Source organism: Besnoitia besnoiti, chromosome VI, assembly GCF_002563875.1.
Source record: "Besnoitia besnoiti strain Bb-Ger1 chromosome VI, whole genome shotgun sequence".
NCBI classification, from domain to species: Eukaryota; Apicomplexa; class Conoidasida; order Eucoccidiorida; family Sarcocystidae; genus Besnoitia; species Besnoitia besnoiti.
In genome coordinates, this window is record NC_042361.1 from 2,428,100 (window position 1) to 2,480,629 (window position 52,530).

General features: G+C 57.5%; 9 protein-coding genes across 9 annotated transcripts in view; 5 read left to right on the top strand and 4 right to left on the bottom strand.

Moving 5' to 3' along the window:
* Positions 1 to 1,809: 1,809 nt before the first annotated feature.
* Positions 1,810 to 4,467, top strand: BESB_067560 (uncharacterized protein; the record flags this gene model as incomplete). The annotated part of the gene is made up of 1 exon (XM_029365149.1): positions 1,810 to 4,467. One exon carries the CDS (start codon positions 1,810 to 1,812, stop codon positions 4,465 to 4,467), a length of 2,658 nt encoding a protein of 885 aa, XP_029218732.1.
* Positions 4,468 to 6,272: 1,805 nt separating this feature from the next.
* On the top strand, positions 6,273 to 8,540 carry BESB_067570 (putative G protein-coupled receptor 89; the record flags this gene model as incomplete). The annotated part of the gene is made up of 1 exon (XM_029365150.1): positions 6,273 to 8,540. The coding sequence occupies one exon, from the start codon at positions 6,273 to 6,275 to the stop codon at positions 8,538 to 8,540; it is 2,268 nt and encodes a 755-aa protein (XP_029218733.1).
* Positions 8,541 to 12,244: 3,704 nt separating this feature from the next.
* Positions 12,245 to 13,904, top strand: BESB_067580 (AGC kinase; the record flags this gene model as incomplete). Its single annotated transcript, XM_029365151.1, has 2 exons — positions 12,245 to 13,045; positions 13,164 to 13,904. 2 exons carry the CDS (start codon positions 12,245 to 12,247, stop codon positions 13,902 to 13,904), a joined length of 1,542 nt encoding a protein of 513 aa, XP_029218734.1.
* Positions 13,905 to 17,477: 3,573 nt separating this feature from the next.
* On the top strand, positions 17,478 to 17,837 carry BESB_067590 (uncharacterized protein; the record flags this gene model as incomplete). The annotated part of the gene is made up of 1 exon (XM_029365152.1): positions 17,478 to 17,837. The coding sequence occupies one exon, from the start codon at positions 17,478 to 17,480 to the stop codon at positions 17,835 to 17,837; it is 360 nt and encodes a 119-aa protein (XP_029218735.1).
* A 911-nt stretch (positions 17,838 to 18,748) lies between these two features.
* On the bottom strand, positions 18,749 to 21,873 carry BESB_067600 (malic enzyme; the record flags this gene model as incomplete). The annotated part of the gene is made up of 7 exons (XM_029365153.1): positions 18,749 to 18,928; positions 19,154 to 19,278; positions 19,723 to 19,925; positions 20,195 to 20,337; positions 20,741 to 20,997; positions 21,357 to 21,528; positions 21,838 to 21,873. The coding sequence occupies 7 exons, from the start codon at positions 21,871 to 21,873 to the stop codon at positions 18,749 to 18,751; spliced, it is 1,116 nt and encodes a 371-aa protein (XP_029218736.1).
* Positions 21,874 to 23,888: 2,015 nt separating this feature from the next.
* Positions 23,889 to 25,704, top strand: BESB_067610 (uncharacterized protein; the record flags this gene model as incomplete). Its single annotated transcript, XM_029365154.1, has 3 exons — positions 23,889 to 23,996; positions 24,623 to 25,163; positions 25,448 to 25,704. 3 exons carry the CDS (start codon positions 23,889 to 23,891, stop codon positions 25,702 to 25,704), a joined length of 906 nt encoding a protein of 301 aa, XP_029218737.1.
* Positions 25,705 to 26,775: 1,071 nt separating this feature from the next.
* Positions 26,776 to 28,370, bottom strand: BESB_067620 (putative elongation factor 1-alpha (EF-1-ALPHA); the record flags this gene model as incomplete). Its single annotated transcript, XM_029365155.1, has 2 exons — positions 26,776 to 27,731; positions 27,980 to 28,370. 2 exons carry the CDS (start codon positions 28,368 to 28,370, stop codon positions 26,776 to 26,778), a joined length of 1,347 nt encoding a protein of 448 aa, XP_029218738.1.
* Positions 28,371 to 30,263: 1,893 nt separating this feature from the next.
* BESB_067630 (uncharacterized protein) lies at positions 30,264 to 38,955 on the bottom strand (the record flags this gene model as incomplete). The annotated part of the gene is made up of 10 exons (XM_029365156.1): positions 30,264 to 30,527; positions 30,928 to 31,190; positions 31,574 to 31,643; positions 32,109 to 32,210; positions 32,510 to 32,753; positions 33,042 to 33,433; positions 33,812 to 33,902; positions 34,324 to 35,260; positions 35,517 to 38,065; positions 38,423 to 38,955. The coding sequence occupies 10 exons, from the start codon at positions 38,953 to 38,955 to the stop codon at positions 30,264 to 30,266; spliced, it is 5,445 nt and encodes a 1,814-aa protein (XP_029218739.1).
* A 3,795-nt stretch (positions 38,956 to 42,750) lies between these two features.
* Positions 42,751 to 52,530, bottom strand: part of BESB_067640 (uncharacterized protein) — a gene marked incomplete at both ends in the record, with an annotated part of 21,618 nt that continues 11,838 nt past the window's right edge. Inside the window, 5 exons of the mRNA XM_029365157.1 lie at positions 42,751 to 44,622; positions 45,085 to 50,076; positions 50,253 to 50,333; positions 50,981 to 51,446; positions 52,094 to 52,530. The exon at positions 52,094 to 52,530 is cut by the window's right edge and continues 2,088 nt beyond it. Of these exons, the coding sequence (XP_029218740.1) occupies positions 42,751 to 44,622; positions 45,085 to 50,076; positions 50,253 to 50,333; positions 50,981 to 51,446; positions 52,094 to 52,530 (7,848 nt within the window). The remainder of the gene's footprint in view (positions 44,623 to 45,084; positions 50,077 to 50,252; positions 50,334 to 50,980; positions 51,447 to 52,093) is intronic.

The window sequence follows — 52,530 nt, forward strand, 5'->3', positions numbered from 1 at the left end:
AAGCGGTCTTCGGCCATTGACTGCCGAGGCTGCACGGACAGTAGGATGCCGGAGATAGAGGGAGACCTGACCACGTAACGTTCCGCTGCTTCCTCCCAGACTACGGTGTGAGAACCGATGTTTCCAGTTATCCATAAACGGCTGACGACAGCTTTCGTGGAGCTTAGAGGGACGGTTCGTCAAGCCACCGGGGCTCTGTTTTGTTGGGTGTCGGTCCGTGCTGGGGTGCGCATAATGCTGTCATACTGCATATCAGCGTACGAACAAAGTCCAATGGCTGACACTCCACCAGGATTCACTGGCCTTCGAATTCCACGTACGCGATTCACGACTTTCAGGCTAGCTGTTGATGCAAAGCTCGCAAAGAGGCGATCGCGACGAAACGTAAAGGCTACGTCTTGCGCATACACAGGATCACCTACGGAGGGCAACCCGTCATGTTCAAAGAGGGAAAAAGTGTTGTTTGACGAAGGCACAGATAGATATAGCGGCACGAAAGAAGGAAAGTAAATCAATCAGAAAACATTGGTTCCCTCTGAGAGGCTTGCGAGACAGACCTGCAGGTAGCTTGTGCAAGCGCGTTCGTCGTCCGCTGTGCATGCAGACGCGTAGAAAATATCGAAGCTGTTGCGGCTCGCTGTCCTTTAAAGGTGACAACTCGTTGTGACGCTTACTGACCGAACCTCGCATCCTCCCAGTGCGTCTGCACACGTCTGACGTTTTCCCATACGAGATGAAAAGCGTTTCATCAAGGCGAAAAAGAATATACTGGACAATTAACCGCGCAGGAGCGGCAGACTTGGCGCGCTGGCTCATCTGGCGAGGGCTAGCTGTGCCGTAGCTGATGTCTTGCGAGGGGGCCCTGCTCGCGGAACTCTTTGAAAAAGGGAAAACAGATATAGTGTCTTACAGTTTTTTCCATAGCCTTCGCTGGCTCAGCGGTTACTCATCAGATCTCTGGCGCTGTGACGTCGGTTCTTCTGCGGTAAATTTAGCGATCAAGGAGCGGAGTGAGACAGCTACCCGCGAATCGGGATGTGGAGAACGTGAGGTGGTGTTTGCATGAAAATTGTTCGTTCCGGGACAAGCTGGCCCACTCGGATACTGTCGCTGAGCTAAGACTCTTTATGAGGACCCTTCTTCGACTTCTTCACCTGGTATATGGCTCGTGTGTTGTCTGCCGGTTTGAGTTTATGTTTGCTGAAGTCCCGCGATCCCGAGTCATAGCAGACAAACCGCTTCTTGTGCGCCGCTCCAAGTAGATCTCCAGGATACGCACACTACCAGTATGTCTGCAAGAGAGGCTACTCTGTTGGAGCGTTTGGTGGTTGCTTGTAGATGCCTTGTTTAGGCCTCCGTCGCTGCAGTGCTCCTGAGGCTCTCGAATGTCCCTGATGGAGGCATGCCAGCAGAGAGTGTCACTGTCCATGTCACGGGTGTAGGACTCAGGGTGAATATCTCGCCCGGGACTGCGTTTTTTGCTGACAGCATATGCAAGCTTTATTTCGGCACTGGAGGGCACCGTGGATGGAGCTGGACGAGGCCCCTCTCGAAATTCTCGCGCGTCTATAGTGTCGCAGACGGCCTGCACCGCCTGTCACATGGGGCGTAAGCGCCTTGTCTTTCCTGGAACGGATTTGAGGCGGCGGGCTTGCAATCGGGAGATATAGTAGGGATAGTGGGCGCAGCCGGACATATTGAGAAATGAAGGCGCAAATGCATGTCAGGTTGATTGACAGGGCACGCAGTGAATGCACCCACGAAAAAGGCACCTTGTCTCTTTCATCTCACAGTGCATTATGCCTTAGAATGCGGCCGCATCCAAAGACTGGCCGCCGGCGTCTGTCGCCGCCCGATCGCAACGCTGTTGCCCAAGGTGTCACTGAAGGAGCGGAGCTGCGGCGAGAGTCTCCCGGATTCTTTCCACCGCTCACCAACAGCCCTCCGACGCTTCACTCGTACAAGGACTCGTCTCTGTCATCCCTGTTGTTTGGCCTCTTATGCTGTTTGCTTAACATTGCTCTATACTTGATCAGTGGTGAGATTTCGCGTTTGCTTCAACAAGAACGGCAGCTGGAGCGGCATGACGCACTTCACTACGTGTGTCGCGAGGGGGGAGGTGGAGACCACGATGGTGTCAAGTCTCCAGGATCGCCATCTAATCTTAATCGCGGCCGACAAAGCGGCGAACCATGCACAACTGTGTCTGGTGACTCTGATGTCAAGACCAGGGTCGTCGTCCTGAATATCCCCTATTTCATGTCGTGGTTTTCCCAGTCTCTGCAGGTGTGTTTCTTCTTTTTTGCAATTGCGGCGATCAAGCGACGGAAACGACGCCGATGCGCAAGTGTGTGTGAAACTGAACTGGTGCGCGCCAAATCCCCCCGCGGGACAGCCCCGGACCTTGGTGACAGTGCGCGCGTCCGGTTCTCGTCCGTAGAAGGCGATCAGCACGGTGTCTCTTCTGGGGATAGGAACCAGAGCGGCGGCGACGGTGGGAGTTGCTCCTGCCCTTTGAGTGAGGTGAACCAGGAGGCGTCGGTCCATCCCCATCCACGGGAGTCTCACCAGGGAAGGCGGTACTGGCCGCTGGCCGCGGAGTCGGGCGGCGCTGAAACGGGGAATGTTTCTGACGAAATATCAAGTAAGTCGTCTGAGCTTGTGCGTGTGTCCCCGACTGATGTTGCGGCTCAAAGTAAGAAGCTGGAAAGCAAGCAGCAACTACCGTGGCCCCCGTCGGTGCGTTGCATGAGAGAAGGTGGCGCTTCAAGCCCCTGTGCCAGTCGCTTCCGGTCTGGCTTGCTGAAAGCAGAGCTTCAGCAGCCTTTGATACCTGCTGACGAAGGTGCTCCGGAAGGCTCACCGATAAATACAGATGAAGCAAATGGCATAGTGGGCCAGGAGTCGACCGCAGACGACTCGGGAAGCGAGTGGTGGATAGATGGTGTCGAAGGTTTACTCATTTTTGGCTCAAATGAGGAGCGACCTTCAGAATCCCGTGACGGGGAAAGGCGCTATGCAACTAAAGGACAACTAGAAACTGATTCCTGCGCGCGCGCCGACTCGGATTCCGGTCTGCAACTACAGGCTCCACAGAGAAAGGCTACAGCCGATTCGCACAATCCTGGATATTCTTCGCAGGGAAATTTTTTCCTGTTTTTGAGAGCGATAAGGAATTGTTTTAAATATTGTGGAGAGAACCTTCGAAAACATCTGTGGAGCAGCAAAATTAAATATTATTTGTCAGAGTCTGTTGCACATCCTTTCAGAAGGCACATCTATACTCCATACCTAAGCGAAACGTACGAGCTTCTCAAGGATTTCGTGGAAACGGATGTGCAATACGCCAGTTTCGATGAACTCGTTTGGGCATGCGCGTGGATTGGAGCTCTTTACCTGCTTCAGTCGTGGACATGGACATCTGCGGTGGGCAAGGACGGTATGAGTGTGGGAACCGTGACAGCAATATATAATATCAATCCGGTCTTTGTTTTCCTTTTCACTGTGTGTTTGTATAAAGAAGGGGCAGATGATTGCGTGCAAATAGTAGCGCTCATCCTTGCTACAGTCGGAGTCGCGTTGATAGCCTACCATAATGAGGGTGAACCAACGTCAACCTCAGGTGTTTTGTTGTCGGTATTTTGCGCAGCTTCCTACGGGCTCTTCGAGGTTGTCTTCAAAAATTATATCCTGAACGGGAGGTCAAACCTCCCTTTAGCGTTCATTTTTTTGATCGTCGGCATTATAGGAGTGCTAAGTCTGTTTATTTTTTGGATACCACTTGCCATTTTACATGTGCTGCGTCTCGAAGTATTTCCTGAATCGCTACCCCCGCCACTTCTCATCATCCTTCTCATCTTCGTATGCGTATGCAGTTGCCTACATACTCTTTTACTCCAGGTGTCTCTCTTGCTGTTACCATCTCCAATCCTCGTAGCGTTGTGTTCCCTCTTGTCGTTGCCAGCGGCCGCGGCGGCAGACTGGCTGAGCGGCGGAGGTGGGGGCGTGGGCGGCATAGGTAGCTTCTTTATTGCCAGTGCCTTTCTAATCACCTCTGTCAACGAGTGGAGGATTCAGGATCTCGAAAAAGCCCGCACGTACAGGCGGCTCGTTTCGCTTGCAGAGCAACATCCTCGCGAGTATGATGAACTCCGGAAGCTCATGCAGACGCCTGATATACACGCAGCCACACCCGGTCGGAGAGCGTCTTGGGTGGGCGGCGAGTCTCAGGACGCGGAGCCGTCCTTGGAGTCCATCGCTGCGCATCTCGTGGCACAGAAGAAAGACGAGGACGTTGGCGCTGAACTCAAGGAGATGTTTTGCGTCTTTTCCGCTCCGGATAGTGAGAATGAATTCCTTGTAATTGAAGAAGCCGATCTAGCTCTCTTCCATTTAGGCTCTGAGGCCACGCGTGAATCAGAGAAGGGGGACGACGCAGATCCCGATTCAGTACAGGCCCCTATCTAGAACCCAGGCACTTGTGCTGTCTCATGTATCTCCCGGTTGAAAGTCCTGAGTGCGTTTCTGACTTTGCATTGCGGTCGGAGGCCTGTGTGTTCTATTTGCCGTGAATGATAGTTTGTCAGGCGAAGGAGACACGTGAAATCCGGTGAATCGAGATGGTTAGTTTCCCGGTCTCTAGTGGCGAAGATGGCATTTTGTAGGCCAAAGCGCCTTCAATTCCATAAGTTTCCTCCGATGAGACCAATGTTCTTACTGTCAAAATGGACGTAACTGCCCTTCCGTGGTCGCCCCCGCACCGCCCCTCCCATGCATACCGGAGAGCGCCGTTTTACGGAAAAACAAACGACGGCTACCACTCCCAAGTCCTCTAGTACAGGCGGTCCGACGTAGTTCTCTCAGTGCAAGCAGCAGTATGTCACGATTGGAAAAGTTTGTTTTGAGCTCTCGACTGGCAGTCCTCGATATTTATCTGGTGCAGCTCTACGAATGTATACCCCTCGTGCTCGCGCACTGAGCGTCCGTACGAGGGGGTAGTGAGAAACAGGCTAGACATGCAGAGCCCGGGGCAACGGAGGCGAAGTTGTTGCTCACACGCTCTTCAAAAACCGTGGAGCACGTCTCCTGGACGGTTCCCGTCACGACTGCCGCTAGAAAATATCACACACAAATATGTCTCTGCATGAAAAAGCGCGCATGGTTGGCAGTTTCGTAGAGTGACCAAGTGCCGTCACTGGAATCGGCACGCTGAGCAGCTGTGAAAGGGCGCAGAGAGCAAGGGGGAGAGAAAAGCTGCCAGCGCGCTGATGTCCGCGCACGGCTCGGAAAAAAACACCTCTCCCTGTAGTTTCCCTCAGCCGTAACACGATTTCCTCGTTGTCTTTCTGCCGGATATTCGTGGCGGAAGAAGCCGGGGAGCTGAGTCTCTCCTTTAACGGCCCGAACGGCACCATGTGACTGTAGATGTTTCTCTAGGGAGGTTCGTTTCGTCGAGTGTTGCGTTGCATGGCCCCATAAAACGGAGAGAAATGTGTACGACAAGGTTCGTCAAACTGCGGTTCGCCTGGCACGAAGGAGCAGCTTAGTCACTCTGTTCGTGTTTACTTCACTTGTTGTCGTCGAGAAAGAACGGCAGGTCCTGACTCGGACGCGCACGTGATGCTCATGCGTTTGTAGACTCAGGTTGTGTGAACTGAACGGGAAACAGCTCTTCCCTCAGTGTTTGGTCGACACGTTGAGAAACAGTGGTGCCGCTGTATTTTCTACTCCTCTTAATCACCTGTGTTCATTGTATGCGTGCGCTCCCGCCCCAGGGGAGCCAGCCTATCGTTTGAGGCGTCCGGAATCCCGTTGAGCGCACTGCCCGTCTTGCTGGAACAAATGTTCCATGTGTACATATAAGCACACATCGGCTCTTCTCTGCGGCCTCGCCTTACGTCCCCCGTTGCCTCTGTGGACAATTAGGTTGGGGAAATGGTTGCTGCAAAGGCATCATCGTCGCATCCGACTTCTCGACCCAACCGTCTCTGCCGTGTGATCCCCGCACGGGCTGCCATTCGGCGGACTTTGGACGATCATCGAGAGATTGCCCATGCTAAAAAATGATGGTGCAGAAATGAATGACAGCTCCTCTGTTCCTGAGCGGCGCAGAGAACTCAGCGGACGGGGTCAGGCGGTACAGGGAACTTGTGAGCGGTGTTCTGTTTTGCCTCGTTGCGTAATGTGTCAGGAACTTGGAAGAACGGTGCATGAGCGCGGCTGACTGAGCTGCATTTCTCTTTCTCACTGTGAAACCCTGTTGCTTACCGAACATGACGATCCCTCCTCTTTCAGCCGCATCTCCTCTTAGCAACACGCTGACAGGGTTGTTGCTCGGCATCATTACAGTTGTAGGCTTTCATGCATGCCTTTACATGGGTGCATACTGGTTCTTTGCGAAGCACTTGTATCGCGACTACGAAATCAAGCGCCTGTCGGTCCAGAACCTATTCGCTGCTACATTTACAGTATGTGTATCTATGCTTCAGCTTCTGTTGCTTGAGCTTCTCCATATTCTGAACCCAACCTTAAGGAAGTTGGTTTGGAACGTCGACCTCATTTGCGTCTTACTACTTCTCTACCTTATCCTGCCTGTATTTATTGTGTACAACCTACTTGTGCCCGACCAAGATCTCTTCAAAATTCCCGACCTCGTGTCTGCCTTTCCATCACTACAAAGTCTCAACATTCCGGCCTTTTCGATTGGCCATCTAAGTCTTCCGGCCTCCCTTCCTCTTCCTGCATCCTTGACTTTCCCGTCACCGTTGACAGAGCGTTCGCGCGGTAAACTCGCTGCCCTTCTTCCTCGGTATCCTATCCCCTGGCGCCGGTGGTTTCTGGTGGCCTTCGGATGCGTCATTCTCCTCCCTCTTCTCTGGTCGTGTTTCTACCAGTCGGGGCGGTTCCTCCACCTCGATCCCGCGATTCTCTCTTCCCTGTCCTACACGGAGTGTCTCCTCGCGTACGTCGGCGTGTGTGGCGTCACCGTGGTGTCGGCGCTGGCGGGCTTCGGGTCCGTCAATTACCCGTACAGGAATATCACGGCCTTTCTGTCGCCGGTCTCCCAGGAGCAAGTGGCAGAGGTGGAACAACGCCTGCTGCAGACGCTCTCTTTGATCGCAGAGAAGAAGAAGAAACGCAAGCAACTGCAGCAGTCGCTGACCAGGCCAGGGCGCTCGTCCCACTGGCCAACGCCGACGACGGGACTGCATCCCGCAGGGCCGCCAGGCAGTTGCCGGGGCGCCGCAGGGGTGCGGGAGGGTGTGCAAGCGAGCCGCGGACGCGTCGAGACAGAGGAAGGAGTCAGCGTCTTCGTGCACGGCGGCTCCGCCTCTTCCGACGCAAGCTACCGACATGCGAGTTCGGGCAGTGACGCAGAACGCGGCGGGGCGGCGCACCCGGGGACAGAACAGTATCCCTTTGGCGGCTGTGCGCACGCAGGCCGAGGATGTACGATAGGCGGCAGTTCAACGGTGAGTGGCGTGGGGGCGCACTGCGCCGCGCCGAGTGTGGAGGAACCAGACTTCGCGTCGGCTGCTTGCGCGGTTCAGCAGACTCCGAAGCTTCGTCAGGGGTCGCCACCTGTGAGGGAACGGCCTGGCTTGCCTCTGGTGTACAGCGAGGTGAAGACGCACCGGCAATCTTCGCGAAACCGATGTCCCTGGGAGAGGAGCGAGGACACTGGGCCGCAAAGGCTCAAAGTGAAGGAAGGACCAGTCAGGCCTGGAGACTGCAGAGGTGCCGGCCTCGCCAGTACGGGAAGTTTCCACCCAGAAAGCGACAGCGAGAATGGAACGTCGTTTGGAATGTGGGCGTGCTTGCGGGCGGTGTGGGCACGGGTCAGGTGGCTCTGTGAAAGGATAGTGGCAGCTGTGAAGGGCCGGGCGGCAGAGAAGGAGTGCCAACAGCTTCAGAGCGAGATTGCCGCTTTGGAGGATTTGTCTAGAGAGCTGTTCGTTGGCTTGGACGATCTCGTTCAGTCGCGCGCCCAGGCGATTTTTAGCAGAACTCTCTTAGGTAGGCTAAAAAATTTGTTGGGGTGGTGCATGACTGTGGTGTGTGTCTACCGGATTATTACGGCTGCCACCAACGTGCTGCTTGGCCGCGTGAACACCACGGACCCAGCAACGAGGACTTTAGAGGTCGCCTTGTATTATCTGAATATTCCCTTAAATGTCGCGGTGGTTTCGCCGTACCTCTCCCTCCTGTTGCTGGGGTGGATCATCGCGCTGACAATTCGGGGATTCATTGAAAAATTGCTTGCTGTGTTTCGCTACGTTTCTACATCTGTATCGAGCAATGTATTCGCTCTGGTCATGTCTGAAATCATGGGTTTCTACTTCTCAGCATGTGTTCTACTTACGCGTATGTATTTACCGCAGTCATATAGGGATGCGGTGACAGAGGTAATTGCCCCTTCCCTCGACTTTCGAGTTTTCCATCTTCATTTCGATCGAGTGTTCCTCCTCTCTTCCCTTACCTCCTTTGGAATCGTGATGCTTTCTCACAAGCACTCCCTCGAAAAGTTCAAAAATCTTTGATATCTTCAACAGCTCCGTTGCTATGCCGTCATGTTGGGAATGATGTGTTGGACTTCGCCCTTCTTGTGTTCTGGTGTAGTGTCAAGCTCAAACTATGGCCTGCGTGTTCTCAAATGCGCGTCTTGGTGTGTCGTGCGGCGCACCAAGCGCGAATACCGGTCTTCGCATGCCTGCATACCTTTTGAGCACACCCCCCAGGCTATGGAGGTACCGCTCTCCCGAAGGCTGGCGGTCCCCCCCCCGCCCCCATCCAAGATTGAGGCGCCCAGAGTGTACCGTAGTGGGTGAGCCAGTTGTCCGGCCCTTTCCCCTGACTGCAACTGCATTCGCAGACACTCAGAGGACTTGCTGTGTCGTTTCTGTAGCGGGAAAGTGGTTTGGCGCCCTCGTCTGGATGTAGATTGGCACTGAGGCAAGTCATATCCTCAGGGCGTGACCTATGTTGTAAGAGGCACATACGTTGTCATTTCCTGTGTTGGCGAGCGTTTTTGCTATACTCTCTACGATCTCTGCAGGGCAGTGCAAGCATGGAGTAGTAGTTTCGGTCGTGAGAAAGCCTTCAAGCTTTCGGGTTTCCATGCTCATATTTTTGCACATACATACCGGCAAGCCTTAAAAGAGCACACATCTTTCTCTACACTGCTCGGCCCTCAAAGACAGTTGGCTCAAGCAGACTCAGATACACCTCGGCGACTGAGACGTTTCATGAATCGCTTGGCAGGACGGAACAAGTTCTGAGAGAGGATCATTCGACTGTGGCAGCTGTCACGAAAAGAAACTGCTCTCCATGAGGCAGAGGCCACGATGCACGAAGGGGGCTTACGTTGCCGTTGGTCGGACGAGATTGCACGGGGCCGCACACTGTTTTCTGGGTGTCATCCAAGAGCCGCTTGTGCGCTTACATATTGTCCCGTTACCGACGGTGACAATGAAATCGGTCGGTGGGCTCGGCAGGCCACTCGTAACGCAGCTCTCGCCCTGGAGCCACCTAATACTGGTGTACGGACCCGAGTAACACCATACCAACCACACCGCTTGTACGTCTGGTCCACATCGTCCTCCAATGTACTTCCTAGCGTACTGCGCGGAGATCACCCTTCCTACGCCAACACAGTTCCGATTCGTGCGTATTGTTCCGCCGGCAATCTAGATGGCAACTGCCGAAGTGAATGCCACGGCAATCGTGTAGCTCTCGTACAAAAGTTAGTTTTCCTAACGTATGCATCAACCGGTGCGGGCACAGAGAATAGCGAGTCGACTTCGCATGCCGAACCAGCGCTTTCTCTAGTTTGCTTCCCTGGCGTCCCCAGCTCACGGCAGAGAAAAGCATCGCTTCGCTCCATGCTTCGCTCGGTTTCGACACTCCCGAGAATTCTGAAGTCGCAGTTGCGTCCCCGCCGCCCTCTCGGTATCAAAACAAGTATTCGTCATTCGGGGTGTCTGAATAAAATGCAAGCCGTGTTCTATCCTCTGGTTTAGGTGGATGGCCGCAAAAGAACCTGTGGTATAACCTCTGTCTGCCCCGGCAGTTGCAATGTCCAACGTACAATTGAAACGGGTCAATTCCGAATTTTCCGCTATCTCACTGTTTGTCTGCATGCATTACAAGTTGTGTTCTCTTCGGTGGCAATGATGTACTTTGAAACCCCGTATAGGAGCGTGACTATTGATCCCACTGCGGCTGTGCACAGCTGGGACCACGTCCGCGTGTTGCTGCTTATAGTGGACTGCGACAGCGCCAGGCACGCTACGGTGTAGCCGCGTTGAGGGTGGTGGTGGTGCCCTTTCCCATTCGCGCTGCATATTTCGTAGGGTTTGTGCTCTTGCCGCTCATGAAATTAAAGCGCAACCTGTAGACTGCCAATTCTTGCAAAGTTGATCCAGTTCTCTGCGCTTCATCGTCGGGGGCAGCTCGCGGGTGACGTCCCCTGAGAAGTCGCCGCACCAGGCCATGCGACGCTTGCTCGCGTGTGAACAGGCTTCTGTGGTCAGTCGGGTGGCGCCGTCCGACTTCCGCTGGGGTGTTGCGGAGGGAGAACGGCCTGATTACTGTGGAGAGTAGCGTGTTCTTTTTCCGGTTCTCTGATGGCCCACCTTTGCATGCGGGTGAGAGCCCTTTCTGCAGTAAAGTTGCGCTTTCTCGGCGTAACTCAGTGTTTTCTGCGCCCTCAGGAAAGCGCGTCGGGGGTCTATATTGCGCAGGCCATCTATTCGCGTTGAACGGGCGGCCACACTTTACCTTTCTGCAGCAGTTCGGTTGCGGGAACGATGGTGGTGATGTCCTCGTCTCTTACTACTCGCAAGCCAGATTCGGGGGACGCAGCCGGGATCATTGGTGGATCGCTTTCAAGGCAACTTCGTGTTGTCCGTCTTTGTCTGTGGCCTTCTGTCACGTACTAGACATCGTTGCTGGTGCTCCAAATACGGTGAAAACCGTGGGAAGGAGGCGGTACCAGAGGTTCGTGATTACAGCCGGGAGAGGTAACCACTTTTTGATGGCGCCACCCGGGGGAAGAGCCGCTTGTACGACTTTTTTTCTGGATCGGCTATTCCAAGTGAAATCTCCGCTTTTTCTCGCCCAAGGTTTCTGATTTTTAGCTTGTTCTTTCATGATCTTCCTCTCACGACGATCCACTTGCAACACCTGTGCGGTCCGACGAGCGCTTCAACGTTGCCTGTCAAAGCGGCGTGTGGCCGTGGGCCGTTTTAGCCACATCGAGGCCCTTTTTCGTTCCTTTTTAGCTTCCTGTTCTGTCTTGTTTTGGAAATCCCTTCAGGCAGATCGGGCCGGACTACCAAGGGCAGCGGGCGGCTTTTGGAAGTGCTGTTATTCCATTTCAACACAGAACAGGTGCTCGTCTCTAACATCCCAGGGTGACGTGGGCGTTTGAAAGGCGTGGGTCCGTCACCAAGTCAAATAAACGTCATTTTCCCGGCGTGCACTGTGGGCCATTCTCACGGATGCCAATTGATTTGTGGTCGGGCCGAGCGCTCGCTTCAGTGTACAGAGTCTATGGGGTAGGGCGCTTTTCTTCCGAAGTGACGGGGACATCCAGTCGATTCTGGGACTTCGGCTTGGAAAAGTGTTTCTACGCGCCATGGGAAAGCAGAGTGCTTGTCTGAGTTATCGAGAAAGCTGTATGTATGATTAGGTGCTTTGGGAGCAGAAGAGCTCGTGCCTGCTCATCCCGCAGGAAACAGTTGTACACGATTGTTTCGCACTGCCGGTTTTTGTACAGAACAGTGCTCGCGGGGGAAAAGTTTCACGGAACGCTTCTTCATCTTCTGACGGAAGAAGTTCTGGGAAACTCGCGCCCGTCGCGATTTTTTCTCTGCATCCGTGCAGATTCACGCTTCGGGATGCAGAAGGGAGTTTGTGTGCCTTCCGAGGTTCCGTTCTATTTTCTGCGTCCTTTCTTGACTGTGCTCAAGGGGCACAGAGTTCTTATATGGCAATTGCCAGTGCTTGGTTTTTAACAGGAGCAAGCCATCAGCGCCTACGCTAGTTAGTTCCGTGGAGGGTGAAGCGTCAACGATTTCGAGGACCCTGATCACACAGGTTTTTGCATTGCACGTCCTGCAGCCGTGACATTTTTTCCGTCAGGGCTTGGAAGAGGGAAGGAGACAAGAGGGCGTATCCATTAGATTTTCTATGACCGGATCGTTATGCAAGGACTTGTGCACCGTCACTTACATGTTCTAGTATGCCGTTGTGTACAATGTCGGTGACGTCCGGGCAGTATCCGGTGCAGCCTCCTCAGAGAAGACCTTTCTTCGGCCGCGGTAACTTCTTCTTTTTGGGTAGCGGTTCTTCTGACGGTGCATCGGTTGGGACGGCAGGGGTTCTCCCTTCGCGGGAGCCTTCGGGTTTTCAGATGTTGACGAAACGAAGTCTGTTTGGTGTGTCCCATTCGCCGTCTCATTCCAGTAGGACGGTTGCTCACATGGCACCGCGTTCGCAGGCATATACTCAGCCGCCGCAGCGGTCTAGTGGAGATTCCCCGGTCGCGGAGAAGGCACTGTGCTCCGGTGGCAGTGCCACCGCTCACCACGCGGGTGCGATGGGGTCAGTCTCTGCTGTGTCTGGCCCACTGGGAAGGATGTGGGGGAAGATCAGTAGCATGAGCACGATGGCGACCAGTCGAGGGGATAGTTTGCTGTCTACGAGCAGTCGAACGTCGGTTACAGTCGAATGCAGTCCGCGAGCGACGCAGCCGGCCCCTAAAGTTGCCGATCGTGAGAGTCGAATTCTTTCCCAAGTTCGTCAGGATCTCCTGGCGAGAAATCTATCGATAGACGACTTCTTGTTTCACGAGACTGTTGGCACTGGCTCATTCGGGCGAGTGTGTATAGTTGATCTGCGTGGCGCGGCCGGGTGGTATCCCCCGATGGCATTAAAGATTCTGAGCAAACACAAAATAGTGAAGATGAAGCAGGTCGAGCATGTGAAGGACGAGAAGAGAATTTTGTCGTCGATAGAGCATCCATTTATTGTTAACCTCCTGGTAAGTGGCGAGCAGATCTCCAGTTCTGCGGCGGTGTATATGGGCTTCGTGGTTTGCATGGCCCTTTCCAGTACAGCACACACCGGCGGTCAGCATTTTGTTGTTGTTGTCAACGCAGGCTGCCTTTCAAGATGAAAAGCGATTATTCATTTTGATGGAGTATGTTAACGGCGGGGAACTCTTCAGCCACTTGCGGCGGCGCAATTGTATCCCGACAGATCAGGCTCGTCTCTACGCGGCCGAGATCACACTGGCGTTTCAGTACTTGCACCAGCGGCACATCGTCTACAGGGATCTCAAACCGGAGAACCTCCTCATAGACTCCCAGGGTCACATCAAAATCACTGATTTCGGTTTCGCGAAAGTTGTAAAAGATCGCACTTGGACGTTGTGTGGAACTCATGAATATCTCGCGCCAGAATCAATCACTCGCCGGGGCCACGGCCTACCCGTTGATTGGTGGGCTCTTGGGATTTTGCTGTTCGAGATGCTTGCCGGTCATCCGCCGTTTGTCGACGAGAATCCCCTTGGCATCTACCGAAAGATCATTGCAGGTAAAATTGAATTTCCTCGATCTTTCGACTACGCAGCCAAGTCTCTTGTTAAACGGCTGCTTACCCACGATCCGCTTAAGAGATACGGATGCTTGAAAGATGGGGCAGAGGACGTGAAAAATCACAAGTTTTTCAAGGGCATTGATTGGGTTCAGTGTTACAACAAAAGCATTCGTGCCCCGTATTTACCGAATACCAGGGGGCCGCAGGACAGTAGTATGTTCGATAAATACGCCGAATCAACCGAGTCCTCTTCCCCGCCAATAGGTGCAGCGGAGCAGCAGGCGTTCTTCGACAATTTTTGAGCGACGGAGGATCGGGCAGGGTCTGATCGGATATGTGTATGTCCTCTAGGTGTGTATCAGTGTGATTCCGCTTGTGAATACACAATGGTTTGTGCTGTGCGCGTTTCCCATGTGGCACCTGGGGGCAATGATCTGTTCTTCTGCCTTTGACTATTTTTCAATTCGTTCTTCTGTCATGCTCCCGGAGCAAGCAAAGGTTGTATTGTTGATGCCGGTGGGCAGTGAACAATTGTTTTCGAGAGTCGGGAAGCCGAATGGCGGTGACTGTGTTTGGCGCAAGACATTTCGAGGGCTGGCGGCAGTCTGTAAACTCTCACGCCAGCGGAGAATCCACAGAGTACGTGAGTCACTTGCGGTTCTTCGTTTCTCGGCACCGTACGGAAAGACTGGCCATGGTAGCTTTTCGTCGGCAAAGAGATCGAGTGACTGGCCTTGCCTCCCGCCAGTCTGGTATCACTGCCGCGAGGGGGGGGCGGGTGGTGGGGGGGGGGAAGGGGGGGGTGGAGGGGAAAAGACCACCTCGACCAAGTGATACGACGCACCAGGCGTGTAGTTTAGGTATCTAGCATGTTGCAGAGCCAATCGCGTTTTGCGCAGCCAGGGATGACGTCGAGCGTGTTTCGCTTTTAGAATGGCGCAGGCGTGACAAGGAGCGTTAGTTCTTCGGGGAACCGCTTCCGCCTACCAGTGTATTCAGGTGAAAAAAAATTAGCGAAGTCTCCGTACAGAGCCTGTGCGTGCGAGAAAGTCATTGGACAGGACTAGAATGATAGGGAACAAGCAGAGGAAACTTCCTCAAGTAGTCGTGCCAAATCATGGCTGCCTTACGTCAAAACTCAAGCATCTTCACATGCTTCTTTATTTTCGAAGGGACTCGCGGCATGGGGGGGCGGGGCGGAGAGACCCCGATAAAGCTTTGATCTGCGTCGTGGCCACAGCGACAGCGGCGGGATGCGCCGGCAGCTGGCGGAAAAGGGCGTCTTCTTGGCTAATGGAGCATGCAACATCTGAATTTGTTCTGCCTCCGGCGTTGTGCAAATGGCAGCTGAAGTATTATCTTACGTTTCTGCGACTATCTATTGCCTTCGTATGGGGTTCAACTCCCCACACTTGTTTGCTACCTGTAGCCTGCATATGCAAACTAAAATGAATGTCACCACAAGCCGTAGCGGGCACAGACAGCAGTGCTATACCAGTCGTTGCCTTCCGTGTGGTCGAGCCTTCCTGAGGCGTACGATACAACGGAGTTTACAAGTGGCGTCTGTCGCGTATTATTACTGTATTAAACTCAAGTTCCACTGCAATAAAGTTCCTTCAAGCTGTTGTTCCTTTTCAAGGGCGTTCTGTTCTATTCGTGCAACTTCAAAAAATACGTCTTTTTTTCTTTTCTCGATGTCTTCCACTTCATCGGCAAGCGTGCTCGCTTCTACACAGGAATGAACGGGTGTCTCGGGTGGCGAACTTGTAAAATCAGGATCTAAGCTCACGTGACACACGCGATGCAAGCCGCATCCGCATGCTCTCTTCTAATCGGCTTTCCTCTAGTACCTTTTCGGCTTCGTGGAGAAGCACCTCTAACTCGAGTATTGCCTTCAGGCTTCTCCACATGGATGAGGCCTCCTGCATAGCGCGCTGCAGAGCAAGGCCGTCCGCGGGGGAACTTGCACGGCTCTGTGTCTGAAGAGGTTTTGCCATTGCTTATTTCGGAACTACAGAATAGTCCAGTTCTAATGTGGCTTGCAGTTCTTTCGCTGCGCGTTGCTCGTTTCTTTCTGTCCGGAGGTTGCACATGGCGCCTCGGGTTATACGGAAGCGTACATACATGCCGCTGAAGACACCGACAGTCACCATACCCATGATGACGCGCTGTCGAGGTTTGACAGCACAACATTGCCTATGTTTCCATTCGGTGACTGGTTACCTTTTACTTCTGGAAAGGCGAGCCATCGTTTGGTGTACCTTAAAAAAAGTAATGGATGGGCAGACCAAGGCGAAGTGCGGAAGCTGCTTTCTGCTTTCGACGAGAATACTCGAGTTCCGGCGCGTGCCGCTAAACCGGGGTTTATGCAGTGGGAATCCGTATTGGAGTGTTTTGGTTGCGGGCCACTGCTTAACTCGGGCGTCACGGCCGCGAGACAGCCAACAAGCGCGGCATACTTTAGGGCTATCGCGCTGTTGCCTCCCCTGCGGCACCGTTTTTACGTCACCGTAGAGAAACGCAACACCGGCCATAGTCTAAAACATGGCGACCGGTCGCCGATCTCGGAGCTCAGGTATGTGTTGTCATCGGAATACACTCCTCGCTTCCACAATGTGAAGCATATCTCATGCAGAGGGACATGCGTAAGAGGTCGCTTGAGCTCCATATGTGGAACACTTTCCCTGGACGAAAACTACAGCGGAGCGATAGCTTTCGCGGACATCCAATAGCCCACATTGTCGCTGCTCATGCCGGTCTTCTAAATGACTTCCTATGTTGAAGATACTGTTTTCTGCTTTCCGAAGAAACAACACTCCAAGACGTCAGCCTCGGCTATGTAATTTACGCATCGCCCATGTCTATGCGTGGGTGGGTAGGGGGTCGAAAGCAATCCACGCGAATCGACACATCAATCCTAAATGACCACATGCATGGAGAGTTCGTTCAGCAGAACCTTGTAGGCTCCGGGCGCGGGCCAGTCCACTGAAGATGCAGAGCGCCACGAGGACTTCTTGTGCTTCAGACTTGGGCTGCGTGCGATGCTGTGGTTTCACGGAACTTCGGGGTCCACAGCTTGAGCGAACACCGTATCTTGCGTCAGCGTCAGGTGCGTGGCAACTCCTGTGTTTGCTGGCACCATCACAACTGCGAAACGCCTGAATTAAGAGCAGCGAGTTTCGATATGACGACATGGTGCTGGTAGTTTACTTTCCTTCAATTTTCCTGGGCGTAATGCTACTCGAATGTTTGCTCGAAACGTTCCGTAGTCCGCAAAGCGGCTTACGCACTACGGACTGCATCCGACATCGACGTGCCCCCCCCCCCCCCCTTCACTATTCAGCGGTTGCTAGCAACAAGAGTTGGTGGTAAAGGTGGCAGTTTCCCACGAAAACGATGATTGTTCAGGCGTTTGGGAGTCTGAATGCTTGCGTGTCGCTTCTTCCCTACTGGCAGGCTTCGGCCCGCTCAGCCACCGTCTGCACAATGTATGAGACGGCTTTTGTTGGGTGAACCTTGGATTTTCCTCAAGGTGACGACAAGTGGTGGCGTCGGATCCGATATGCATGCCACAAACACCCGGTGGATACCGGCCCAGCCCGGCGGCGCGCGACGTCTGCGAAAGCCGCAGAGAGTGGGGGCGAAGAGACGCGTGAGGACTGACCCCATGAAGAATCAGGTTATGCGACGTGGGCTGCTGTGCCTGGCATCATAGGCTTGGCCCGCAGCTGCTCGCCACCGATATACCTCACCTCTGTCACATTAAAGCATTCGTGATTGCTCTGACGGCTGTGCAGGTGTTTGTAGTAGTTGTTTGTGTATGCTTTTCTGACTTGCTTTGATGCTTCTGTGTCTTGCCCCTTTGGAATACCGAGATGGCGTGCCGTAGACTCGCAGCAGCGGCCATCGTGGTCGTGAATGTGGTAGGCCTTGTGCTCGTTGGTATTACTGAGACGGTAGAGTGCACAGAGCCTGTGCAAGCTGTGCAACCGGAACCAAGTGCTCATCCCGGCGGGGGACCACAACTCGCCCGGGCAGTGCAGTTTCTTCAATCGGGCGCCCAAGCCATCAAAGCTAACAAGGTGAAATCGGGAGCAGTCGCTGTAGGAGTTATATTGGCCATGCTTGGTTTAACCTATTTGTTCCGGCGCGGACGGAAAACTGCGGCTGGGAGAAAAGCCGTCCTGAGGAAGCAGCAAGAACAATCGGAGGACGATGACCTCGAAGAGGAATAGTTGACAGATCCCACGTGTCTTTATTCCGCTTTCGCAGCTGACTGTGCGACGCAATGTATGGTGAAGAAAGCAGCGCTGGCGACTAGCGCGTGAGGGACGACAGAGAAACCTCTCCGAGGACTTTACTTGTCTCCAGCATTCTCCGCGTACAGTTGAAGCCCTCCAGCCTGGTAAAACTGTTCGTTGAAGAGAGTTGTGTGGTGGTCAGCGTCGCTGAAGGAAACTATCCTTTGTAAAAGAAGTGTCGCCCTCCCAAGTACAGCATAAACGTGGCCCTGTTCTTTTTGAAAGGCCACCCGGCGTGGTAACATGATTCGTCGTGCTCGCGGTGAAGGCCTCATATGATGTGAATACGTAGACGAAAGGAGGGGAGGAAAGCGCAACGACTGACTTCTCGCATGTGTTTGGACGGGGGAACTGGAGGTGAAACACCTCCCTTGTTTATTCGGCCATTATCTGTGTCGGACACGTGAAAACTGCCTTGTGCATACACACATGTTGAGTGTGCCGCGGAAAGTTTTTATAGACGTGTGAACAACTAATTGCTACAGCATGAACATTGTATTAGCATGACCGCACACACGTGTGTTCTATTGCCCGAAGGTAAGGCAAGCAAAACGTATCTGTCGCGCTTAAGCAGCGCCCTTTCGAAGAAGATAAGACCGGAGATTCTTGGAGCATCAGTTTGGTAACAGGAGTTGTTCAGACACATCGGATTGTGAGTGTGTACGCGAACTTGGGAGTCGTTGGTAGCGTCTGATAGAAACGCCCCACAGTATAATTTGCCACACCACTGGCCTTAGGGGAAGAAAAAGACGCGACACTGGACTCGCTACCACGCGGGAACACACCGCCGGACTTTGGCAGCTGCGGAGCATCAAACTGGAAGCGGATGGATAAGCACTGCTGTTCTAGTCGTCAGCGATCAAGTCTTCGTCGACGTCGTGCTTCCGCCGAGGCACAAAAGAGTTCACTGTTGTTGGCTGCGAGCTCAAAACGCTGATACTGACAGTGGTCTTAATCTCGTGGCCAGAAAACATCGACTCATGCCCGCGCCCGGACATGTACCCAGCCATTCGCCGGTTTATTGCCTACGCAGAAGGGAAACCCAGCACTGGTTCGCTGCATGAGCCACCCAAGCATCTGTTGCCTTCTACACATTCGGCCTCTCGGCACTGCCTACAGTCGCCAAGCTGCACTAAGCCTCTCCACGCAATGGCTTCGAAAAGGGAAGCAGTGCCTGGACTGAGAGTCGCTGCCTGCCTGCTACCAACAAACGCAGAGAAACCCGAACTGCACGAAGCTGCGCTGCTTACTCGCTTGTTGAACTTCTGCCAGGATTTCGCGCGATCCTCGGCGTCTTTCTCCGCCATCTCGAGCTGCTGCTGAGCTTTGATGGCTTTCACCCGCCGCTTCTTCGAGTTTTTCTGCGCCTCTGTGTCTGAATCCACAAACGTGTAAGCCAAAGCAGGAAGAGCTGAGACCGGCCGAAACGCTCCGTGCGGACCCGTTTGCATTTGCACAATTTGCGAATAAAGCTGCACACAGACTTCGCCAACGAAATTCCAGGGAAAAAACCCTTCTGGCTGTCTGCTGATCGAGGAGGCACAGTTCACGAGTGCGTCCACGCGTATGCGCCTGCATCAGAAAGTTCTTTCACATGCAGTTAAGCTACACACATAGCCTATTTATCTTACGTGCAGGCATAGTGACAAATATATATATATATATATATATATATATATATATATATATATATATATATATATATATATATATATATATATATATATATATATATATAAGGCGGCGCGCCAGAGGGGCGAGGCACATGCAAAACGCGTGTGCTGTCAAGACCTGAAGGGACTCTCTGCACCACGCTTGCCTGTCGGTTTGATTGCGAGGTACTGCGGAATTTTGTATCCGCCTGGGGTGATGATCTCCTTTACTCGTCTCTTGGGAGCGTCCTTCTTGGGCTTCTTCAGCCGAACCTGGTCAAACTTCACCTCCTCCGAGTTCCCGTACTCCGTATACGTGACTTTGTATCCGCTAGTCGTGTGTTCATCGACGACGCAGTCATACCACTTCCTGCACCCGCAGACACACAGACGCGCCGGCCTCGGGCATGTGGATCTACGCAGACGGCCGCCGCAGCGCTTCAAACATACATACACAGCAGCGCCCCCCCAGACTCGACACATCGGGTTGTCGTGTTTCCTGAGGCCCTGCTGGCCTCTAGAGGCCTCGCACAGGCGCCGGCGTGCCAGCGGCGCCCTACAACGGATCAACTCCCCGATCTTTTGCGCTCGACGGGAGTCCGCAGGCTGACAGATCTTTCACATGCCCCCCTGGCTTACCCGTCTTCGGAGAAGATCGCCTGGGCAGCGGTGCCCGGAGGGACCGCGGACGGCGCGACTGGACTGAGAAGCTGAACTTGATGAACGGGGTACTCTTGCTGGTTTTTCCAGCCGATGAACTCGACGAGGACGCGCTCGCCTTGCTGCATGACGCCGCCACAAACACGCAGCCACAGAGCCAAACCCGCATGCAGACTCGACTCGGCTCCTCACCGCCAAGCTTCCCCGCCGTAGGCAGAACGCGAGAAATGACACGCGTGAAAAGCGAACTGCGAAAGAGGCGAAGACCGCCAAGCCGGGCCGAGACAGGCAAACTCCAAGCTACGCTGAATGAAGCCGAACCAGCCGACGACTAGTCCACTCACAAAAGGCGCAGATACACGCGCTGGTCAATATGCGCGCATACGCGCGTGCAAACCTAGAAATACATATACGTATATTTAAATATTTATAAATATATATGTAAATAGAGTGGACGCGCAGGCGAGGTGCGTTGCTTGAATGTTGCGCGGATCTTCAAACTGTGTTCAAATGTGCCCAGCGCACTTTGCTTTTTTTCAGATCCAAGATTTCGGCGTAGAATTTCTTTCCCTCGTATTCGGCCAGGCAGGTCCGTCCCACGACGGATGACCCGCCAGAAAGATGAGTTAATCTCGTGGAGCTCTCAGACGCGTCTGCGCTCTCGAGAGGACGTTTCACCCCCGCTCCAGTTGTCGAGACGTCTCGTTCACGTGTTTCAGCGTCCTCATGCGGCTCCTTCACGTCTTCAACTTCTCGGCCTGCCTCTCCAGCCTCCGCCGCCTCTGCAGCAAGCACAGAGTTGCGTCACAGCCGCGTTCTCTCAGAGTGGAACATGATTACCGTAGTACGGAAATCCATTTAGCTGTCTTAAGCTGTCCAGTGAGGTGGTGGTGCAGTGCAATCATAAACAACGGGAAGCCTGAACTCAGAAGCAGTGTGCGAGACGTAGTCTAGGCCTACCGGCTTCATAGTACTGAGCGCCGGCGCTGAGGAGAGAAATCTTACCCAGGGCGAAGCTGGTCGCCTCCCTGCGGTGTTGATCTGCCAACAGATGCAGCCGCGCGTCTCGGCCCCCGTCTCCTCTCGAGACCCTCCGCTGAGGAGCCTTGGTTCACAGCCCCCCATTTTGCAGGTCTCTTACCTGCCTTTGCCGCTTCTGCTTGTTCCTGCGTCTGGAAGGAAATCAAATCGCGCGTGAGCGATATAACTTCTTCCAGATCATTCTTGAGCTTCAGCAGAGCCGCCTCTTCGGGCTGCAGCTTTAGCGCCTCGTTGACTTGCTCCACTTGCTCTTCATATTGTTGGAGCTTCGCCTGCAAGGGAAAACCACGATATGAAACAAATGAGAAAAACGCATGCAGAACACGGAGACAACTCAGTTACATGCTCATGTGGTTTGCAGAGGAGAATCGCCACGGTGACCTGGCTGCACCCCTTCTACATCTATCCGCAGAAGCACACATTTACACACGCATCTCTTTGCATCCACGTCTAAACCTCTCGATGCGTACGCGCATCGAAACGCAGTAGTTGAAAGCTGGCTGCGCCTACAACGCACTCTAGTGCGTCTCCGAATCAGGACGAAACGGACAGCTTGACCTAGCTGCAGCGCCAAGTCTCACCTGAAGATCTTCAATGGAGTCCTCGAGCTCCGCCATGCTGATTGCTGGTTTTATCGAAGAAGAAACGTATCCTAAAGGTTTCCTCTTTCGTCTGCACTCCCGCTGTCCTCAGGCCGCCGACTCCCTCTCTGTCACAATCTTATCCCGAAAGCTTACATATACAGACATGCGGGAAGAAGTACCCGCTGTCCATGGGACACCCAGCTCGCCTTCAACCCACTTTCCGAGGAAGCTTTCAACGAGTCCCACGATCCAGGTCTTGCAGTTGAGAAGAATAAAAGTGCGGATGAACTCGATGTAGGGCCGCTGCTCGGCGGAGACGTAAGTCGACAGATGTAAGTTTCTGGTAATGTGACAAGTGGTAAACCGAATGTCCCGCGTTGAAAGATCCACAAAGATCAGAGCTTCCGAACAACTCTTATTTGAGGTGAAATCTATACCCCCGCTGTTTTTGGTGGCAGCTCTCTTTAGTAAACCAAGAAAATACGTTTGTATGTTAGCAAGACCAGTGTCAGCTCGTTTTGGAGGAGGACAAGAAGAGGAGAAGGAGGACAGCCGGAAGAACTCTACGGGTTCTCGAAAGGGTCTTAACACGGCGGCGAATCTTCCAGAGAAATAGGTTACAGAAGAGGAAGGGACTCTGCGATGACGCGCGGCCTGCCCCCGTTTACGGAACTATCCACACGAGCGTCGCTGCCGAAGAAAGGTCGGACGGATTCCACGTGAAGACTCAGCATAATATCCACATGCATGTAGACGACACGCGGAGAATCGGTCTACTTTCTGCGAGCCTCTGAGCGGGAGGCTCCGGAAGACCGAAGAGAACAGAGAAGAGCCCTACATGCTCAAGAATCCAGCTCTATGTCCGTCTACAGGCGCAAACCCAGGCACCGGAAGAGGATTGACGGACAATGCGATGCACGAATGAACAAAACAGATGCCTCAGCATGAGCTTATCTCAACAAAAGGCGAGACAGGACAGGCTAAAGTTCGAGACTCGGATGGGAAGACGCCACCGTTGCTCGCTCACACCTCAAGCAGATTCATCAGTACGCAGCCTTGGGGCCACCGTGGGACTGAAAGAGACACAAACGAAGCAATGTGAAGAACAGAGAACTTTTTTCGGCACGACAAAGCGAGAAAAAGCCAAGAGAAGTGGGAGTTTGATTCTCGCATGTAAACGCTGAGCAGTCTCTGAGAGCAGTTGAAACTGGAGGAAGGTCAAAACCTTCCGATAGCAAAAGAGGCAGACAGAAAGGGAAGCGTTTCCCCGATGTACAGGAAAGGTACAGCGAATGTTACTGTGGAGTCATTTCCCCGAATGCGGCCAAGGAACAAAAAAGCAATACCTCCACGTGTAGCTTTTTCCCTGCGTGCATGCATCTGCGAAAACTGCAAAGACTGAGATGTTCGCCGGGGCGGGTACGAACACTAGAGTGTACCAGAGACTCTCAGGGCATTCCCGTTCAGTTGCAGTCCCCAGACGCCGTCCAAAATCGAGCAGACGAGCTGTTTTGGATCTGAGGAAAAAGATGCTTTCCACTATCTCACTTTTACGGATGCAGACCGCAAAAGCTCTAACGGTAGAACGGGTTACAGGCACCGAGCCATTCATGCTTACCCATTCCGGAGTGTCGTCCGCCATCTCCAGCTCATTTCTCTCGTTTGCATGTCGTGCACACCTACCGACGAACAGACAGTACATGTCTTTTTGCCTTGTCTTCTCGTCCTTTGAGGAAAAGTGGGCGCTAATGGGCGCCAAAGACTGAGTTTTATCTGCAGCAAGCCTGCAGATAGACATCATTTGGTTGCGCGCTGATGCCCCTAATACATCCAAAGGCATTCGATATACGACTACATATATGTGTCTCTTTTTCCCTCATAAGCAATTCATGGCCTGAGTCAGAAGCAGCGAGAATACGGCTCTTTCAGTATTCATATGCATTAACTAACATGCGTGTGGAAGTCATGAGACACCGTGCGTGGTGATTGATGTGGCGTGCGTGTTGACACACTAGTAGCACCTTGAGTGAAATGCATAAAAAGGCAAAATGAGTAGCATGAGACTTTCTGAACAGAATCTCCCCCAAGTCGACGCGTACTTCGAGTACCGGAACATCGTCGGAGACACGGACAACAGCACCCTGCTGAGTCAGCAAGTAAGAAGGGGCAAGACTGGAAAACGTAAGAAGTCAGGATCGTATATACAGAGAATGGCTGTGCGTGCATAACTATACGTATATATGCACTGCATAGGCTCGCGGTCTGTCAGAGGATTGCAGAAGCTAATTTTCCTCGCTTCAGCTACCCTTGCGATGCTATGCACGGGAGAGCACATAGAGAGCAAGGAAGAATGTTGTGCATGTAGTGGGGAAGGTGCACCCCGTCTATTTTTTGTGCGACAATATGAATACCAGCTGGTGGCGGCACAAATATTCATTGCTGTTCCGCCAGAATCCCGGTACGGGGAGCTATTCAACGATAGAGCCAAAGGCAGGGACCAGGTGTTCGCGGCCATAATTTTATTTAGTCCAGTCAGCTGAGCCCCTGAGCAATTCGGACCCATAGTTTCACGTTGTAGACGTCTTCGAGTCGCAGTTTATTTGGGTCCAAAAGAAAAATTAGCACCAAGTGTAGCGCGCGGCCAGTCTGCTTCGGTAACGGCACATGTCTGTCTAACTCTACATTGCCATATATACGTTTATAGGTTTGTCTAGTGCCCGCCGCGTGGTATGTGTGTTGCCCCGGTTTTAGCGTGTTTTCTGTTATGTTGCTCTCTTGGCAGGAGTACGACGCTTTGCGCGAGCGTGCAGCGGAGGCGAGCAAAGACCCTCTACGTGTTTTTTGGAGGAATACGATAAACGGGCTGGACTGCAGATGCTTAGGCCCATCTTCTTCCTGCTTGTGTGGACATCGGCTTCGCGACCATGACTGGTTGGCGCGGGACACAAAGCAAGTGAAATGCCGGATGAATAATTGCAAGTGTCCTCTGTTTGACTTTATCCCTGTACATGGTTCCCAGGACATCAAGTGCCGATGTCACCACTCGTACGTAGATCATGATATTGTCTCCCGCAAATGCCTTCGTTGCGCAACGCAGAAGGCGCCGCCTTCCTCTCGAAGCAGGGCCCCCGCGTCCAGCCATGCGAAAAACGCGTCTTGTCTGGGCTTTACGTCTTCGTACACATGCTCGTGCGGTTCCTCTGCTGCTGCACACGAAACAGTCTTCGAGACAGAGAGCGAACGACGTGCCAGGGGCGAGGTCGACATCGTGGGACCCTTGGGGCCGGACGGAGGAAGCTTGTCATTCACAGGGGGTCTTTCAGGTAAGGCCGAGCACGATAGGCGCTCATCCGTACACCTTTGGCTTCCGAGTTGTCACGTCAAACAGCAACCCGTTGGTCCCCGTTCGGTGCTCTGCGTGCCCTCCCGTGACAACTGCGTAGGTAATCATCTGTAGTTCAATACACAGACTTGTACATTTATATGCATCTTAGAGTACGGATGGCTCCAGGTACGTTGCTGTCCGTAAACAACTGTAATTCATTTCCGCTGTGCCCATCTGAGTGAGCGAGGCTGTCGTTCCTCCTACCATTGCTTTTTTTTGCAGATTTTACCAGTCTTTTGGATGGCGTCGACCGCATGTCCGTATACTGCGAAGACCCTCTTGCCAGACTGCGAGACCAACACGCCAGAGCAGCAAATGCCGCGCCAGGCACAAATGCATCACTTGTATCACGAAACAGGGAACGCAACGACTCGAAAGGCCCGTCCGCTGGTAGTGAACTGACGAACAGCGACAATGTCATGCATCTTCTTTACAAGCCGTGCTCGTTCAAAGCGCCCCTAAGAAGAGAGAGGGCGTGAATGCTTCCGGAAGACATTTTGAACTCGTGTCGTTCACCCTCCTTTTCAGAAATCATCGTGCACACATTACAGAATGGCACAACGCTGGGGCATTAGATGTGTATTTATATTACAGGTGGCAAACGTGGCGATATAGGCGGATAGGTTTCTATGTAGAGGATCTGCATTCACGGCCGACACGATGCGCGATCGCACGAGGTGGAAGCATAGATCCCAGTCACAACTGCAAAATCTTGCGTGCTTCGAATACCTCGTTGTTACGGTAATGCGTTGCGGCGGCATGAGTGGAAGTGGTGGGGTATTACGTCATACATGGTGCTAAAGTGCTCAAGGCGATGGGATCGCATCGGACCTCCAAAAGTAAACTAGTCATGCAACTTATGCAAGCGCGTGAACTTGCGCGTACAATGAGTGATCTGCTCCCTGTTCTCCGACACTTCAGACTACGAGAATCGCCCATGCGGACACGGCACTATATCGAGACTGTTGCCGTCCTCGAGTGGAAATGTTGAATCCAATCACCGACCACATTGTGACCTTCCCACCTAACATGAGGGGACTAATACTTCACTACAGAACACTTTGCATGCTACGCGTTTCGCCGCACCTGAAAGGTCAGCTACTCCGGAACCTTCGTAGTGCTTCAAGTCCGGAGCAGGACGCTAAAAAAAGAGCTTCTCACGTCAATTCTCGTTCTGAGGCTCGGCAAAAAAGTGCATAGCCGGCGTTCATCGGTGCCACATGGGATTCGTCAAATCTTGCGCCTCCGCAACAGGTTGAATGTGCGAGGCACAATCGTTTGCGCAGGAATGCTCCATTCTTTCCACTACAGTTTTCCATGTTTCCTGGTGACTTTCTACCTCGGCTGGCACAGCCTCAGCAGAGCACACGTGCATCTGTATAGCTGCGCCTGCATGCGTACTGTACGTGGGATCTCTGTGGAAGGCGCACACATCATCTACACGCCTCCCATGACATACGTGACGCAAGGCGAACAACGGGTGTGAGCCTGAAGACGGACAGGGCGGGGTCACGAAACAAGATTTTCACGTTTCATTCGGAACCGAGCGTTTATTTCTTGGCGGCCTTGACGGCGGACTTGGTGACCTTGCTGCCAGCACCAGGCTCCTTCTTCTCGACGGACTTGATGACACCGACAGCGACGGTCTGCTTCATGTCACGGACGGCGAAACGGCCAAGAGGGGGGTAGTCAGTGAAGGCCTCAACAACCATGGGCTTGGAGGGCTCCATGTTGACCATGGCGGCGTCACCGGACTTAATGCACTTGGGTGCCTCCTCAAGGGTCTTACCAGAACGCTTGTCCATCTTGGTCTTGATCTCAGCAAACTTGCAGGCAATGTGGGCAGTGTGGCAATCGATAACGGGCGAGTATCCGTTCTTGATCTCACCTGGGTGGTTGAGGACGATAACCTGGGCAAGGAAGGTGGCGCAGCCCTTCGCGGGGTCGTTCTTGGAGTCGGAGGCGACGTAGCCGCGCTTCAGCTCCTTGACGGAAACGTTCTTCACGTTAAAACCAACGTTGTCACCAGGCACGGCCTGCTCGAGGACTTCGTGGTGCATTTCAACGGACTTGCACTCAGTCGTGAGGCCAACCGGGGCGAAGGTCAGGACCATACCGGCCTTCAGGATACCGGTCTCAACACGTCCGACCGGGACGGTACCGATACCGCCGATCTTGTAGACGTCCTGCAGGGGCAAGCGCAGGGGCTTGTCGCTGGGGCGCTTGGGGGCCTCCATGGTGTCGAGGGCCTCGACGAGGGTCTTGCCCTTGTACCACGGCATGTTGGTGGACTTGTCAACCATGTTGTCACCAACGAAACCGGAGATGGCAACGAACGGAACCTTCTCGGGGTTGTAGCCGACCTTCTTCAGGTACATCGCAACTTCCTTCTGAATCTCATTGAAGCGGTCCTCGGAGTAGTTGCACGAGTCCATCTTGTTGATGCCAACAATCATCTGCTTCACACCGAGGGTGAAAGCAAGAAGCGCGTGCTCACGGGTCTGACCTGTAGACAAAAAAAAAAAGTCAGCCGTCCGCCTCGAGGAAATGTCTTCCGGCATCAAAAACGCCACTGACAAATACCCCATGGATTTCAAGGGTTGAGGCTTAACCCCCAAGACGTTCATGGGGGGCCTGTGGCTTCCCCCTCCGGCGTGCGGGGCACTCACAAAAGCCACCTTGTCTGGCATTTGATTTTCTCCGGCACGCCGAGCGACCAGCGGGACTGCTCCATTGCCACTTCGGTTCCCTTACCTTCCTTGGAGAAGGCACCCTCGAAACCACCGGCCTCGGCGGGGACGACTAGGAGGGCGACATCGGCCTGGGAGGTACCGGTAATCATGTTCTTGATGAAGTCTCTGTGTCCCGGGGCATCGATGACAGTGTAGTGGTACTTGGGGGTCTCGAACTGCCACAGGGCAATATCGATGGTGATACCACGTTCACGCTCAGCCTTCAGCTTGTCGAGCACCCACGCGTACTTGAAGGAGCCCTTGCCCATTTCGGAGGACTCCTTCTCGAACTTCTCGATGGTACGCTTGTCAATACCACCCAACTTGTAGATCAGGTGTCCCGTGGTGGTCGACTTTCCGGAGTCGACGTGGCCGATGACGACCAAGTTGATGTGGGTCTTTTCCTTTCCCATTTTGAAAAAACGGAGAATGCGAAAATCGGGTTTTGTTGCGGGGACAAACGTACCACGGAAAGTGGAGACAAACCGGGGGGACTTTTGACTGCGGTGGGGAACACAGGACAGCGAGGAAAAACGCGTTTCCTACTGAAAACGAAAAAGAGAATGCAAGTGTCCGACAAGATGTGACGCGACCGCGCACGGAGTTTTGCGTTGGGAGAGAAACCCCACGAGAAAAAAGTGCTCGCTCAACCAGACTTTTGCTGGTACCTGCATCCACCTTGCTGCGCGACTGATCACCGCAGAAAACGAAGACTGGCCCTGCCACGGGTGAGGGGAGGGGTTGGGGGACACTACCGCGCGCTGTTTTTCTCCGTAGTGATGGCCCTGTGCGCGGTTCGCCGAGAGAGGCAGAGACACAGAGAGCGAATCGGATACGCCTCTGGGGGACAATGTCTACGTGGAACCCCCCATGGTGGTGCTTCGAAAGCCGCCACCGCGCACTTTCGGCGCCGATCCCTTTCAACTACATCAAATACCGAACCGAATAAAGAGCTGCCGCCACAAAACGAAACCACTCGAAATTCACCAGCCCACACTCCGACTACTAGCGCGCGCCACCCCGCAAAAGGCGCTCTTTGAGCCGGTATAAACACAATCCCCCAATCGCGCGAAAACCCAACCCATCACCCGACTGCCGCCGACCGTTGTTGTTCCACTGTTCGGTTCCACACTGGGAGACGCGTGGGTGAGGGCGACCGACGGCGCGACGGACATCTGTGAGCGACCTGCTGTCTCTTCGGCGCGTTAATATCAAAATGATCCTTCGATCAAAAGCCTTCCTGCCACATAATGCGTCCCCGCGCCAGAGACGCCGCAAGCGCATCTGAAGAGCGACATTTACAGCGGCAACAAGCGGAAGACAAACGGGATCCGCCCCACCGCCGCCCTGCCATCGCAGGGACGCCACGCGCGGCGGAAGCATTGAGACGCGACACTGTACGGTCCGCCACACGGACGACGACACTAAGAGGCTTACGAAGCGATTCAGCCCGCGGGGCACGCCTTTTCTGTTAACACGCGACAAGACGACGCTCGAGCGGAGCGAATTCGCGCAGCGCGACCAGGAATTTTGATTGCTGATATAGACTCCATGCGCCTCGTTGTCGCTGAGGCGCTGGCTCGCGCAGGCAGCTGCTGGCACACACTTCCGGTCACGCGCACACGGAACGAGCAGCGACTTCACTTGGAGATAACGGGATCGCCGTTACGCGGCCACGGCTGAGGCGCTGTGCCGTGCATGTGCGGTTATTTTAGCTTGTAGCGACATATGCGTGGGCACTAACTGTGCCACCCTATGTGGGACCCCATGGTAGAGCAGCCGCACGAACGAGCGGTAGTGCTTACAAACCATCAGATAGCTAGTGTATCCCCTACACGCGACCTGTGCCTCCCCCCTCATGGTGTCCGTTACGCCTCGTTGCCCCCGTCCCGGTTTTTGCTGCCTTCGTCGCGGCCCCGACCACGGGGGGCGACGGGAGCTGAAGCTGTCTGGCGGCAAGCGCGAGCGCGACCTGCCAGCTACACGCTCCTCGGGTTCAGCCATTCTGCCGCATTCGCAGCCGGATTCCTCTTGCGCACAAGTGAGATACCGCACCTTTCGAAGCTCTGGGGCATTCGTACTCGGTTGTGTGAAGTTCGCCAGGATGTGTTGGCTCGTAGTGAAAAACTTCCCTCTTCAACCACTTCAGAACGACTCAATTTTTCGCCGTCCGTGTGTGAGGATCGTTCCAAAGGTGAGGGCAGAAAGCGGTCCACACACTTGCACGCATGAGTTCGTCGTCAACAAAATACAAAACAGTTGAACCTCAGAGAGAGGAATCGAGCTCGATTTGGCTTGACTCGACTTCAAGACTTGGATATGACACGTCGGTAGGCCTCTTCTAGTGCGTCATTTTCGCCACTCTCTCCTGACACACTCGTAGAAACTTGGCCTTGAAGCTCGCGGTCGGCGTCCACCATCCTTAGTTCCTGAATCGCTTCAGGTCTCGCCGTCGACCTGCGAACGATGCGCTGACCCCCACTGAGGGACTTTACTCCTCCCCAGGGATCCCGGAGTCCACTGCGGGAGCCATTGCACGCTTCGTCGTCAACCAGCTCGAAAATATCTGGCTGAAGGCCCAACAACCGAGAAAGCGCGGTACGCGTGAGGGCCGCATTCGGTGGCAGACGCATACTCGGTCATGCATATGCACATGCCGCGGTATTTCGATAAACATACTGGAAACAGGCCGCGCCCTGGAGGCTTTCGATACACACATCCAGTGGCTACTCAATAGGACCACAGGCAACAACACGGCGTCCCACGCCACACACAACCTGCCCCGCGAGCCGCCGACAAAGCGACAGGGGCCGATCTAGACGCTCTCTCAGGCCTTCCCGGCGAAGGATACGAAGATCGCACAACCCTGTTGCCTTCTCCTGCCGCCCCTCCCTTCTCTCCGCACACTACTTCCCCCCCGCCGCGCCCTGCACGGCCTCTCCCTTCTTCCCTTCTTTTTCGTTCCCTTACCTGAGACGTGAGGCCGTTTTGTTCCGCTGCATCGCCCGACGCGCCGCGCTGCTGCTTTGAGGCGACCCCGTCTCTTGCGCATAGGTCCACGCTCCCCTTCTCTCCTTCCCGTTCGCCCTCCAGCGCGGGACCGGCGCGGAAGGTCACCCACTGCCTCGCCTCTTCACTGAAGCTCGCCGCGATACTCGACACCAAGTAGCGAAGGTTGTGGTGCGCCAGGGCGTTGTACAGAGAACGCAGGTGAACTGAGTGAACCGTCCACCCTGGGGCCCACACACGAGAAATTGCGAACAGGGAAATCGAAGTGGAGTCGACAGAAAGAACACACGCACGCGAAAGGTCACTTCTCACAGCACGCAACGCACAACCGCGACAAACAACCGCATTAATTCGACACAAAAACAGAAGACCTGCATGGAGACGCTGCAATCACCGCACTGGGAATACCCACTCCCCGCTACCCCGCATAGCGCACGCTCAAACGAACCAAAGACGCGCGGGAAAACGCTACCTAGCAGAGAGTGGGCGAGATGGCCAGGCCCTATGCCGGAGTAGTTGAGGCCAGATGTGAGGTAAAGCTCCCGCAGACGACGCTTTCCTATCAAGTTGCATGCTTTCATTTAAGCTCAGCTTCCGCGGCTCTTACCCAGGAGGGAAAGCTGGCGCTGCCGCAACTCCGCGGTCCCGGACGGGCAATTCGACGGACAGAGGAGATCCTGCGATCGACGCAAGACACAGAGGCATGCGTGCGCGTTGGCGCGTTCATAGATGCCTCTACGCATTGAGGCGGATGTGCAACCCCGTCGCTCATGAGCGGTGCTCTCTGCGTTTATTCTCGGTATTTGCTCCCTGAACTCGTCCTCACAGGGCGACAGATGGTGCACCTTTGGCCCCACGTGGCGGCGAGCACAGTAACGCAAATGTCTTCGCGATCGACAGGGAGCTCTGTTGGCAGAGGTGTCTTCCTCGCTCGCCACCAGTCAAAGCTATACACGGGTCCTCTTTCGCTTATCTCGCTCTGGAGATGAATTGGACCACACAAATAGCAGGCACTTTACACAGCAAACCCCAAGTGTGACAGGTGCTGCCTGGATAGACCCAACATGTTGTGCCTGTAGCACTGCCCTCTCTAGAGGAAAAATGCCAGCGCAGCGGGAGCCGAGGCCCAGCCGATGACGAACCTGGAACGTTAAGACGTCAATAAGATGCTTCTCTAGGGGGAACGCCGCGCTGACGCGGTAGATATTCGACACAACGAACGTGCTTTTGTGAGGCACGCGCATCTGCAACGCGTACACCAAGACATCCCGGTATATCAAAAAAAAGCAAACCAGAGGGGGAATTCAGAAAAAAACATTAAAAGCAGACACAGAAACGGCCACAACGAGGGCACACGTGCACCTACGAAACGTCACATGGAGTGAGAAGACCGGACAGAAATCCTTAAACCGTGTGGTACACGACTTGTCTCTGGGCCGCAGTCGCGAACTCTGAGACGCCGATGAAAGGTCGCGGGCTTGGAGGGCACTTCGTCAGAGCTCCGAAGAGCTGTCAGAGCTGTGTCGTCTCTGCTGTCGCTTACTTCGATGAGGGGGTCCGTGATCCATTTATCGTAATTGAAGTCGCGCACTCTGAGCCGGCGGTCTAGCAGGCGGAACTTCTGCGGCGACTCAAAGAAGACGTCGTAGCGCGGGGTCGAAAGTACCGTCTCAATCCATTCAGCGAGGGCGGGCGACAGCCGCGGAGGCGGAGCGGCCAGATCCCGCACGTGGAGACAAACTTGTTGCGCGTTCAAAATCTCCACGGGAAGCGCGCCGCGAAGCCGCCTGCGCAGCAGAAGGCAGACCCAACGGACAACCAGGTGAACACGGCCAGGAGGCGGAGAGGGCAGAGAGAGCAGGGAGGGCATAGAGCGAATGAACCTCAGGGCCGACGAAAGGGGGCGAAGACGTGACGCGCATGCAACCCAGACGAGAAGGGAGCGCAGACGCATACATGGTGCGTCAGAACGCTGCTACCGAGTATCGAGGCCAGCGCAGCGGAAATATGAAGTCTATTCAAATGTTTGCAGACTTGGCACCGAACGCAACGCCACCCTCACGCTGAGTTCTTACTCGACGGCTTCCTCGAGAAGAGGAATGAGGAACTCCTCCTCGCCCAACACGACGGCTGCAAAAGCGAGCTTCAGCAGCGCTTGACCGACTTCCTTGTCTCGGCTCGCTTCCTCTTCTCTTCTTGCGAGTACTTCCTCGTGCCCTCCTGGCTCGTTCCTCTCCTCCTTCCCGCCGCTTTCTGCCGGCCTCTCGCCTTCGCGACCGCCGACCTCGCCCGGCGAATACGACGAAAGGAACAGCTCGCCGCCTGCGTAGCTAGCCAGGTCGTGCATGCGGGCGTAGGCTTCGCGGTCCTGAACCAGCTGAAGGAGCGGCGGCGCCGACGCGCCGCTGTACCGCCGGTGGAGGGCGTACCGCAGGAGGGAGCGCGTCCAGCCGATTTTCGCGTTCGTCTGCGGGATTCGCCGACAAACAGAAGCGTACTTGAATCTTCGAATGTGCTCGCCTATTCCTACTTTTGTCAGGCACGGGTTCTCAGCTTACACGGAAACTGCCTTGCACATGCAGGAGTATATGCATGAACATGGAACTCCAGGTGTCGCCGAGTCGTGTGCTCGCAGAAATCCGCGGAGACTCGGGCAAGCCACCACACACCCGGGGCCGTCCTGCAGAGTACTGACGTCCACAACTGATCTGCACAGAGGTCAACGCACAATGAGAGAGATTCGCACACAGAAATCCGCCGGTGCGCTGCGTCGATGAGTCTATCGGAGCGCTGCGCGTCCTCAGCTGAGCAAGCAGCTTAGACGCCGACGTCGTAAACTCCTCACCTCAGCCAAGGCCCAGACGAGGTAGCAGAACGCCGGAAGGGACAGGAGCTGCCCCTCGACCTCGACGGCCTGCTGGACGTCGTCCAGGATTCTGAAAAAGCGAACGGCGCAGCCGAAACGTGTCAGAGTGCAGAGAGAATGGAACGAACTAAACCCCTTACGCTCCGTGCGGCCTTTCTCCCGATACGGCTCGCGGTGAGTGGATCCCTCACTCGGAGACTAGAACAGAGGCGAAAAGCGAGTGTGCAGAGGGCACCCAAAAGGAACACTCGGCTGATATCTGTCCTCTTCTGGGGATCTCAGAGGCTGTTCTACACTCCAGTTGCCCCCCAAACCGGCCCAGCCCGGTTCCCGCATGCGCAGATATTCTCTAGACACAGGGGAACCAATACTACGGGACCTGCGGAGAATTTTCCACATGGTGAGTCTACGCGTGCCCTACACTCCTTAGTGACTGGAGTGCGCGGGCGCCTCGACTGCGTCTGCTACCGCATGCGTTTGTGTCTTCTCACCGCGCAACGTTTTCGTCGTGGAAGCCAAGTTTCGCGCATGCGTGCAGAATGACAATCCTGGACTGGATGTCTCTTCGTCTCTTCCGCGTTTCCTTCTCTCCCTGCGCGTCCGCTCGCCCTGCCTCGGCGCCGCGGCCGTCTCCAGAGTCGCATGCGTTGGCGAGGATCGCGAGTTTGTTGCTCAGCGCCTTTTGCACTTTTTGCCTCCTGTGGATGTGCGTGCGCAGCAGCAGGCGGTTGACCGAGGAGAGGGAGGCGAGGCAGCCGAGCGTGCGCAAAAAGTCCCGGAGGGAAGAGGCGTCGATGAGGTGACCCAGCCGCCGCATGGTCATGTGCAGAAGCTGTTCGTCGGCGACGCCGAGTGTGTGGACGGCTTCCAGCAGATCGCAGACGGCGGGGCTGTCGAGCGACCAAAAAAGGCGGACTTTGTTCTGCAGCTGCTGCAGCAGCAGGGGAACGAGCGCAGCGGGCCCGCGGCGCTCCGGGGGGAGCTTCGCCAAGATGTAAAGCAGCTGCACGCAGTCCTCCGCGAAGAACTCAGGCGTGATCTTTGCGCACTTGTCGAGAAGCAGCGGCACAGCCGGGTGCGAGAGGTACTCCGCCTCAGACAGCCCCACGAGAATGTGGACGATATTCTGCGGATAGAACGTGTGAAGCCGCTTCTGCACCAAGTCTGCGCACTCTGCGAAAAACCGCGCATCGGGGACGAGCGTCGCCGCGAGGCCAAAGCCGTAAATCGTCCGCGACAGCTGAAGCGGAGAAAACGCCGGGAGCACCTTGAGCGTCTGCTTCTGCAGGGCGCGAAGCAGCTCGCGGCTGCCGAAGCCCAGCTGCGCGAACGTCGGCACTATCAGCATGATGTCGTGCGGCGTGAAGTGCTTCACCTTGGGCAGCATCGCGTAGTTCAAGTCTGCAAAGAAATCCTGATCCACTACTCCTGAAAAAACACACAGGAAACACGCCACGGAGCAAAGCGCCTCAGACCTGCGACAGACACCCGCACCAAACAATCGAAATCCACACGATACGGCTGCCGAGTGAGCCGCAGGCGGGACAATGGAGAGGAGGCAGCAGACGAACCCAGAACCGAAACCCAGTGCCCCTTTCAGGCGTCTGCGCGTCTGCCTCTCGCCTTCGCGGGCCCCACGTCCGTCTCCGCACGGCGGTGTCTCCGCTGTTTGGCGCTGCCTCACCGACTTCTCCGTACGCCCAGGCGAGGAGGCCGAGCTCCTTGGCGCGGAGGTCGCCGATGAAGGCGCGGATCGCCGGCGCGATCGTCAGTCGAAAGAAGTCCTGGTCGGCTTCCCCCGCTCTGGCGAACGCCCACGCGAGTGTGACGATTTCTCGCGCCGCACAGCCGTCGATGCGCGTCTCCAGCTCGCGTTTGAGGTCTTGGAAGAGGCCTCGGTCAACGAAGCCCACCGTGCCGTAGGCCCAGCCAACGAGCGCGAGTTCGCCACCAGACATCGCCGGCACCGCGTGCCGCACTGCGGTCGCGAGCTGAAGGAACAGAGCTTGGTCCTTCACGCGCAGGCGCGCGAGGGAGCCGCAGATGCACGCGAGGGTCCCTGGACACGCCTCACGCGCCGAAAAGCCCTCTTCGTCGCCTCGCGCCCCTTGAGCTCCTCCTTCGGCTTCTGCGTCTTCCGCGTCGTGTGCGTCGGCCTCCCGAGGGACGAGCGCCGTCGCCGCAGGAAGGCACGCTGGAGCCGCAGCCGGAGGGACAGCGGCAGCAAGGTGGGGCCCGTGCTTGAGCGCGTCGAGCAGCGCCGCCTGGAGCGCTACGCCGTCTCGCACGGGGAACGCGAGTTTGCTGACGCAGAACAGCGCGCAGGCGAGCTGCTTGACGCTCATGTGAGGCACGCCAGCGGTGCAACGGCGCAGGAGCTCAGGCAGCCAGCGCGGCGCATACTCGAGCCGCACGAGGCCCCACAGAAGAAGACACTGGCCGCCGACGGAGATCCGCGGAAGCGCCGCCTCCGCCGCATCGCAGAGCGCGAGAAACCGCTCGTCCTTCTTCACAGACAGAGCCTGCGCCGGACTCGCCAAACGCCCCAGCTTGTGACAGGCCGTCACCATGCTCATGTGATGCAGCGTGGACGCCAGCGGGGCCGACAGGGGCGACGGCGCGAGAGACGCGGAGAAGGAGAGGGGCAGCGCGGGTGCGGAGGAGAGGAGTGAGTCCGGAAGGGCGCCGGAAGACGCGGAACCCGACTTGACAGGCACAGAGGAGGTAGCCGAAGACAAGTCGTTGATCAAAGGCAAGTCGTCGATTAAAGGAAGGTCTCCGGATGAAGAGCGCGGAGGAGGAGGAGGCTCAGGAGCTTGCTGTGACGCGCTTTCGATCGCCGCAAGAACCTGACCGACGGACTTGGCCCTGACGATCTTCAGTTGGATTTGAAGCTGCTGCGGAGAAAGCTCGGTCCAGATCTCTCGCTTCACTTTCGTCATCTCCTCCACCAACTTCTCCGGACTGAACGCGTCGATTTCTTCTCCCCTCCTGCGCTCCCGCAGTCCGCATTCGCGGGGCGAAGGCCGAGTGGAAGACGAAGACGGCGAGAGAGAAGATGGAAACTCGCGCGCAGCGACAGCGCCGGATTCCCCCTTCCCCCCCTCCCGAGCGCGTCGGTATCCCCGAGTTGGTTCGCCGAGCAGCGTCTCGACGCTTCGGCGCCTGTCCTGTCCCCCCGGCGCCACGTCTTCCGCATCCGCGCTCTCTTCGTGTCCGCTGGCCTCTGCCTTCTCGCTCCCGCGACGACGGCGCCCGCGCGTGACCCGCCTCCGCTCGCCGTGATGCACTTCCTCCGGAGCCTCGAATGGGTCGCGCGCATCCTCCTCTTCCTCTTCCTCTTCGCTTCTCCGCGCCTCTTCTTCCTCTTCTCTGGTGCGGACCCGCTGCAGGACTTGGATGCCGCCCTTGATGCCTTCGCGCTCTTCCAGGTCGGCTAGCCAGCGCATCTGCTCTGCGGGACTCCCCAGGCTCGCGGCCGTCGCAGACTTCTCGTCTTCTTTCATGGCTTCCGCCAGCCGCCGCTCTTCTTCTTCCTCGCGCCTTCTCTGCGTCTTCTCGATCGAGGACCGTCCCCGTGAGGCCGTCACCGTGGGGTAAGCGTCGTCCACCTCCCCGCTCGGCCTTCCGGCCATAAGCCTCGGCTCTTCGCCCTCCAGCAGCGCGCCGCCGCCGAGGCTGCGGGGCTTCTTCCCGCGCAGAAACGCACGCGCCGCCTGCGCGTCGGCGACCTCTTCCTCCCTCACGCCTCTGTAGCTCTGTCTCCGCTCGTCTTTCTCCCTCCTGCGTCGGACCCAGTCTTCTTCCTTCTGCAGCAGCGCGGCTGCGTCGCCGTCGAGGCCCTGCCAGGCGCGGCGGGGGGGCACAGCGCGCGTCCCGCCGTCTCCCTCGACCGCCACCTCTTCGTCCTCGATTTCCGCGCGGTCATCTCGCAGAAATGCACTCGCGGCCGCATTCTGTGCGTCTCCCCCGAGGTCGCTGTCGCGCATCAAAGCCGCCGACGCAGTCACGCCGAGAATGCGCACCGTGCGCCGCGCCTCGCGGATCTCGCGGTTCTGCTGGCTGCGTTTTTCCTCCTCCTTGAGTTCCTCCCACAGCGACTTCTGGTACGGGCCCTCGTCCACCTTAAGCCCCTCGAGTGAGAAGCGTGAGGCGCGCTTCTTCCGCGCCGAAAACGCAGGGACTGAAGCGGCGTCCGCCGACTCCGCTGGAAGGAAGTAGCTTGCCGCGCGCCTGCGGGAGCCGAAAACGAGACACAGAGAACCGGTCGTGGAGGAGACAAGCAGACGAGAAAAGAGGAAACGAGCGAGAAGACAAGAGGCACATCTGATCCAGAGAAGGCGATACCCAGCTCGCAGGGAAGGTGCACACGCAAAATCTCGGAGCGGGCGGGGGGCGGGGGGGGGTTGACGCGAGACAGAGAGAAACGCAAAAAACCAAAAATAAGGCTCAATTGTGAACATGACAAAAAACCGAATGAAAAGGCGCACGACAGAGAAGAGGAGCGAGAGAGAGGACGGAGGGTCAAGATGGACACGACGCGAGTCCAGGCGCGCAGCACGACCGCCGAGTGCGGTGGTAGAGGCCTACCTGATTTTGCTCTGTTTTGCGAGACTTGCTCGCTTGTCTGCAGTCCCAGGTTTAACGCGGAAGACGAAGGCCGCCGGCGAATCCGAGAGTGCGCCATACTCGTCTTGCCCGAGACCCGTTTCTTCGAAGGCCTCTTCAAAGCGCTCAGAGACCTCGGAGAGTGCGTCGACTTTACTCGACTGCGGCGCTAACGGCAAGGCAGACGAAGAGCGAGGCGGCGGAGAGGAGGCTGACGCGAGAGAACGAGCTCGAGGGACGCCCACCGAGTGAGACGACGCCGCAGAGGCCGCCGCCACAGGGAAGGGGAGACGAGAGGACAGCGCCGACGCGGGTAGCACAGAGGCGACAGAAGAGGCGGAGGAAGCGAGAGACGAGAGATATATCGGAGAGGGAGAAGATCGAGAAGCTGGAAGGCGCGCAGACGAAACGCGAGAAGAGACGCTCAGACGGGGGACTGGGGCGGGAGACGCAGCTGCCGACGCCGCCCCGCCGTAACAACACGGCGGAGGGAGGCGAAGCCCCGAGGCGCGCATCGTGGGGAGTGGCGACTGAGAGACGCGCAGAGGAGGCAAGAAGTGAGAAAGAGGAGAAGGCACGCGACCTCAAAGATACAAAAACAAACGCGGGCAAAGAAGAACAGGGGCAGGGAGGACGGAATATAACTGATGCTCGCAGAGGAGCGGGAAGAGGGCGACTCGAAAAAACAGAGGAAAGAGAACAAGGGACGTGAACGAAGCGCCAGCTGTGGACGTTGTAAAGACGACAAACAAGAAGCGGACGACGGCAGAGGTGGAGGCATCCGACGAGGGCAGATCAACGCGGGCAGACAAGACGGGGAGAGCGTGCGCAAGCCTGCAAACCAGAAGACAAGCAGAGGAAATACGCTGCGCAGGGCTGAAGGAACCTCCACGGTAATAGGACGCTGCGGAGAGTCCGTGGGCGCGCCTCGCGTCAAAGCAACACCGCTGAAAGGCGATCAGGGCGTAGGAGGCACACGACAGACGAAGCAGGGAGTGCAGCTATCTTTGGCGGAGAGGGACGAGGCAGGCCAACACGGATACCGCCTTGAGAACGCTGGCAAGACTGGCTTTCTTGTGGGGCTGGAGGTAGAGACAGCTAGCGCCGCGCGCCCGCCTCCTCTTTAAGCGATGCAGAAGATGCCCATGCGCGAACGAGAAAACAGGCAAGGACGACGCACGCGAGCGGTCGTTTTCTCTCCCTCTTTAGTCTGCTGTCGTCCTGAGCGCAAGAGAGGAGTGAAACAGGGAGAAGGGTCAGTTCCCTCGTCATCAAGAAGACTCGACGCGGCGACTGAACATCACACGCTGCAAGAACGGGAACAGACACTGCGCCAATCCGCATGCATGCAAGCTGAAGATATTTCCCGCAGTACTTTTTTTCGTGGCTCTTGAGTTCCTGTTCGTATATTCTACGCCCCAGCATAGTTCCGCATGTTTTCCACTTCTTTCAGTCTCTTTCTCTCTGTGAAGCGCTGGAGAGATGATGCCGTTCTTCTGGTTCAGGGACAAAGGCGCGGAATGACGGCTGTGATGACGCCGTGGCGCAAGCCCCGCCGGAGAGAGGCAGATGGAAACACCGAGGAGAAAATTAAAATTGACTCGACGTCACAAGCGAGAGCCGAGGAGGAAGGAACAGGCGACGGGAAAAGTGAGGGTGATGAACCAATTACACAGCGATACCAACAGAATATAGGGCACATGCAGACAGCGACCCAGCGCCGCTCCATTGCAGAGTGAAACTCACAATCCACGGAGATAAGAAGACAGCCAAAGAGATGCGGAGAAACTGAGGAGAAAAGTAGAACGACTGCACTGATACTTCTCTCAGGACACGTCCGCAGTTCTAACGGGGCGCATGACTAGCCTGGAGAGGAGACACAGGGACATACAAAGACACTGAAAGAGACAAAAGCCACTGACGGACACAGATGTGCACATGGAGAGGGAAAAGAGTAACGCCCACAGGGAGATATATAGACGAGTTTGAGTGGAAGGATTTTTGAGCTTTTGCGCAGCTGCATGCGCCGGCGCAGCGACCCCGAAGGAAGGGGGAGAAGAATACTTCCCATGCTTCGTCGGTCGGCGACTTCACTTCTTTGTCGGAGGTCTTAGGAGACACTCCTGTCACTTGACTCTAACGTCCCAAACAGCGTTATCGAGTTGCCTGTTGACGCTGAAGGCTTCACCGGAAGCGGAGCCCGTCTGTATAGCTGGGGCGACATGAACGAGAAGAAGCAAAATAGTGCTTCACACTTTGAGTATTCACGCTGATTACCGCCAGACACATCTACTAACAGATATATATAGCATGTATATAGACATATATAGATATATCTATGTACATGTATACAGGCGCTCAGGTACTGCTGCAATTTGACGGCGATCCGTTTGTCGTGATGCCGCCGTGCCGCTGCAAAGGGATGAAATGGATTTCAAATACTCCGTCGCGGACAGGAAGACAGAAAACTGCGCAACTGAAGTGCAACTCAGCTGACACGGGTTCGTATACAGCAAAGCGGGGAGCCTGCGGGCTGCCGGTGCGCAGGAAGCGCTGCCGCGCGCTTCCCCTTCTTCACCCGCGTAGGAGAAAGTTTTCTCGATGTAGGGCTCGCGAGAGGAGGCCTCTGGTTGCCGCATCCGGCTCCTTCGCAAACTTTTGCCATCGACCAGCCCGGCGGCCTCCGGCTGTAGGCTCAGCTTCTTGCCAGACCGTCCCCGCCCTGCACTCTGCTGTCTCCGCGCCGTAAGCTCGGCCGCTTCTCTCCGCTGTGCGCTTGCGACCCGCCAGCTGTCGCAACCGACGACGAGAAAGCGACGACAGAAAACTACCCGGCTCGGCTGCGTTTTTGCGCCTCTCAGACGTACGCAACTGTACACACTGTTGGGGCGGTGGTGTGCGGCGAAGGAGTGCACCTGGCTCACTCTCGTGGCGACAAGCTGTTTTCCTTTCCGGCAGTCGCATCGCCACCTGCCACTACCGTTTCTTCCTGCACGGGGAGGACCAAGATGCGCTTGTACATCCGTACAACCTACTTATATATATACATATATTTATGTATATGAATGTGTGCATGAATATACATTCTGTATGTACGTCTGTACGTATGTATGTGTGAATGCATGTGCACGTGTACGCATGCGATCCAGTGGGCCTCTCTGCGTGTGCCTACGTGGATCCTTGTGCCCGCGAAAATCGCGACTTGCGTTCCACTTGCCTATTTCAAGCTCCCGTGCCTCGATTCAATCCTAGCGATGAGGGGGCGGGGGGGGGGGAGACGAGGCTGTCACAAGCGAGGGCAACGCGAGAGCAACTGAGCGGCGCCTCGACAAGCCCTGCGGCCAATGGCTGGAGCGTCGTTTCCTCAGTGCGCCTTGGCGGTTCGCGAGAAATGAAAGGATCAGCCCGCAGGTCGTCTGTCGCCAGCAGGGCGCTGACGGTGAGAGGGACAGCGGCGGAAAGTGAAGAGACAACACCGAGTGCGGCGCGTCGTGTCCGCGAGTTTTATCTCCCAAGCTTCACTCGGTCCACTGCCTGCGTGAGCGAATCTGATTGGGTTGCGGCGTGCCGTTTGGCGATTTTCTCGCGAAGAGGCCCTTTCAGAATCTCTCTCAAGACCGAGCTCCGCACGTGGAGACCAAACACACCCTTCGCTGCGATCACGCGAAGCAGGGACAATAAGAAGAGCACGCGAGCCGCCCCACTCTCACATTCCTGCCTTCTTGCCAGGCAACGACACTGCATGAGCGCCTTCATTCTTTCCCGCGATTTTTCTCTCTCTTCTGTTTCCCTCTCTTGACCGTTCCTTTCCTTCTTGGCTCTGCGCGTCCCTCCTCAGGCACGGCACTGCGCTATAAAAGATACGTCCACGCGCACTCCTCGTTCTGCCCGCGCGCCTCCCTTCCTTTTGCCCGCATCCTTCTCCCTTGTCAGACGCCCCTTTCTGTGAAGAACGAGGTGCCATTTCCCGCCCCGCCTTGTTCTTCACAGCATCCGCAACTCTTCCGTGGTGTCTTCGCGCTCGACAGCGGGCACAGACCTCGAGCTGAGGAGGATGAGGGTGTCGGGAGGAGCCCCGCCGCCTTCGCCCTGCTTTCTTCTTCGCGCCCTGCGTCTGGCCCCGCCCGGCTCCCTGTGTGCGCGGCCCCGCGCCTCGTCGTCGTCTGTGTCGCCTCGAACCCACATCCCGTGGACGATCTGCGGGAAGCCAAGTGCCTTCTCCGCTTCTACAGCGACCGCGGCGGCCTGCAGCAAGTGTGCCTCTCTCCAGCCTTTGTCCGTCACCCATTTCTCGCGGTGATACTCCGCTCTCACTCTTCGCGGCACGGTGCCTCCCCCTGCCGCCGCGCCGAGAACCGCCGCCCCCCGAGGGTCTTCCCGCGCCCCGTCCCTCCTCCGGGGATCTGGTGCACGCCGGCTCTCGAGTCCTGGGCCTGCAGCCCTACGGGGGCGCCGTCTCCTCGACCCCGCGCTGTCCCCGCCACGACGGGGGCCGGCGAGGGGACGCGCCCCACACTCGAGGCGTGGGACGCGGGCCGGCGGGGCCCGCCGCCGCGGTTCTGGGGCCACGAGGGCCCGGAGGCGTCGGGGAATAGGGGGCGCCCTGGGGACGTCAGCACGGGTGGCGGCGAGTGGGAAGGCGCTCGCGACGGGCGCTGGTGCAGGTGATCGACGGTCTGCTCCTGCACACAGGCGATGACGCCGTCGACAGCCATCATCGCCTCGAGCCCTTCCACATTGAGGTCGGCGGAGACGAGCACACATGCAGAGGAACACCGCAGAAGCGTGCTGGCTGACGAGAAGCCGTAGAGCCGCGGCGGGGAGACCCGCGCACCCGTCTGCGTGGTGATGCACCTGCATGCTGCGCTCCCGCAGCGCTCGCCGCACAGGGGACAGACGCTGGCCTGCGAGGCAGCGCGCGCGAGCGGCGGCTGCGAAATCCCCGCGAACGTCCGCGAGAGAGAGGAGGACGAGCCACGGGGAACCACCACAAAACCGTGGCGCCCCGGAGACGCCTCCCGCTGCGACCCCTGAGAGAAAGAAGGGGAAGGCAGAGACGCAGACGGACTGCGCGCCGGCTCTTGAGGACGCGGCAAAACTGGGAAGTACACGCCTCGCGCGTGAGGCTGCGAAGTCGATCGACGTGTGCAGGGCGCGCTCGCGGGCTCCTGTGGCCCCCGGCCGTCCCGCCCCACCAAGGCGATTAAGCCCTCGCACCCTGCGCCTGCTTCTGCGTCGCGAGTTCTTCCCTCGCCTTCCTGCTGCAGCCTCCCTTCGCGCTCGTCGCCTCCTGGCGGCCCAGTCTCCTCGACATCGCCCGTCGTTTCGCCGTCTTCCTCACTCCACTCTGCCTTTTCTTCTCCTCTCTTCTCGCGACTTTGCTCCTCCTGGCCATTCCCTGCCTCTGGCGCCCGGCGCGCCTCGAAAGCGCTGAGCTCGTCTCTCGCCTCCGGCCCGCGGCCCTCTTCTCGCTCGCCGTCTGTGGCCTCTTCTTCGCCTTCCTCGACGCCCCACAGAGAGGCCGGCTGCTGCGCAGGCGACGAGTAACGCGCGCGGAAGAGCAGGGGGTCTCCAGGGCTGATCACGGCGCCCTCGAGGAGCTCGCGAGGCGCCAGACTCATGCCGAGGACGACTTCTCCGTACAGCTCCTTCACGTGTCTCGCGTCCTCGGGTGGACTCGCAGCCGTGTACGCGTAATACGACGACGAGGACGACAGCGGAGTCAACTCTTCTCTCCTTTCGCGGCCTTTGCGCGATGCAGAAGAAAGCTGACGCGCGTAAGACGCAGCGCTCGCGCCTGCAGGGGGGGACAACCTGCGCACGCCGCCCGACAGCGACGGCGAAGAACGCCGCGAAGGAGACGTAAGGCGCAACCAGCGGGAAGCCGGAGGGAAGGACGTCGGCGACGCGCTGACGTCGTCGCGGCCCTGACCTTTCTCTTTGAGAGGAAGGGTGAGAGCGGCGTCATCCTCGGCTCTCTCTGCCTCCCTCGCGTCCTCTTCTTTTGCCATCTCGGCGTCGCGCTCTCCGCCTTCGCGGCCCTCCCGCGCGTGGAGCGAAGAAGGCGTCTCGGCGAAGAGCGGCGGTGCCGCGCGGTGACACAAGCTGCCCATGTCCGTGCGGCAGAGGAACGAAGCCTCGCAGATGCCTTCCACGAGCTGCAACAGCACCGCGATGCGAATCTGAGGACGCCACCAGAACACACACGACGTAAACACATAAGATACTTCCCCCTGGCCTTCAAACCCCAGACAAAGGGACAGAAACACAAAACGAGAGACAGAGAGACAGACTCGCTGCAGACTGAGATCCACAGCACATACCGCGGAGAGAGGGAGCCGACAGACCGATGGCAGTCGACGTTATCGATTAGACCCCACAGTCACCGCAACAAGAGATTCCCGAACCGATTCGTGCAGACGAGGAAGACGGAAGCACAGTCGAGCGAAAACGTCTGACAGAGAACAGAGTGAAGCTCAACCTCGAGATCTGTGCATGTCTCCGCTTTTTTCACTCTTGTCATGGCGACGCGGCGACACGCACGCATACACCCACACAAACGCGCAGGCCTCATCAGCAAGCCTTTCGCCTTCTGCCCCCCGCGACTGCCGCGTTTGGATTTAAGAAAATTTGTTGTGCCTCACCTGAGAGAAGCGCAGCTGGGCCCGCTGAACGGCGAGAACGACGCTTGGAGAGAAGAGCGTGCACCAGACGTTTTTGACGCAGTTCCACAATTGCTCAGGATTTTGCTGCAGAATCGCTTTCAGCTGTTTCTCTCTCCTTAAGATGCGTCTCTCCTCCTCTCGGTGGTCCCCGTAGACATCGAATGCCTCGCTTCGTCTTTCCCTCTCCTCGCGCGAGTCGTATCTCCCGCGGCCGTCTCCTTCCCTCGACTCTGCTCGCCGGCTAGCCCCCCGCCGCGCGAACGGCGACCTCAACTCTCGTCTTCCTCGCGCCTCTCGCTCGTCCGTTCCACTTCTGCTGCTATCGAGACCTTCCGCTCCCGCGTCTCGACCGTCGGCGTTGCCGCCCTCCGGCGCTCTGTTCTTCCTGTTTTCTCCCTCATGCGCCTCCCTGTCGGCCCCACCCGAGGGGCCTCGGGCGTCTTCGGCGCCTCTCCTGTCCCTCGAGCCTCCGCTGCTGCCTCGCCTGCCGCTGCCTCGCCTGCCGCTGCCTCTCCTGCCGCTGCCCGCTGCGCTGGCGGGCCTTCCTCTCGCCTCGTCTTCGCCGCGGCCGGGTCGCCGGCGCCCGTCGGCTGGCGAGTTGCAGCAGAAGAGGTGGAGGTCGCGGAAGGCGTCGGGCGGGAGATGCAGCGCATGCACGAGCTGCCGCGCCTTCTGCAGAAGTTTTTCGAGCTGCACCACCGTGTGTAGCAGCACCGTCTCCCCGCCCACGACCGCGCACGCCGCAAAGGCCCCGTCAGGGGCTTGCTGCCCCATGGCGCGAGCCACTGCGGCCCCCGCGCGGGCCGCCGCCGCCGCAGCCTTGGCCGCGTTCTTTGTTTGACGCAGCTTTTCCATCTCGCCAGAGATGTCCAGCGCGGAAATGATCTGCTGAAGCTTTTTGCGCGTCTCCCGGTTCACCGGATGCCGCAGAGTCCGCTCAAAGGCGTCGAAGGGGACCGCCGCGGTCGCAGAGAGGAAAGGGCGAATCGGGGACTGCTGCAGCAGCGCGATCGAGAGGCCCTTCGGGCCCACCATGTGGGGCTGGAAGGCCTCGACGCCCAACAGCCAGCGAGCCGGCGGGGACGTGGACGTCGACGACAGCGCCGAGAGCTGCCGCGACGAGAAGAAACCTGCGCTGAAGCGAGACGACTCTGGGCCGTCGCCGCGCCTCTCCAGCGAAGACAAGAAGGACAGCTTCCCCGCGCCAGCTGAAGAAGACGGCAGAGACGACCCAGGGGCCGCCCCGGCGGATGTGCGGGAGGAAGACAGAGGCAGCGCCGGAATGAACGGCTTTTTAATGAGCGCGGCGACAGGCAAAGGCGTCGTGGCCTGCGCCGAGGTCGTCTCAGAGCCGTCCCCATGTCGCCCATCTCCAGTCTTCTCCGCCTCCACTCCCTCCGACGTCCCCTCGTCCTTACGCTCCGTCGCGGGGCCGCTGCCCCTTGAGACCCGGTGAGCCCGTGATTCGTCGTCCGCTTGTGCCCGCGGCGCCTCCGCCTCTTCGCCTCGGCCTTCTCTCTTCTCTGCCTCCGCGTCGTCTCCTCCTTTCCGCCCACTCTCCGTCGCGCTTCCCTTCTCCGCTGTCGGCGACAAAAAGCGGAGCGGGAGTCTCCCCGCCAGGTCGGCGAGGCCTGCAGGCGCGGCGGAGACGCCTGGAGCCCGACTGGAGGCCAGCGGCAAGCCGTGGGAACTGGCGCTGCGCTGGCGACTCCGAATGCGGCGGAGGAGGCGCCGGCTGCTGCGGGCTCGCGCCTCGGCAATCGCCTTCACCGTGGCCTCCGGCGGCGCGTTGAGGGCGACGCACGCCGCGACCGCGGCCGCGGTGGCGCTGGCCTGAACGAAAGCTTCTTCCTCGTCGCCCCCGTCGGCTTCTTCCTCGCGGCCGTCGCCGGAAAGCGCCTCGAAAATCGGCGGAAAGATCGGCGCATTCCGCATCGGCAAACGGAAGGGGTCGCCCCAGGACGCCAGCTCCACCAGGCGACTTGATGACGGCCAAGACGGCGCAGTGGACGCGAAGCGCGAGAGGGCCGTTTGAGGCGGTGGCATCGGGGACGAGAAGAACCTAGAGACAGAGGAGCGGGAAGAAGCCGACGGCAGCGGACCCGGCGAGCGAAAAGATGAAAAATGTCCAGAGGAGGAGGGCCTCAGCAGCGGCGAACAGGCGCTCGAGGAGCCTGCCGCCGGAGACACCCCGTAAAAGGGCCAGGCCAACGTGCGCTGACTGAAGGGAGCAGAGGGAAAGAAGAGCGCCTCCATGACGTTCAAAAGTGACTGGTTCCTCTCATTCCTCACCAAACGCGTGGGACGTCGAGCGAGGCAGCGAATCGACGAGGAAGACGCCACGCTCTCTCGCGACTGCCTCCGCCCCACCTCGCCGCCTTCTGCGGAAATTGGCGCAGGCCGCAGCACTGGCGTCTCTTCCGCTGCCTGGTCGAGGTCTCCGCTGCGTCCTTTGCCGCCTCCTCCTTCCTCCTCGTCTTGCGGCAGCTCGACTGGGCCGTTCCTCTCCACGCCGCCGTCTGCGGGATCGCAGACCCACGGGCGACGCGTAGTTTCCTCTGCGCCGCGGTTTTCTCCCTTCTCCGCGTCTCGAGAAAGTTCTCTCTGCTCGAAGCTTACTGAGAACTCCAAGTCTCTCGCGCCCTCGTCTTTGGCGAGAACTCCGTCGAAGGCCTTTTCCCCGTCCGCTGTCTCTTCCTCCCCCTTCGCTCCTTCCACGTCTGCCTCTTCCTCGCTCGTCCTTCCTCCTCGCCTTCGCCCCGTGCGTCGCACGGCGTCGCCGGCCGCGCCGAGGAAGAAGCTCCCGCGTCGACTCTCGCAGTACGCCGCATCCGTCTCGTAGTCTTCTTCTCCCTCCTCTTCGTCTTCCTCTTCGTCTTCCTCTGCGTCCTCTCGCTCGCGCTCTTCCTCTTCACCCAGCAGCCCATCCGGCTCTTCGCCGGCGGTCGCGGCCGCGACGGCGGCGTCGGTGAGGGCCTGCAGTTCGAGCGCGCCTTGCGCGGAGTCTGTGCGCAGGCGTTCGGCACTTTGCGCGGAAGGGCAGCTCCTTCGCTGCTGCAAAAACACAGAGAGGAGCGGCGCGAGCTGCGGATGCGAAAGCATCAGAAGGAGAGGCAGGTGCTGAAGCAGCTCGGGCGTGCGGTTCGGCAGCGAGGGCGGCGCGGTGCGGAAGCGCAGCGCGTGTCCGTGCAGGTAGCTGTAGATCTCCACGTCTCGCTGGATCAACACGGCGCCTGAGGACGCGAGGAAGGAGGACGACGAGGACGCCAGAGACGCCGCCAGCTCTCGCAGATGCAGCGACGTGAGGGACGACCGGGGGGGCTCCGCGGCGAGCGACGCATGCGACGGAACTAAAAACCGACCTGGCGGCCGCGCCTTCCGCGAGAGCCAGCCCGATAGCCCCTGCCGCCCCCAGGGCCTCGAAGAACCTCGCGAGCTGGCGAGAGAAGACGTCGACGCATGGGAGGCTCGTGAACGCCTTCCGCCCAAGACTTTCTGCAGCCTCCCTTTGCTTTTCTCGAGCGTCTGAAGGACTTCGGCGACACTCCGGCGCCTCTCGCTCAGCAGGTGCGCGTTGAGCGCACGCGCGGCCGTCGCACTTTCTTCTTCGCCTTCTCTGCGCTGCAAGTCCAGCCACGCACCGCGCCCGTCGTCCGCACTCGCGGCATGCGCGGCCTTTTTCGTCGTCGCGTCTTCGGTCTCCGCCTCTCTCTCCCTCTCGGCGGCGCCCCTTGCCTCGCCGGCGTTTCCGTCGTCGCGGGAGAAGTCGCCCTTCCGCCCGACGACTGGCGAGCTGCGTGAGAAGAAGCCCGCGACGCCGCGGGGGCCGGGCAAGAGACTGTTTTTCCGCGTGCGGCCTGAGAAGGAGGAGAAGGGCAGGCGCCTCTTCCGCTCGGAGCGCCTCCACTTCTCTCCCGCGGCCGAGGCGCGGAGGAGCCGCTGCTGACTCTTGCGCTGGCGAATCAGCTCTACGAGGAGATTGAGGAAGAAGACTGGACTCGAGCTGACGGCCAGCATGCAGTTCTGCGCGCGGGCGCGCAGCGCCAGCCTGCTAGTTAGACACGGCGCGTAGAAGTGAAGCGGAGACAGCGGTAGCCCGGCTGCGGCGGCGGCAGCGGGCGACGCGTCGGGCGCGTGGACAGACGCCACGTCCGCAGAGAGGAAAGAGCCGAACGAGGACTGCGGCGCGGCGGCGAGCGACTCCGAAGTCGCGAGGGCCGCGGCCGCCGCGACCTGCAGCTCCTCCAGCGTCCACGAGAGGTCGCCGAGGACGTGGAGACTCACAAAGTCGTCCTTGAGGCGCGCACCGCGCTCCGCCGCAAACGGCAAGCCGAAGACAGCCGCGTAGGGGGGCAGATAGGACGAGGAGGACGAGGAGGACGAGGAGGACGAGGAGGACGAGGAGGACGAGGAGGACGACTCCTGCGGCAGACTGGCCACGGACGCGGAGCCCCACTGCCTCGTTTCGGTATCTCTGCTCTCGCCGTCGCCGCTCTCGCCTTCGCCCCTGGCCTTGGCTTCGACGGGCCTTGACGCGGGCCCGTTGCCCTCGCCATCCTCCGCCGCCTCCTTCGCGCGCCGCGGCCCGCCCAGCCTCGCGGGCGCCCCGCCCTCGGAGTCCACGTCGCTTCTTCTGGCGGCGCCGGCGGCGGCGCGCCGCCACCTGAGGAGCTCGCTGAGGCGCGTGAGCTGCCGCAGCAGCACCGGGCCCTTCACGCGCTCGAGGTAGGGCCTCGCCGCTGGACAGACGAGGACTGCCCGCACGTAGGGCGGGAGGACTGCGTTCTCGTCGAAGTGCGAGGCAGCCAGAAGCAGCGGAGAGGGCGACGGCGGAATGAACTTGGCGCTCGACAGAGAGGGAAGAAAGGCCAAAACTCCAGAGGCCGCCGAGCCGCCCGTCGGCAAAACCGACACCGCCGACGCCACCGCCGGGTAGTAGAAAGACAGCGACAGCGAGAGGTGCTGCAGAATCTGCACGCCCCACGACAACACACCAAGCACACAGGGCGGCCTCAAACGGCAACTGAACCCGTTTTTTTCTCGCTCTCACTCTCCCTACTAGCTTTTCGATGATCTGGTCTGCCTCGCTCGCTACAAACTACAACCGCGGAGAAGAGGCCCTCTGCCGGCTGAAGGCGTTCCCTCACCACGGCGATCGCGCTCAGCACAGACTTCTGGATGCATTGCTCGACCAAGAGGCAGGAGAGCGCAGAGGGGCCGTTGCGAGCCTGAAAACAGACAAATCCGCCCACAGGAGTGTCTGCGTGTGCCGAAGTGCATCTACACGTCTTTGCCTCGCTTTTTTTCCCACGTACAAACGCTCAGACCCCCCAAGAGCCGCAGAATAACTGAGAGAGGCGCGATGCGCTCGCCGAGTCCACACTGTTCGCTCAACCCCACACGCTCGCGTGTGGGACCGCCGCCGAAGCCCCCGCACCGCACGGACGACGCGACGAAACACGAAAGCGGCAAAAAAGGAGACAGACAGAGGGCGAGCGCCGCCGCGAGAGGATACGAAAACGATGCCCCATATGCAAGACACGCCCCGCCCCCCGCAGGGGCGCGCGAGGGTCAGCGCGAGCGCTCCTGGTGTAGTCGCGAGAACCTGTACCAGTCCCTGTGAGTGCCGGAAGCCCACAATGGCTTTCGCTCAATCTGCCAGCATCGACCTCGCAGGCGGAACAAGCAGCCCTACGGACTGTCGTGCACTTCCGCGTTGATCACTACACAACCGCGCCTGCCTCTTCAGACGTCAGCGTGGTCTGAGAGCGCACACAGACGTCTCCACATCTACAGGCGGCGCGGCGTGGACGTAGAGAGGCCCTCGAAAGGAGAGAAGCGCAGTCTCGTTGACATCGGGGGGAGAGAAGCTGACCTGAACGAAGAAGGAGAACTTCCCGTCGACGTATTCTTCGCAGAGGCCGACTAGCCGCATAACGCAGCGCTCGAGCCGACGTGTCACGGAGACAAGAAAGTGAAGAGAGGGCGGCAGCTCGCGGTCGCCGCTGCTTGCTCTTGTCTCAGCGACCTTGCTGCCCTCGCTACCGTCGCCTCCTCGCGCCGAGGGCGGAGGCGGCGCAAGGAGAGAGGAAGACGCGGACGGAGACAAAGGCGCGCGCGAGGTGGCAGACGATGCGAAAGAAGAAGACCCCACAGAGGAGAACGAGGCGGTAGAGGCCGCATGCGACGCTCTGCCCCCTTCGCAGAAAGCTGACCACGATGAAGAGGAGCCCGCCGAAACCGAAGACGACTGGCGGCACAGACGCTCGCCCGACAGCTCGCTCTGCAGGAACTTCATCGTGAACCTCCAGTCGCTATACAGCGCGTCCACTTCTTCGTACCTGCAGAGTTCCCAACGTCGAAAAAAGAAAAAAAAAATCGCTTCAGACGAAGCACTGCGCACCGGAGAGAAGACACACACCCGGCGGAGACGCGAAGCAGCCACCGCGCCGGACTATGTCGACGGCGGCACACGCGAAACGAATTCGTCTCTTCCTTCTCAAACGAAAGCCTACTTTCTCTGCGAAAGAGACACGAACATTCTAAACAAATATGAGACATTTTCACTTTCGAGTGGAGCTTGAAACCAAGCAAAATTTTTTTCCCAATGAAAAAACCTCAACACAACGCCCATGTAGACGAGAGCCGCGAGTTTAAGAGAAAACTTTCCTTCACGCCGCGTGCCCTCCAGCTCGAAATCTCCTCTGGCTGGCGGTCTCTTTTTCCGCGCTTTATGGTCTCACAACCCGTATACAGAAGGCAGGTCAGGACAGTTTTCTACCGGGGCTAGGCTATACGCGGGCACGTTTATTGTGAAAAAACGCCAACCAAAGCCTCACTACACAGCGGCGCGAAGAGGCCTTGCAGGCCTCCGGCCCCCGATGACATCGCAGCGGAGCCAGTGTTCTAGCAGTCGTCTCTGCGTCCATTCCCTCTCTGCAGAGGAAGCCAGGGCGCCTCGTCGCGTGCTGGCGCAGTGCGTTCGTACCATGGATGAAGAATCACGAGGCCGGGGAGCAGAGAATCGAGTAACGGCACCAGCGAGCAGACGCAGGCAGGCCAGATCTCACGCAACCCCCGCAGTCTCTCTCGATTCACTCTGTCGACAACGGGGCACAGACTGGAGCCCGACGAGCACGTCGGCTTGCTGCGGGCCTCTCCTTCTCGTCTGGGCCTGCGCGGCCGCTGTCGCTCGCGTCTCACTTCACCGGTCTCCAATACACTCGCTCCTCGCTCTGCCTTCGCCTCCTCTGGCGGTGCGGCCGCAGCCTCCCGCGCGTCTCGGGCGCCAGCATCCCCGTCGCGGGTCGGGGGGGATGGCCCCAGCGGGAGGCCCGCGCCCGCCGCGTCGAGCTCGCGTCGGTACACGCCGAAGAGGCGGCTGACGAGTGTTTGGTGGAGTTCATCGAGCGCAAGATCAAGCAC